The 71,767-nt window shown below is 46.7% G+C and overlaps 3 protein-coding genes across 7 annotated transcripts; 2 read left to right on the top strand and 1 right to left on the bottom strand.

Annotated features, from left to right (window-relative positions):
- The first annotated feature begins 25,909 nt into the window (after nt 1-25,909).
- SPMIP4 (sperm microtubule inner protein 4) lies at nt 25,910-45,751 on the top strand. The gene is made up of 9 exons (XM_078604618.1): nt 25,910-26,157; nt 28,626-28,754; nt 30,301-30,372; nt 32,084-32,113; nt 37,966-38,138; nt 38,751-38,833; nt 41,052-41,220; nt 42,104-42,195; nt 43,517-45,751. Exons 1-9 carry the CDS (start codon nt 26,009-26,011, stop codon nt 44,381-44,383), a joined length of 1,764 nt encoding a protein of 587 aa, XP_078460744.1. The 5' UTR covers nt 25,910-26,008; the 3' UTR covers nt 44,384-45,751.
- Nucleotides 45,752-47,835: 2,084 nt separating this feature from the next.
- On the top strand, nt 47,836-55,595 carry LOC144725226 (cytochrome c-like). Its single transcript, XM_078604617.1, has 3 exons — nt 47,836-48,350; nt 53,263-53,443; nt 55,065-55,595. Exons 2-3 carry the CDS (start codon nt 53,275-53,277, stop codon nt 55,211-55,213), a joined length of 318 nt encoding a protein of 105 aa, XP_078460743.1. The 5' UTR covers nt 47,836-48,350; nt 53,263-53,274; the 3' UTR covers nt 55,214-55,595.
- A 1,049-nt stretch (nt 55,596-56,644) lies between these two features.
- Nucleotides 56,645-71,351, bottom strand: BOLL (boule RNA binding protein). Of its 5 annotated transcripts, none has more exons than XM_078604616.1 (11): nt 71,138-71,351; nt 65,465-65,660; nt 64,495-64,586; nt 64,139-64,193; nt 62,447-62,522; nt 62,068-62,189; nt 61,782-61,877; nt 60,015-60,068; nt 59,225-59,353; nt 58,696-58,794; nt 56,645-58,569 (listed from the first exon to the last, which is right to left on the bottom strand). In XM_078604616.1, exons 2-11 carry the CDS (start codon nt 65,630-65,632, stop codon nt 58,402-58,404), a joined length of 1,059 nt encoding a protein of 352 aa, XP_078460742.1. In that variant the 5' UTR covers nt 65,633-65,660; nt 71,138-71,351; the 3' UTR covers nt 56,645-58,401. The 5 variants fall into 5 exon arrangements, with proteins under 5 accessions (XP_078460742.1, XP_078460740.1, XP_078460737.1 ...); XM_078604614.1 differs by lacking the exon at nt 71,138-71,351 and adding an exon at nt 69,574-69,708; XM_078604611.1 differs by lacking the exon at nt 71,138-71,351 and adding an exon at nt 67,811-67,938.
- Between the last annotated feature and the right edge of the window lie 416 nt (nt 71,352-71,767).

Genomic DNA, 71,767 nt, shown 5'->3' with positions numbered 1-71,767 from the left:
AAGGAATCACGCTGAGCTTAAGTAATTAAAACCTGGTTGAAAATGTCCAGATTTGTGTCTGCGTGCGTGCGCGCTTTGTGTGTATATGGGCATGCGCGTGTGTGTATTTGTGTGTAAAAACAGGTACATGTGTGTGCGTGTATGTACAATGTGTGCATGTTTTACATGTACGTGTGTGTGTGTGCTTATGTGGGGAGCGGTGGTGCAGCGGTTAACGCGGCGAGCTCCGAACCCGGGGAGCCGACTTCGATTCCCGCTCACCGCCAACGCCGGTGACGATTAATTATCTGAACTGGTCCTGACCCTCCCCTAGGTCGACTCAGCCTCAAATGAGTACCTGGTACGGTGTGTAAACATCGCCACTGGGGAGACAAACGCGGTCGGGCGTGGTGATCGCCACCCACCCCCTCGCCTACCGTGCCGACCTTAATAGGTGCTCGCTAACAACACTTTCCCCAGCAGTCCGTTAAAGGCTATAACGGGGGTTCCTTGTGTGCTTGCGTGGGTGTGTGTGTACATTCGTGCCCATTCGCATGTACGTGTGTGCACTAGCATGTCGCGTGTACACAAGCGTGTCCGTGTACTTGTGCGTACACGGACATTCACCAAAAGCACAGCACCACCGCAACGCGATCCCCAGATGTGCCCACGCCTTGCCCCATCAATCCACGTCCCGCAGCCCGTGGCAGTAAGATGAATGGCGGCAATAATGTCACAAGTCTCTCCCTTTAAATCCAATTAATCTGCAGATTTCCCTGCAGAGCCAAACAAGCGGCGGGGCTGGCTGCTTACAGCTGTTTCCTGTAGCGTTCAATATCGCCCGCACGAAGTGGCAGCCGAGAAATTGAGTCCTAGTTGGGTTCCACTCTCACCCCCCCCCCCCTTACAGCCCCCCCTATCCCTCAGCCTCGATTCCTTCTCGTCCCCCCCTCTCGTCCTGAGTCGAGGGGGGGGGGCAGGAAGAGAAGCGTGCATTCTGTACGATGCCAGGATCCCCATCGGGCGAGTGCTGTTCCCACTCAGCCTGATGGGATACGTCTCTGGAACGTTGCATCGAGTCAAAAAAAAATTAACCCGTAAAAACTAAGTTTTTCACTATAAATCCTTTATATGCGTGGCGGCTAGAATCCTCTCGTCCTCTGGCTTGAGATGGCGGCCACCTATGGGTCAGATGATTGCCTGCCACCATTAAGCAATTGGTAGTTAAATATAATTATTTTTTTCCTAAAAAGTGTAAAATTTCTGAAAAAAATTTTCACGAAAATAAATTGTCACGCACACCGAGTCTGTGTGCAAAATGTCAGCTCGATTGGATCACGGGAAGTGGGTTAAAAAACGACCGAAAGATTTGCACGGTCGTAAGCGCGCAAGCAAGCAAGCAAGTTAACTTAATATAAAGGATTTGAAAAGAAAGGAACAAAGTTCCTGTGCACGTATTCATCGCTGAGACGCCACGGCGTCTTCAGAGCGACATGCAAATACGCGGCACCAGCCTCTTAAGACTCGAGACACTTGGTTCTGAATGGTCGCGCGCGAAGACATGCACCGCTATCGAAGCTGCACGTGTAAAGTAAAAAAACAAAAAGCAAAAAAGGTCGAACAGAAACAAGACGCCAAATGAAAGGCCGCGTGCCACTGCTGCTCGTGCGACGCATCGATCAGACGGCGCTTGCTGCCCATCCTCTGGAGCAATTGCCTGCCAATTCCATTGACCCGACATCAGATTGTGGAGTTAACGTCGCACTAATCCTCATTAGCTGGCACCGCGGCGCAGTGCTTCTTTGCTCGCTCGGCATTTGGCACTTGGAACAACCGCCGCCGCTGAGCCGCCGTTGAGCCGCCGTGATGAAACAGCGCACGTCCGTTGGACAAAACGTGCGTGGGCTTATTTTGTGTCTTTTTTCTACTTATTCTTCTTCTTATTCTTCCTTTCTCTCACTCTCAACGTGGCACTCCACAACAATAAATCATCCCAAATATTAAATTGCTTTCCGCGGCACCTCGAAGAAGAACCCCCCCCCCTCCACCACCACCCCCGCGCGTATGCGCGAGCAAGGAATGATTCCTCGTGTCTGGGAATGTGGGCTGCGCTGCAACGGAGTTTGGGGGGGGGGCTGGCGGTGGTGCGCGGGGGGGGGGTCGGCGAGGGGGGTGGGGGGCAGGCAAGGCCACACAAATTAAACCCAAATAACGGTGAGCCTCAGGGGCTCTCTCTCTCTCTGCGCGCACACACACACACTCTATAGCATCCCCCCTACCCGGCCCCGCGGAGAAACGCATTAGCTCGAACCGGACCCCCGGGGGGATTAGTAGGGGAAGGGGATGGGGTGGAGTGGAGTGGAGGGGTGGGCAAAAACGGGCACGCGCTTATTAATTTATTTACGACTCGCATTGGAGCTGCTCTTTATGAAAATTACAGGAATTCGACCACGAACCTGATCTACATCAGAGACGACCGCGGGGGAGTGAATCGCAACCCTCGCGAGCCAGGCGTCCCCGCGGTCGAGAATCGCTGTGACCCAGCGATGAGGTGAACGTTTTATCATTGCCCCGGTGCCACGTGCGGTGACATTTGTTACTGTTCAACGGTCTCCGCAGGGGTTAGAATTGATGAAGAGTCGAATGTTTTTGCTGACCCTGTAAAATACCTTTGTAGGAATTATATAAAATGTAAACTTTTTTTTTATGATGGCAAATACGATACGAGTTGTGATATATCGTGATTATATATGTGTATGGACAAATACACCTCGCGCAAAATACACATCCATGTTGTTTCTGCACAGCGCCATGAGATGCAGTGACATTTGCATGCTATATAAATTGTAATTGCTAGCATTTATACACTCATTTACAAACATTTATCACTTTGAATTGCCAACTCGTAGATGCTATGTGGCATTGTTTTGAGGTTACTTATCTCAAAGCTAAAATATACAGGTTTCCCTCGCTATATGCGGCTTTGGTTTGTGTGGTTTCGCGTATATGCGGCTCACCTATTTCTACCCAAAATTCGCTATATGCGGTTTATAATTCACTCATACGCAGCTATGCGGTCGGACGTGGGACAACATTTTGTGTGTACTGGAGGCGCTACTCAATAGGCAGCTGTCTGGTTCGTTTCGCTTTGGTGTGCACTTCTTTGGAACGCATCTACTACCACCGCATAAAGCAAGGGGAAACCTGTACTCTCTTCTGACTATGCCATAGGTTCACTAGCACGAATGTCATTGCATGCATGAGTCTGTGGCCCTCAAACCCACGCATTCGGGAGTTTTAGTTGCTAATTGCGAGAGGTAAGAAGCCTGAAAAGGCAGACGTAAATGAACCGATCCATCGTTAACTTCGTAACATTTCTTGTGGTGCTCAACCAAAATGAGAAAACTCGTTAAGTTATTCAAGATGAGCGCGGAACGGTGCCGGGCAGTGCAGATTTTAACACAAATTGGGGGCATGTAAGGCGATTTGTTGTAATCGTTGTCTCTCGTGCTAAATGCTGCGCACGGTTTAACAGTGTGACGCTTACACGGAAATTTTAGCAGCTACTTAAAAAAAATTACAATTTGTTCCTCCACAGGCCTTCAGAACAACCCCCACAACCTCTCCCTCCACCCCGTTCCAACAGAGCACGCAGAGCTCAACGAGAAACCAATTTTTCCAGCAGCCGGCTTAGCGGCCCCTTTCTCCCCGCTTGCGCGACCGTTCGCCAGAGGTGATGCTGATGAACCTGTTCGCCTTAATGCCGCTGCCGCCGCTGCACGCCGCTATGCCGGCCGATGTCAGACGGGCGCAATCACTGCGCTGTGCTGCCTGGCTGCGTGGGTCCCGGGGCCTCTTCCCCAGCGAGGACGAGGGGCCTGCCTGCTGCCCCCCCCCCACTCCACCCACCCTACCCACCGCACCCACCAAGACTGCACCCCACGTTTTTCACACCCCCCACCCCCCTCTGCGCTTCTGCTGCTGCGGTTGAGCCCCTTGCTGGGTGCGCCGCCGGGCTCGTGGAAGAATCTCCAGTCGATTGCGGTCACACCTCAGGGATTTACATAATTGCCAGGCAATATCACCTGGCGTCATTCTAATAAACGCCATTGTCATCGTTGCTGTCATCACGGCTATCATCGTTCTCGTTGTCTCCATGATCATCATCATCGCCACCACCACCACCACCACCGTCAGTGGTGTAGCTGTCGAGTGTGCAGGCGGTGCAACTGCACCAGGGTCCACGTGATGGAAGGGCCCAGGCCAGAGGTCGCAAACGGGTTTTGATTCCTTACCCGTACCCGTACCCGGCCACACCAGGGTCGCAAACGGCTACCCGTACCCGTACCGGGCCGGGAACGGGTAGCCGGGTATCGGGTAGGGTACGGGTATCGGGTACCTGGTTGCGACCTCTGGCCCAGGCTCCGGGCTACGAAGAGAGGATGGAGGGGGAAGAAGAAGGGGCAAGCAGACAAGGGGGCCCCATTTCATTCCTTGCACCGCACCAGGGCCTGCGCTAACGACGCTACGCCAGCGATCATCATCGTCGTCATCATCATCGCTGTAATCGCTGAGGACATTCGCAGAGTGCTTTTGGACACACTATAGGACTTTCCCGAAAGAGTTTAGCAGAATAAGTGATTGTGCCAGCTGTGAGTTGCATTAATAACCGATTGAGTCAGTACACACATCACGTCGCGGCACGCGCACACAGAGGGCTTCACGCAAAACCAACCTCCACCCTTCGGGTCACGCACCCAAGTAACCACGATGTGTCACATTGCAACGTAACCAGGACTTTGAATTAAATGAAGAAACGCACCCTGACGTTAGTTGGGGAGACGTCAAGATGTGTAAAAATACCTTTATTTGTATCATGGAGGAACAGATATTGGAAGATGGTTATTCGGAGGATTATTTCTTGTGTCACATACATTGACCCCAAGGACGCCGATTGTAATGTTGTGTTGTGTATCCTATAGTTTTGCATAGAACTAGGACCTATATCTGACAGAGAGGGTTCCTTTCCATAAACATCAGGCAGTTCACCAGAATTGGTTCACGAAAGCCTGACTCTGCTGATGAAACAATGAATGTGGAAACCGATCCAAAGTTTGCTTGTGTTTGAATAAATGCTGCTGATATGTATGCACTCCCAGAAGATCCGTGGGGCCAATGGGTTGTGAAAAGAATAGTATTATTTTCATGTGGAGGGATAGTTATTGGAAGGAGGCGTGTTGTCTATTCATTTATTCAGTGAACAATAGTTGGTTATCTATGATCTTGCAAAGAATGAAGGTGTTCTATTAATTACTTAGGCTCCTTTCTGTGTGGAGTTTGAATGTTCTCCCCCTATTCTGCATGGGTTTCCACTGGCTTCCTCCCATAGCCAAAACAAACATAGGGCATAATCGGTAATGGCCAAACATCCCAATGCTGAAAAATGACATGCAAATTGCTAAATTTGGATCACACGTGGCAGCATTGCCCCTTACCGTGGAAACTTGGCACAAACCTCCTGAGAAACAGTTGAGACTGAGCTAGGATTTTCCTGGGCAAAGAAGTCTGACACTATTAATGATTAATACTCATAAGAGCATGACGCGTAGACATGGATGAGCGTTACTGAGTGGGCGGCGCGTGGTTACTACCCACAGCCGCGGACAGTGATCATACTGGATGTGGTGTGCGGGGTGCAGCAGTCGCGTAACTTGCGTGGGGGCAGGGGGTGCCCTGCCACCCCCCTGGTGGCCAAAGCTACGAGTTGGGGCCCCCTTGACAGCCACAATGAGATATGTTTTCGACAAGTGGAAAATAAAATCGGCGTATGTAATGATGTGATTCGGCAAGAGGAGATATTGGGGCCCCACCTGACCGTTTGCCGCACCCCCTGAGCTGATAATGTCGTTACTACCCCACTGAGGTGCAGTCATAATTTCCGATTCACCGACTCGGGACAGACCCGGGCTGGAACGAAGCAAACGTCCCACGCCTTCGCGCAGCTGAGATCAACTGGCGTGGACATTCCGAGGACGTCTCCATGTCCTCACGACACGCTCGACAGAGCCGCCACGTGACAAGCAGACAACTCTCTTGAGTGACATCTCCATCCCTGAGAGGCGGTACCGTGAGTGGGTAGCATAGGCCCTGGAGCACGGAATGAAATGGGCCTTCTGAGCAAGGCCGCAGTGCAGTTGCACCGCCTGCACACTCGACAGCTTCAGCACCAGTCCATCCCTAGGCGACTGAGTCGTGAAGACACAATCGCTGGGTGAATTTTGACATGTTCGTGCAGTCAGTGACGAGACCACTGTATACCTACTCATATGAGAAGTTTAATACTGGTAGGAACCTCCTGGTTACACCAGCCCACAGGGGATTATTGTGTCCGTCCGTCCGTCGTGCGGTAAGGGGCTGGTTCGGGAGGGACTGGGTGGGGAGGGGAATGGGCTGGGTGGGGAGGGGAGGGGAAGGTGGGGAGGGGCTGGGTGGGGAGGGTGGGGAGGGGCTGGGCGGGGAGGGTGGGGCTGGGTGGGGAGGGGCTGGTCACCCCGTGGTGCCATTATAAAACTCAACGTTTAACCTACTCACGCCGGCTTGTGCCCGCCCTCACAGTCGGGCATATTTGCGGAATACACCACGCCGCCGTTGACCCTGGCCATTGACCGAGCAACCCAACGTTCCTACCAGCTCCCTCCGCAGGAATGTGTTATCCTCATCACCGTCAGCCACGGTCAATCCACCGCTGGATGAAGGCCTTGCCTAAGACGCTGCCACGTTTTCCGCGATCCCAAGGGCCAATGCGCAGACAAAGACTGCGCCCGTCTCGAGCCGTGCAGAGTACTTTAACACGGGAGTGGAGCAATCGCACGCACGACGACCAACCACCACTACTACCACCGCGACAACTGCGGCAATATTCACGAGTCTCAACCGAATCGATCCGTGGAGACAAAGCCGCCCGAATGAAGTCAAATCAACGAAGGCACCCGAGCGGTAGCGGACGGCCGGGGTTCTTTCGCCACAGAAAATCAATCGCGGCTCTCAATGCGCGTGGATTCCTCAATCCGAGCGAAGCATCGTCCGCTGGGCATTGTTTGTTTCTCCATGGCAATTTCAAATATAACTCCCCCCCCCCCCCCCCAAAAAAAAAATAGGTATTAATTAAATTTCGATTTAAAGCTTTCGTGACTGCAGGGATTCATCTTCTTGGTTCTTTCGGTAAAGTCACGTAGAAGGAAATAATAAAATAATAAAAATAAAACACAATGAAATAATTCTCACGACGTTTCGGCCACAACGCAAGTAGCCGTCCTCAGGTGAAGACAGACCTGTTTCTCCATGGCAATTTCAAATGCAGTCACGAAAGCTTCAAATCTAGAATTAATGACAACAACCACAACAATAAACACGCAACTAATTAATACCTCTTCTTGGTTCTTTCGGTATAGTCACGTAGAAGGAAAAAAAAAAATAAAAAAAAATAAAACACAATAAAATAATTCTCACGACGTTTCGGCCACAACGCAAGTAGCCGTCCTCAGGTGAAGACAGACCTGTTTCTCCATGGCAATTTCAAATGCAGTCACGAGGATTCATATTCTTAGGTTTTTTCCGGTAAAGTCACGTAGGTAAAAAATTAAAATTAATACAAGTAAAATAAAATAAAAATCACAACGTTTCGGAGGCTTGTGTTGCCTCCGAAACGTCGTGATTTTTATTTTATTTTTATTTTACTTTTATAAATGTTTTACCTACGTGACTTTACCGAAAAAACCTAAGAATATGTTGTTATTCAGTTAGGTAGAGAGGAAGAGCGGGGTGATTAGGTCAAGAGGGCAACGGCATGAATGCGTCTTCACGTGGCGATAATCAGCACCCACCGTGGGATGCATGAACCACGCCATTTTAATTCAGCTAAATTAAGAGACGTGTTTCACCGCATGGGACCTACTTAACTTGCCAAATGTTGTACCAGACCACAGGCAACTACGTTACCTTACAGGCAGTAGGTAAACTGCGTTACCTTAGAGACAGTAGGCAACTGCAATACCTGACAGACAGTAGGCAACTGCAATACCTGACAGACAGTAGGCAACAGCTGGCAACTTTTCCTCACTGCTAGCTTTCTTTCTGTCATCACTGGTTTTTTTTGTCATTTCCTTGCTGCAGCTATTTTAAAATACAATCAGCATATAACAGGACGTGTTTTTTTGTTTGTTTTAAGTTTCGCGGTTACATGATTTAACTGTAGAGCCAGCACTGATAGATCGTGTAAGTGCAGGAGTGTGGTGAGATTTGCATTTCCCCCCCCCTCCCAACACGTTCTAATTGAGAAGTTGCTCACACGAGACCATTGCTGTGTTTGTAAGAGTCTGTGCGTGTGCACATGGGCAGATACGTGGCCTTACATTGCTGTGTTTGTAAGAGTCTGTGCGTGTGCACATGGGCAGATACGTGGCCTTACATTGCTGTGTTTGTAAGAGTCTGTGCGTGTGCACATGGGCAGATACGTGGCCTTACATTGCTGTGTTTGTAAGAGTTTGTGCGTGTGCACATGGGCAGATACGTGGCCTTACATGGCTGTGTTTGTAAGAGTCTGTGCGTGTGCACATGGGCAGATACGTGGCCTTACATTGCTGTGTTTGTAAGAGTCTGTGCATGTGCACATGGGCAGATACGTGGCCTTACATTGCTGTGTTTGTAAGAGTCTGTGCGTGTGCACATGGGCAGATACGTGGCCTTACATGGCTGTGTTTGTAAGAGTCTGTGCGTGTGCACATGGGCAGATACGTGGCCTTACATTGCTGTGTTTGTAAGAGTCTGTGCGTGTGCACATGGGCAGATACGTGGCCTTACATTGCTGTGTTTGTAAGAGTCTGTGCGTGTGCACATGGGCAGATACGTGGCCTTACATTGCTGTGAATCCCTTTGCGTACGTCTGTTTGTGTTGTTGTTGTTGTTGTTATTGTTGTTGTTGCAAGCACGGGTGTGAGCAATTAATTGTGTTCATGGGCGTGTGCACCCGATGTGCATGTTCGTGGTGTGTGTGTGTGCACACTCACACACTCACACGTGTGTGTGTGTGTGTGCGTGTGACGGGCACGCAGACCCGGCCTTTGACAAATGGGCTGTCACACGGATAATGCTGGGTAATTTGGTGCAAAGCAGAGGGACAGCAAGCAACCCCAGACCGCGCGGACTCGATAGCAAAACACCGCTTCTCCCCACGAATAAAATAGAGGCTCAGAGCAGCAGGGAAGAGAGGCAAAGACGTGGCTGATAGGAAGAGAAGCGTGGGGGAAGGACATGTCAGTGCCGTGGCCTGGCGTTGTCAGATGAGATAGTGCTTTCTCTCAGGGTATGAGTGAAGCACTTGCTACTTGGTGGGACAGGCTTTGACTTTTCATTAATAAACATCCCGATGACATGGTCCCCGAAGGAAGATCCACACGAGTAAATAAAAAAAGCGTGCATCACTACCGCAAATCATCGGTCGCTCTTTAATGAGCCGATGGGTAATTTGCATCTTCTTGGCTTCTGCAAGATCCCAACGAATATTCTCTGTCTTCTTGAGTTAAGAGGACTCAATTTGTGTGTTTTATTCAAATGGCTCAACAATTTATATACTGCAGTAATGTTTATTTTGTTGAAAGTGTCAATCGTGGTTTTAGAAGTCATATTTATTTTAAAATACTCAATTACTTTGCCTGTTCGTCTTCGATAACGATGTATCAACAATATGTTCTTTAGTCGCCACCACAGTGTGCAGCTTTATAAGCAAAAAAATGGTCTTGTTACATGACCACTGAGGTGTGTAAAGATTAACAAACCAGTTATGCAATAAATTGTCATGATGTCGGGTCACGCTTCGGTTCAAGAGCTCATTGTTCTTTGTCTCATTTTGACCATCTCATATTTATTGTTGCTTAGTTTCTGTCTCATTTGCACGGTCGTGTTTGCCCCAGCGGTTTTAATAGTACATTAGCATATAATTTGAATAGCATTTGCATAAACTGAACATAATTGCTTCTCATGCACATGCATGATTTTATGCCCAAATCATGAGCTTTGGAAATGCTTTCAATCGATGGATCGGATGTTTCGTTACGTGCCAAGTAATATTGAGTATTCGAATACGGAAACTCCACTCTGTAATCGCCATTGCGATGTGACTCGGTTGCTTAATTCCATCATTGATCTGTCAATGTGCACTGCACCAAAGCCACATTCCGTCCGCATCAGTGGATGCTCAGTGGAAAATAAGAAACAAATACACATAACGCCACTCAGCCAAAACACATTCTCATTATCTCTAAAGGGCTCGGATGCAAGGCATCCTGAGACAAGGCTAATCATTCCCTAACAATCAATACATGAGCTAAGATTCGATTTCGTTTACAGCCCTTTGTCAATCCACTGCTGGATGAAGGTCTGGCTGTCGTTTGGTCATAATTCACCGGGCACATAACGTTGCTAATTTATTGCATTGGAGAGGCTCTGTCACATAAACGTGTAACAGCAATGCCAAGTGCTTTGGTAATCCAAAGAAACAAACCCAATGTCCATCGGAGAGCACAGGGAGACGCGTTTAGTGGAAAAAATACAATTTATTTAAACACTTTAAAATATATATTTTACCAAGTAAGGCCCACTGAGCTGTCTGGCTTTTTTTTTTAAAGAAGCTACTTGGTCACGACGAAGTGGCATAGAACGTGGACATTTATTGCAGCCAAATACTCGAAACGCATGATTCTAAATGTGGAGGGAAAAACCGGAGGATCCGGACAAAAATCCACGCGACCACGGGAAGAGAGACACGCAAACTACCAAATATACAACAGGCGTCAGGGTCGGGATCGAACCCACGTCCTCCTGTATACCAGGCGAGGTAGTTAACATCTCGCCACCATGGCACCCCCCTGTTTTTCACGAAATAATATGAACCGGTTAAACTCCAAACATGTTGCCTTAAAACGATTCAAAAGAAACAACCTCAATGCCATCCATTGCTGGAAAAGTAATCCATTGGCAAAAAAAAAGTATTCCATTTGAATGAAAAAAAACAATTGGTGGAAAAGTAATCCGCTCAGTAAAAGTCCAGGCACATCGTAGAGAAGGATTTCTCTTTTCTGTGTGCGATGGGCAGCGCTCTGTCTGCGAACGTGGAGACGGCTCTGTGCCTGCATCTCACGCGTTCGACCAGACCCGGCTGAGTAAGACGCAGATGGGGGCTACGCGTGGCCCTCACACACTCGGACACTTAATTGAGGCGCGGGGGGGGTGGGGACTGTGGCTCCCGGCAGCGTTCGCGACAGCTGAAGGGGCTGCCCTTTAGCCCGCACCCCTCATGTTTCTCATCCCCGACTCCCTGGCAAGGGATGTGTATAATTACCAGCGCAGCTTATTAGTTTTCAGGCCATCTGGGAGCGCCGGGCGTTGAAGTGAAATCCGGCAGGCCGCTGCCAATCAGGAGGGTGGGTGTAGTTTGGGGATTTCTCAAATTCGTGGGCGCAGTAATTAGTGTCTCCCGCCAGCTGCTACGCCGGGGTAGGGCTCGGGACTGGGAGCTCGCGACGGCGTTGGCCTCGTCCGCGTCGGTGGCTGGCAGGTGTGAGCCCAGCCCACACGGTGGCCCCACATTAACCGCTTGCTCGAAGACAGGACTCGCACGGTTGGATGATTATTTACTTTGTGTTTCATTTCGGACACCGTCTCCGCTGACGTCGCAGCCCAGAACGTGGTTCGAACGGTTGCAGGATGAGTGTGGTAATCTGCATGCCGTGCTTTCAGAGATATCGTAATATTTCGATTTAAAGCTTTCGTGACTGCAGGGATTCATCTTCTTGGTTCTTTCGGTAAAGTCACGTAGAAGGGAAGTAATAAAATAATAAAAATAAAACATAATAAAACAATTCTCACGACGTTTCGGCTACAACGCAAGCAGCCGTCTTCAGGTGAAGAACATCATAATAGTGTTGAATCATTTCCACAAGCTACTGCTGGATGAAGGTCTCCCCCGCACCGTGCCGGTCATAGGCGTTTGCTTGGCGATGTTCTAGAAATACTGGTTAGTGCGAGTTGGTGGAAGAGGGGTCAAAACCGCCTCAGATACCATTTTCCACTTTTAACGGTGGCAAGGAATCGAACCCGGGTCACCACGTTCATTGCGTGCACTGCGGGGCATTGCGTTCTAATCTTCTCGCCGTCCATTTCAACTCTGCCTGTGTTACGCTCTGTGAATCAGTGTAATTAAGTGCTGTGAAGGCAGAGATGGTGGAACAAGCAGACAGACATCGTTACGTGCACGAGACTTGCAACATACTCATCACAGTTAGCCCGAGGCTACCTTATGCAAGACATGCTTTCAGTGAGGCCTTCATCAATCCACTGTTAGACGAAGGCTTTGCCACATCGTGCCATTCACGGGAGTTGTTTGACCATGTTTCATCATACACAGAGCATGCAAAGCCAGGAAAACAGATATATTCTCTATTTGCATACTTTTTTGGTGTTATCACATCATAAGTGTGGATTTTTGTTTTGTTATATAAAGAGATACTCCAGTTTCTTCTCCGTATGCTGAAACGTGCAGAAATAAATTTGTCAAATGTCCCACGTAGGAACCCTCCTATAAACGAGTCGTGAGACTCATTGCGACTTTTATGCATACAGCAATAAAGCACCATTACTCACCTCGCACTCCTTCAGTAGCAGTGGATGCTGCTCACGGCAAAATTGTATCCGTTGCATATTTATTATGGGAATGGCGCAGCTGTGCTTGTGCGTGTGTGTGTGTTTTGGATTCAGAAACCGTGTTGGGCTTTTAACGAAGTGCATAATCCAGGCAGCGTCGCCGCGTTACTCCCGCTCAATTCTTGAGCGTCTTTGGTGCCAAATTGGAACAAATTGAGTTTGACGTTTTATTATTTTATTTTCACAAGACAATCGTGGACCCATTCGTTACCCAGGGAGGCATCCGGACAGAGGCAGCCACGCGCGGCGTTTGAGCGAAAGCGACTGACATGGCTCCTGGTGTTGTTACACTCGTGGTCCTTGCTTGGTCTTGGGCAATTTTTTTATTATATATATTGCGCCTTTTGACGTCAAGAAATCAGCTTTTCTATTTATCACGTTTAAATTGTATGCGGTCACATTCGCCGACGATCGTGATGAACGTGAGAGAAATACGAGGCAGCCAATGCACGATGAAGCGTGAAGAGACGACGCTTTTATTGTTGTCCTTCCCCCGTACCTCCGATTAGCACGCTTGGCTACGCACGGTGCGAAAGAAGTTCAACATGAATACGTACGTACACACGTGCGCTCTTAAAATGAAACTGAGAGGGAAAAATTGACACACGGATCAAGGAACAAGCGCAACTGAAAGACGTGATATTGACAATTAAGAAACATCAATGACCTTGACGGGATGATGGTGGCCCATGGAGGACCGTACTGGTGAGAGAATTGCAACCAGAGGAGAGACCGCATGCAGAGAGGACAACCACCATGAAGATGGAGCAATGAGATCAGCTATATGTGCAGCAGTGAGATGGATGGTTGCAGTGCTGGACCGTGAGGGGTGGTGCTGGTGTGGAGAGTCATTCAGCTAGCAGTGCGTAGCCAATGGCTGATGATGATGATTATGATAATGAAATACAGCTTACTATGATCTAGAATTACATATTTCACTTTTACACTGTGGACTATTTAAAAATAAAATGTGTGGGCACTCATTGGTGATTAACGTGGCCAACAATGTTAATTGTGGTATGTTGTAATGTGACCTTTTTTTTTTAATTGCCAGCCCAAAAATGTATCGTGTAACAACTAAGCATGTTTATATTTTGTCTCGGCACGCACATGATTTTTTTTTCCAGTTGCTGGAGTTTCCTCGTGGCTTTTCAAAGATGTGAGCTCCGTAAACAATTATTCCTAATCGCGGGGAAAAACTATGCTCACCAAATATTTACCGTGGTGAAAATTGCCATTTTTCTAACGTTTTCCTTGTTTATTTTGGTTCAGTGTAAAGTGGAACAAATGCCAATTGCACACAAAAGGGAGCACTGTTTTTGTTTTAGCTCACGACGCCGGGTTTTTTTTTTGCCTCAGGTATGTGAACGTATTTTTTTCGTTCCGTGTTAAATCCACCTCTTTTTTGCCGTCGCCGGGGCCGCGGGAACCGTTTCCATTCATAAACGGTTCCAGTTAATTATAGACGAGTTCAGGGTTGATGTGCAATTTTTAATGAGCTTTGTATTTTCATGTTGTACCGCGATACACAAATGCCGCCCTGGACGGATTAATGCAAGCGAGTCCTTGTACACACTTGGGCCAGACAAGCGCGTGGGTCACAGGGGTCAGCAGACAGCTGCAGCCCATCCATCATCTGCTTCCTGGGGGTGCAAGTGGAGGGAGGGGGGAGTGGGAGGGGTAGTTTAGGGGGTGGCGGTACCGGCGAGCTCAGCCAATAGGAATGAGTCAGGCCAAGCACCAATCATGGCTCTCTAATTACCCGCACATGGGCCCCCAATTGGGCGTGACTAGACGGCAGCCAATCAGAGACTACAGGCCACTGACCAATCAGTGGTACGTGACCGTCGGCCAATCATGAACGGGTTCGGATTTCCGAGGCGTGGCCACTGAACGCACCAATCACGGGCTTGTGCGCATGGACCAATGACGATGATTTGCGTGGGACCAATAAGGAGCGATTATTAGATATTCACTCTTGAAGTGTTTTAGCCATTCAAAGCGTTTTTTCTAAAGCAAATTGACCAATTAGAAGTGCCAAGGTGTGGCCAAAAACCTCCCCAATCAGAGTCCTGTGCATGTGGACCAATCGTGAGAGCTCGTGTGTGCCCATGCTACCAACACATCATGCGTGGGTGGAACTTCTGTGCAAGTGGGTTGAGTGCAAATGCACGTCCTGCTGATGATGATTACGTATTTGGCCAATGAAGAGCATCTTATTTGAGAGTCAATGCTCTGGTGGCTGGTAGCTGTAATCATTGCATGAGCAAATATAAAAACACAGCTGACTCTGTCCTGCACTCTGTCACACCTCCGATTAAGCACGGTTGGCTACGTACGGTGCGAAATAAGTTCAACGTGCATACATACGTACGTCACGTGGTTAGTTTTCGGAAATTAAGGGTGCAGAAGTTAGCAAAAACATTTTTGTTACAATTAATGAACCTGTAGCTTTCGGGTCATGGAGAGAATTTGGCATCACACCCCGGCCATCGTGTGGTAGATCTCCCAACGGCAGCGCAACCCCGAGCCGTGTTAATTATTCACGTGGCCACATTAATATTGCATCGCACATTACACTCCATAACCGAGTGACATATGTCGCAGTTTTATAGGTGCTGGAGTTTAATTATGACGCATTGACCGTAATTTGTCCATAAACATTAATCACAAATGGAATTTTAATGATGAAAGATTGGCATTAGTGCAACACATTGCCAAAGGAAAAATATGCTCAAGTCTTCCCAATCGGTCAGGGTGCTTACCAGCTACAAGGGCCTAGGTTTGATTCCCGATTCAGGGAACCTTTTCTACGTGGAGTTCGTATGTTCTCACCCTGTTGTGCATGGGTTTCCTCTGGGTTCTCCAAAAACCATGCGATGCAACTGATATGGGCCAAACATCCAATTGTTGAACAATTTCCTCCAAACTATTCAATTGGGATCACACACAGAGCAGCGAAGTTGTTCCCCAACTGCAAAAGCTTTGCACGACCCACTTGAGAACGAGTCTTGGGTACTCGGCGGCGAGGCTTTCCTGGGTAAACAAGCGTAATAGATACAAAATAAACAAACTCGGGGCTCACAAACTCAGGTTCGTGTACGAGTGCCCTGCCACCTCGCGTGACGTCAGGGGTCGGCACGGCCAGTCGCGTGACAAACCACTCGCCGTGTCCCTTACATTGATACAAATCCTGCACGAGTCCATTACAGCCTAATGCCATGCAAGCGGAAAATTGCTCCTCACAAATTGACACCGCCGTTACAATGGAAGTAATCATTTCTCCTCGGCTTGCCAGAGGCGTCGCGCATTAAATCCGCACCAAAAAAAAAACCGCAGCTTCCCAAACAGAGTGTTCTCCCCACACCGGAGCGGAATAAATTGTGACAGAGTGCCGACTGTAAATGTCACACGGTGGCCGGTGTTCATGCGGTCTCGGACAATAAGGTGTCGTCTCTCCATCACGACACAGGACAGCTTTTACTCTAGACAATTGAGTCGCAAGCGATCATTAGCCGAGACTACGTCTGCAATAGAACTCTCGTAGGTGTGCGAGGCAACGCTCAGAGTGTCTCTTTGCCTGAGCGGGGATTGAGCAGTGTTCACCTGAGTCCAGAATGGATGCTCCACGTTACTATGGCGTGAGCCGGTTTATTCGTGACATAACCTATGGCAATTGCCACGTGATGTCATTGCAATCACATCAAGATGGAATGTCAGTTCAGTAAAATGTTGCGGTGGATTATGCTCACCAGTGATATACATTTAAAAATAATTATTATGTTCTTTGGGTCTTTCGGTGAAGTCACGTAGATACAAATTAATAAAAAATAATCAATATAAAGTAAACAAAAAACTACGACGTTTCGATCACAACACAAGCGATCGTTATCAGGAGGAAAGAGGAGGGAAGCTGCTGAATGGAGACTGTTTTATAGAGTGTAGTAGTCCTAGGGTCATAAGCGAAGTGGGCAGGGTTAGTGATGTTAAAGTGAGAGATTAGCGTGTTAAAGTGAGAGATTAGCGTGTTAATGTGAGAGATTAGCGTGTTAATGTGAGAGATGAGCATGTTAATGTGAGAGATTAGCATGTTAAAGTGAGAGATTAGCGTGTTAATGTGAGAGATTAGCGTGTTAATGTGAGAGATGAGCATGTTAATGTGAGAGATTAGCATGTTAATGTGAGAGATTAGCATGTTAATGTGAGAGATCAGCGTGTTAATGTGAGAGATGAACATGTTAATGTGAGAGATGAGCATGTTAATGTGAGAGATCAGCATGTTAATGTGAGAGATCAGCATGTTAATGTGAGAGATGAGCATGTTAATGTGAGAGATGAGCTTGTTAATGTGAGAGAGTAGCGTGTTAATGTGAGAGATTAGCGCGTTAATGTGAGAGATTAGCGTGTTAATGTGAGAGATTAGCGTGTTAATGTGAGAGAGTAGCGTGTTAATGTGAGAGATTAGCGTGTTAATGTGAGAGATTAGCGTGTTAATGTGAGAGATTAGCGTGTTAATGTGAGAGATTAGCATGTTAATGTGAGAGATTAGCGTGTTAATGTGAGAGAGTAGCGTGTTAATGTGAGAGATTAGCGCGAGAAATCCAACCAAGTGAGCTGAGCTAAGTACAGATGACATGGTCTCACCAGTGAATGGTTGCAAGGTCTCAAACAGATGATCAATAAGTTTAAGTAATGCAAAGTGTCTTTGGCACAGGGTGATCCCCTGCTTGATGCAATAGAATCAAACAGAAATATATTATTATTCTCATGACACGGCACTGATTTAAAAGTTGGACTATAACTAGGAAAGTAAAAAGCAAAAAAAGGCCCAAGTTTTAAATCGCACTGTTTAGAATCCAGGAACACGATAAACCAAAAATGCAAACTCCCATAATTAGCATTTGCATTTATTGCGTGCTTCAATGTCGCCTTAAAAAAACACAAATTCCGTTAGAAGTCAAGCCCTGGTGACGTGCCCACTGCGTGCTCGGCGCAATGTCAGGTTTGTTGTTAGAACCCATATCCTGACGAGAGGAGACACCTTGCGGTTGGGTTCTGCCTGCAGCCTCTGCCGTGTCTCGCCGACAACGCTGCGAGCTCTGTGGAGCCGATGGTGGTGATGAGCTCAGTGATTTGGCGAGGTACAACCAGACCAGTGGTTTTCAACCGGGGGGAGGGTTGAGGGGGTGGTACACGGATCTCCCTTGGGGGTACGTGGCATTGTCCCAGCGGGGGTTCGTGATGTGATTTATAAATGCGTGAAGTTATATTTTCCGTGAAAGTCATTGGTGAATAATCACGTATGAATCTGCCAATATAAAATAACTACGGTAAAATTAAAATACGCATGGTAACCTAGAACGATATAAAAGACCTTTCTAAACTCATTGATCTCAAACAATGTGATTTGCAAGAGTAACCGGCGAGCGCCAACAAATGATGTCATATGCATGCAGGACGTCCGTAGAATGTGTTTGTATTCCTTTGCAGTTACTCGCTCGTTAGGATGCCTTGCGCAATTGACAATTGGCAAAAATATTGATGTTCATTGTTCATACATTCGTTTCTCTGAACCATGTTGGGTCAGGCAAGGGTGAAATAAAATTCAACAAGCGAGATACACGGTAGCCAAAACAAAAATGTTGAGAACCGCTGAACCAGCGTGTCTCCATCTGGTCTCACGAGGCCACCTACTGGCCACACCTGCTCATCGCATCAAAAGGAGGAGACTCCGTTGAAAACTAAATCAACAAGGGGGTACAACAGGAGCCAAATATAAATTAGGCAATACAAACAAAACATGTTTTCTCAATGCACACACGTTTATTTGAACTCAAAAGTAGATTTTTTTTTTTTACTTAGACGCTAGAATTAATCAAATTTGATGTGCTGAATAAAAGTGGGTGGCTTGCAAGAAGGAAATTTAAAATATCGAAAGAAAACCACGCACTTTTATTCAACACATCAAATTTGATTAATTCTGCGGTCAAAATACTTCTGAGTGCAAATAAAAGTGTGTGCATTGAAAAAGTAGTTTTTTACATAATTTATTGCACAATTTTATTTTAATCTTGTAAAAATAGTTTGTATATCTAAATCCAGACAATAGCAATCGTTCATTATTGTCTGGACAATTTTATTTTAATCTTGTAAAAATAGTTTGTATATCTAAATCCAGACAATAGCAATCGTTCATTATTGTTTGGATAATTCTAATATTTGAAATGATGCAATAAAATTTTTAGTAAAAACTCAAAGAGGCCCAGAAAAGACGGGACCTGGCCCGGTTCTTTAAATTAAATCTTGAACTGTCACGTGAGACCACGAGCCTGTGCACAACATTTCAGCTCGCTATGCTTCGTAGATCCGAAGATATTAAGCATCAAAGATTTGAAATTATATAAACAGACAACAGGGCAAGTTAAATAAAAGTGTGTAATATTAAAAGTGTGTAATCATACTGGTTGGAACCTTCTGGTTACACCAGCCCACAGGGGATTATTGTGTCCGTCCGTCCGTCGTGCTGGGAGGGGCTGGGTAGGGAGGGAAGGGCTGGGTGGGGCTGGGTGGGGGGTGGGAGGGGAGGGGTGGGGCTTAGTGGGGAGGGGCTGGTCACCCCGTGGTGCCCTTATAAAACTCAACGTTTAACCTACTCACGCCGGCTTGTGCCCGCCCTCACAGTCGGGCATATTTGCGGAATACACCACGCCTCCGTTGACCCTGGCCATTGACCGAGCAACCCAACGTTCCTACCAGCTCCCTCCGCAGGAATGTGTTAAAGTGTGTAGTAGTAATAATAATAAAAAAGTTGAGAACCACTGAACCAGATGATTCCAGGTTGTCTCCTAATCTGGTCTCACGAGGCCACCTACTGTCGACACCTGCTCATCGCATCGCGACAGGGAAATTCGCCGGCAGCGTTTATTGCAATAACGCGGCACCCTGCTGATCGCGGAGGGTCTCCACACCCCCCCCCCCTACGTCACGACTTGCGGGTTGTTACAGTGGGGAATAAATTCGTCCACCTTCCTGAAGGCAGAGAACATACCCGCAATTTAGTACAGCTTTGGATGTTTGCTGCCGGCTACTGCCCATAACGAAGCCGTAGAACCGTCTATAACTAAACACTTTGTTTTTATTTTACCAGTTAAGGTCCCACTGAGCTATACAGCTCTTTTTCAGAAGCGACCTGACCACGAATGTTAGCTCCACGAAGTGGCTTATCATGTGGAAATGTATCCCAGCCTCTCTAAACACACGTTGATTCTAAATGTGGAGGGAAAACCCGGAGGACCCGGAGAAAAATCCACGCGATCACGGGGAGAGAGAGACACGCAAACTCCAAATATACAGCAGCAGCAGGCGTCAGGGTCGGGAACGAACCCACGACCTCCTGTGTACCACGCGAGGTAGTTAACATCTCCTAGCCACCGTGATGATGATGAGAGACACGCAAACTCCAAATATACAACAGCAGCAGCAGGCGTCAGGGTCGGGATTGAACACAAGACCCCGTGCTCGCGTGGGTTTTTATTCGGGTCCTCCGGTTTTTTCCCTCCACATTTAGAAACATTCGTTGAGAGTATTTGGATGCTATAATTTGCCACATGATAAGCCACTTCGTTGGGCTATCAGTTGTTGCCAGTGCGCTTCTGAAAAAGAGCTACGTAGCTCAGTGGGCCTTACCTGGTCAAATAAAAAAACATTAAAGCCAGCACTCGTGAGTGGAGGGGGGGGGGCTCTGTGATGGGGGGGGGGCATCACAGTTAAGGAGACAGTTGCCATCAACAGTCCCAGAAGATATCCCCGGGTAACGGCCCGGTTACTGTACAAATTTTGCCTTTCCCGTCAAATAATAATTACACGCAACTTGGAGACGTCACATTTACTGTCAATCAACAAAGTAAAGTGAGTGGGCTTGGGCAGGACACGCCACGGCTACACAGGTGGGTGGCGGCCAAAGCGAGTGTTGGTGTACGGTGCTTTTTCTGCAACATTTTGCTGTCTTTTCTTGGATTTTCTGTTTGCACATAGTCACTTTAGGATGTATTCTTGTTCATGTTTTTGTTTTTTGTTTGTTGCGGTTGCACCCGATTCAAGAGCCGAATGGCTCACATGGCTATACCTAATAAATACACTTGAACTTGAACTTGAGAGGAGGGGGACATGCCAAGGGGTCACCCGCGCAGGAGATGGAGTCGCGATAACGAGGCCGTGTTCCGGAACACGCAGGACGGGTGAGCGACGGCTCGCGAAGGAATTCGTCCAGAGCGGTGAACGGATCACGGTCGCTGGGACCGCCGCTCACACGAACCTCGGGCCGATTGATTGACCCGAGCCGAATGGCAGCGAGGTTGCGTCCAATTTAGTCGGTGGCGAACAATCCGCTGTCAAGCACGACTCGAGTGCCTCGCAAACTCGCCCGTGCCACGCAACAAAAGGTCGTGTAACTGCGCCCCGAAACCTGAGTTCGATTCCCTGCCATCGCTACCATTGGTTACGAGTGGTATCGGAATTTGTCCCGAGTCTCCCCTATGTCGACTGGGCCTTAAATGAGCACCTTCTGTGCTGTGTAAATATCAGCACCGACGGAGACAAATTCGCCTGGGCGTGACCCTGGCCACACCATCTCATCGCCCAGCCTCCGCGGCCTTCATAAGCGTTCGTTCTAACAACACTTGACCCGACAGCTTTGTGCAGGCTATACGGGGGGTCTTTGCCTTTGTGTGTTTCTCAATCTCCTCTGCGTGGACAAACAAGTAGCGCACGTTTCCACGTTTACCAAACTTCACGTGCGTGCAAAGTGGAACGACTTAACTCGCGTTTAATAGCCCATTGCCCCGAGCCCTTGGACCTATTAAATGCGCAACTTTAGTGGCACTAATTTCTCTGCACGGCCAGTAAAAGTTAATTATTCTGTGAAAACCTTTACAACGCGTTACACGTTCAATATGGGCAGGGCACGTCTCTAGACGGGATGATGATCGGTGGTCGAGAATAATCATGGAGTGGCAGCAAAAGGAGGAGGCAGCGCGCCCGAGAGGATGTACACCGTGAAGATATTTGAACCAGGCTTGGGTCTCGCCTAGGTCGACTCAGCCTTAAGTGGGTAGCCCAGCGCGGTTTGTAAACATCAGCACTGGGGAAACAAAGGCGGGCGGGCGTGGTGTTGGCCACCTACTCCTGCATGTGCTCGGTAACAGTACTTACCCCAACAGTCTGTTTTTATTTTAACTTTATATCTATTTTTATGTTACCAGGTAAGGCCCACTGAGCTATGTAACTCTTTTTCAGAAGCGACCTGGCCAGAGATGGTAGCTCAACGAAGTGGCTCATCACGTGGACATTTATTTCAGCCACATACTCGACGCGTGTTGCTTCTAAATGTGGAGGGGAAACCCGGAGGATCCGGAGAAAAATCCACGCGACCGCGGGGAGAAACACGCAAACTCCAAATATGCAGGCGTCAGGGTCTGGATCGAATCCACGACCTCCCGTATACCAGGCGAGATAGTTAACATATTGCCACTGTGGCTACACGGTATAGGGGGTGTGGGGGGGGGGGTTCAGTTGATCATCCTTTATCCGCCGGTCGATTGATTCGATTGGTCATGGCCCATGATGATGACGACGACGACGACGAAATTCAGTACAAGTCATGCGCTGTTTGCCGTGCCTGATACCCCCCGCGGGTCTGTGTGCCTCGTGGGGTCATCGCCCGGCTCGAGTCAAGACGAGACTTGCCCCCCGCCCCCCTCCCCCAGCAAGGAGGCGCCGTGACGCTCGTGCCACGCAACCGCCCTGGTCGTCGTGGTCGGTGATGATGATGATGACGATGGTGGCAGCGTGGCTCTTTGCCTCTCTCTGTATGGCAACGAGAGCAAGGAGGGACGGATGCTCGCTGTGTCGCCACCGATATGCGAGAAGTCGAAACTCACCGAACATCCCTTGAATGCGCCAGAGCTCGGAAGCGAAGCGGGGTCGAGACCGCCTACGGCAGAGTCTTTCACTCATTTTCAGAGAGACGGGGGGAGGGGTGTTGGGTGCTTTCGCCGATAAGACATCTTCAGTGTGGGGGCCGCCACACCATTTGAAACCATTGGGTGTTTGACAGCAGCACGACGATGATGATGGGGGGTTGTGGGGGGTGTTTTCACTCGTTGTGTGTTGTCGGGGGCATGAAGTCAGGGGTAGCACTAGAGGCCACCAGAAGTCGCGAGTGGCCCGCGGGCTACTCGCAGTGAGGGACGCTGGCCCATTGAGCGCCTTATAGGGGCGAGCGCCATTCATACAGCCAACAGAGGGATATGAAGAGGACACTTGAGATGGTCAGACAGGATCTTTATTTCCAAGGCAAACTCACAGCGTACTTACACTCATCATGGGAAACCGACCACTAACCCTCCAACTATTCTACTTTATGTTGCCCGTCTCCCCCCCCCCCTTTTCCACACTCATTCACTTCTCGGGTTTCCCCCAGTTTGTTAATCCTTCTGGGGCCAATTCCCTCCACTCAACACTCGGATTGCGTGTCGTACACGGCAGCGCTCCCGTGACCCTTCACTTTCAGTTTCATCTATTAGGTGTAGCCCTGTGAGCCATTCGGCTCTTGAATTGGGTGCAACCGCAACAAACAAAAAACAACCCGTGGTTGTGTGTTGTTTGTGTGTGAGGATGTCTCGAACATCCTCTACATATATTACAGGCTGTCGCGTTGCGAGCAGTTAAATGGAAGAGCATCAATCGCCGTCCTGTACTGCGACGCTCACCCGTCTACGCATGCGGCCTCCGCCTTCAAACCCGCACCCACCACAGCGTTCAAGTTTGGTCAATTAATCCGCCACGAGCCGAACGGCGTGGAGAGGTCCTCATTCAGCAGTGGGTTGACAAAAAGGTGCTCCATACGTTCCCACTCCATGAGTGGGAACGTATGATGATGGCGACGCAAGACGCACGCAAGCGCACACATTACAAAATACACGCGCGCGCCCATACACAGAGACGAAACAAAGAACCTTCACTGTATGGAGTGTAAGAGACTGTTGGTGCAAGTGCTGTTAGCGAGGGTTATAATTGAGGCCAGCACGCACGGCGGGAGATGGCGCGGCGTGGCTAACACCACGCCCGGCCGCCTTTGTCTCACCAGTGATGATGTTTCAGACACATGCCGTATACGTATTTACACTGATTTGGAGTTGAGAGTCGCGGGCTGATTTTCCTTCGTCGGCCGGCGTGAGTTGTTCCGGTGGGTCCACACCGGAGCGACAAGTTGCTCAACCAGATCGCCTGCCAGACACAGGGTGGCTCAAAACATTGTTAACACTTCTTCTTGGTTCTTTCGGTAAAGTCACGTAGAAGGGAAGTAATAAAATAATAAAAATAAAAAATAAAATAATTCTCACGACGTTTCGGCCACAACGCAAGCAGCCGTCCTCAGGTGAAGACCAGGTCTGTCGGGGAGACAGCGTCTCCCTCTACGTGACTTTACCGAAAGAACCAAGAAGATTAATGCCTGCAGTCACGAAAGCTTTAAATCGAAAAATATTGTTAACACTTTTTACGGAACTGTCGTTTTGAATGGAAAAGAACAGATAATACACTGTAACATGATAACAAATGTGATGTTAATAGCTTCAAAAAGTCACTTGTTCGCCATCATTGTCAACACGTGCCTGGAATCTTCTCCAGGTCGTCTGCAGAGCCCGGAGAGCACATTTATTGTGGCATTTTTCGCAAATTCTCAGAAGTGTTCACTTCTTTTGAAGCACCCTGTATAAACACGTATATACTGGACGCGGTGTGATTCGGGTGAGTAAATATTTGATGATGATCGTGGTTAGCGGAGACGTCGACACAGACGCGATTAGTTTGCTTGCGACCACGTCGCGCAACCCGATTGCTCAGGTGTTGGACTCGCCGTGAGATGTCACCGCTCGGATGAGTTACGCGATTCCCCGGGTTTTCTGTCGCTAGGGAATTGATTGACACTTTGGCATGACAAATTGATTGCCGAGGTTAAAAAACAAAAAAAGCTGCCAATTTTGGCAACGGCGAGCGCCCTACGGAGAAATATCGCGACCAACTCAAAAGTAGACGACAAGTCAAAAATCATCGTATTTATAAAATAATGGGATTGCTCAAACGCAGCGGTGTGGGGAGGCCCTCGTTCAGCAGTGGACTGACAACACAAAACTAGCTGCTATAGACACAAGTAGGCACGCGAATTGCAACTCCACTGCTAGGTACATTGCGACGGTTTACACTGGATGTGTTGTTCAGGGAGCGGATTATTTTTGTCTTTCGGGATCGTCAACTCCGACAGACCCGGCTGCAATGACGCCCTGATGAAGACGCTGGTAACGAGTGAACGTCTCGGGGGAGAGGGGCGCGGTGGTGGGTTAGTATCTGTTGTAGTAATCTCCAGGAAGCGATGACCCCCACACCTCCAATTAGCGCGGCTGGCCCACATACGGTGAGAAACAAGTTCAACGTAGAAGGGAAATAATAGAATAATAATAATAATAAAAATAAGTGAGTGAGAATTGTATTTTATTATGTTTATTTGTATTATTTTATTCTTTCCCTTCTACGTGACTTTGCCGAAATAACAAAGAAGATGAATCCCTGCAGTCACGAAAGCTTTAAATCGAAATTTAAGTTCCAGGTATTATAGAAGTTCAACATACAAAGATAAAAGATCCCCTATATAGCCTCAACAGACTGTAGGGGCAAGTGCTGTTAGCGAGCACCTATGAAGGCCGGAACGGTACACGAGGGGGTGGGTGGCCAGCACCACGCCCGACCGCCTTTGTCTCCCCAGTGGCGATGTTTACACACCGCACCAGGTACTCATTTAAGGCTGAGTCGACCTAGGGGAGGCCCAGGACCGGTTCAGATAATCGTCACTGGTGTTAGCCGTGAGCGGGAATCGAACCCGGGTCGCCAGGTTCATAGCGCAGCGCGCTAACCGCTACACTACCGCTCCCCACACACATACACACATACCACACACACACGCAAACCCACCCTACCCCGCCTCTCCCAACCCCATCCTTCACGGCCCAGTGACGCAGCCCGGAGCGACGCGGAGAGTCACGGCCGCACCATCGCCCCGCGCGCGTTGCCGTGGTGAAGCCCCTCCGTGCGTGCACGCGCATTCTCCCTTATTCTTCCTCCTCCTACTTCTTCCTCTGGGCTCCCGTGCGGTTATGTCCGCTGGTCGCTGCTGCTGCTCGCTGCCCACAAGGTCAACACCTCTCACCGCCAGTCCACCATGGGTGACTGCTACGAGCTCGGGGCAGCAGCAGCAGCAGTCGTGGTCGTGGCGAGTCGGGCGCAAAGACCGCTGTCGAGGACTTTCCAGTCGAGCCAGGAGTTCACGCCGATGCAGTTGCCGCCCAGGATCACCGTGTCGCCTGGACGGTGCGTGCGAAAACTAAAAAATAAAACTAAAGCTTTGTTTGTTTGTTTGTGTTTTACCAGGTGAGACCCACTCAGCACCGTCGCTCTTATTCAGAAGCGAACTGACCACGTGATGATAGCTCAAACAAGTGGCTCATAACGTGCAAATGTATAGCAGTCGGGATCTCCACGAGAGAGACAGAGAGAGAGTCTGAGTTGGCAACAATAATATAAATGTATCGTTTTTAAAGTGACGTTCAATGTAACGTTTCCCATCGCGTTTCTGTTTCGCATTGCGCTGCCGTGTTCGGTTCGAAACTCGCGTTGTCAAAGCGACAACGTTGAAAACCGTTAACCGTTGGCCAGAATCGATTAACCCGTTCCTAACGTACAAACCGCACGGCGGCCCTAAGTCACCGCGTGGTGCGTTTGCCTTTGTTTCTCAGTCAAAGGGTAAAGGCACTGTCGCAACATTTTACGCGATGTCTACTTTGCTTGCGAAACGCCACTGCTGACAAAAGCGCGTCCAATAGAGGTGTGCTCCAATCTTGATTTGAAGCTTTCGTGACTGCAGGAATCCATAGGCTTCGGTTCTTTCGTAAAGTCACGTAGGTATAGAAAAATAATAGATCACGACGTTTCGATCGCAACACAAGCAAGAACTGTGCTTTGAGGTTGTTGTGCTGTGCTAGTTTTGATCTTGGCCTCTCATTGAAGAAGAAAAAAAACACTGTTCGTTGGTGCAGTTGCTAACTTCATACGGGTTGCTACGTTGGTCCCAGAGGTCGCAAACGGGTTTTGATTCCTTACCCGTACCCGTACCCGGCCGCACCAGGGTCGCAAACGGCTACCCGTACCCGGCCGGGCGACTCTGGAGCGGCATGCGGTGGCTCTGTAAGGACCGCTGCTGCGTGGCCGACCGTCTCGTATTCACGTGGCATTGTGGCACCTGAATTATTGAGTTTTTGTTTAAGCGATTCGAAAGGAATGCCTCTTAGTACTATTTTAGTTACCGAGCCCTGGGAGGGCACTGGGGACTTCCATGAACGACGTCACGCACCTGGGGAGGGGGGGGCAGTCAGACATTTGTGACGATGTGTGACGAGGGGGGCGAGAAATGTTACGTCACATCAAAATGCGCAACTTTAAATACATAGACAACACGTTCTACTTAATTAAATAGACGTTTTTAATAAATATTTCTCCTACAACATCAGAGTGCAGCGCCACATTAAATACGCACTACAATGACAATAGTTTAAAGCGATTTGAAGCATGTTTTATATTGGGGGGGGGGGGGGGCAGAGCTTTGTGACGTCATATTTGAGGGGGGGTCTGATTTTTTGTGACGCCGTGTGACGAGGGTGGGGGGGGTAAAAAAATCGTCCAAAATCGCGTGACATCATTTATGGACGGCCCCACTCCAAAACCGTTGTAAATGTCGTCGTTGGCACGGGGCCCTGCTGGTGTCAAGGGATGAATCGGCCCCCTCCCCTGTCCAATTACACCCCCGGCCCCCCCCCGCCTCTTCGTAGCCCGGCCCATGAGGCCCTCGGTTCCCATGGGTCCCGGTGCATCGCCTGCACGCTCTCGATACAATCAGTGGCCACGCGACTGGGTTGGTCACAATGGGCAGCAGCTGTTCGCTGGCTCAGTGCAGTTACAATTCTTCATCGGCAGCAGTCATGGTCAATTCACTGCTGGATGAGGGTATTCCCACGCCGTGCCGCTAGAATGGGGTATTTGACCATACCTCGCCACGCTGGCCATTGCGTGTTGGTGAAGGCTCGTGAGCATTCGACGTGATCGTGGAAGTTGCGTGCATTACGTTCATGGGGTTTGCTACACTGCCCCCTGCTGGACACAGCGGGGATATATAAAATAACGTTTAACAGGTACATCTCTACTAAAAAAACAAGCTTTTTTTCGTTTTGTCGTTAGAGTATGAACTTCTCGATGTTTCGGCCAAACTGGCCTTCTAGGAGAGGCTGGGTGTCGGTTATATGCTCTGTATACGGCGCACAAGACAAATAAAGTTGCGAATTCAATTCCTAGTTGGGCTGGGATCAGACGCGGCCCAACTATCATCCATCCCTCCGGGGCAATCCGAGGAAAAGTTAAACAGTGCTGAGATATACCGGTCACGGTCACAAGAACGTGGAATTTCCACCCACCGCCAAAACACGCATCACCTTACCCAGACGGCCACAGAAAGGAAAAAAAATCACGAATCCCCAACGGTCTGTCCTGTGCAGCGTCCACGGGGGTTTTGTTTAGCTCCAGGGGCTCGTCATTTATTAAAGGAGCCACGGTCTATCGCATTCACGTGGCATCGCGGGCTCTCGAAATATTGAGGCTCTTCTTGTTATTTTGGTTGCTGCCCCCCCCCCCCCCCCCCTGGTTTAGATGGTGAATGGAGGCAGGATATTTTTCTGCAGAAGGCTTCACCGCTCCCTGCCTCCTTCTGCCGTGTGTCCCCCCCCCTCCAGGTACGAAGCGGCCAGGGCCCGTGTCCCTCCAACCCCCAGCCCGGAGAGGCCTCCCTGGGGCCGCGAGTCTGGGACCACCGCGGCCAGGGGACATCTGCACTACGGCTTCGGAGGTGACCCCGTGCCAAGGTGCGGGGGTCGCTTGGGATGAGAGGGGCAACACAGCGGGGTGGGGGGAAAAATGAGCATTGCCCCCCCCCCCCTACATTATTTTAATGGACAGACGTTGAATGTCAAACCATGACACTTTTCACGTGAAATTGTATATAATGAGCTCGATGAGTCTCTATGTGAGCCCATATGTCTCAGTGTGGGTCTCTGTGTGAGTCCATGGGTCTCTGTGCGAGCCTATTTGTCTTCGTGCAAAGAATCAATACACCGCAATGTGTCATTTTAGATACATTTTGTGTTTACGTGTCACTACGCTATTGCTAAGCGAGTCAACCGACGCCCTGGATGCCCTTGCAAATCGGGATTATTCGTCTCAAGGGGGTTCCCATGTGAAATATTTTCATAAATAACAATGTATAAAAATGTTAATTAAACTGGAGTGACTTGTGCTTTAGCGAAAATCAATTTGCCACCTCCAACATAGATAGGGGTTCAGATGCGCCAGTGGTTGGGATTTAGCAGAACGCAGCTTGTTTATCTTGAATAACCGAAACAGTTGAGAAGACGTTCAAACGATGGACTTCACAGAACCACCGCTAGGGGAAGCAGAGAGGTTTGTTGCTTTCTATGAAGTTGGTTGACTTCAAGCAACATAAATGCTAAAATATATCTAATTTTCGGGAGTCAACGGCTGGGCAACTAGTTTCATTTGACTGTGTTTCTGGTTTAATTGGCACTACATTCATGTGATTGGGCAGGTGCTTGCACGTGGATATACGTTATAAATGTCACTGCATTTTGATCAGCGATGATTGATCCACTGCTGGATGAAGGCCTCCCCCAAGCTGTCGCCATCTCTCGAGGTCTTGCGATGAAACAGTCGAAACAGCACCGCGGATTTAATTTCATCTCCACGGTAGACACAACCTGGGATGTGTTCCCTCCCACGATGAGCGTTGACCACCAGCCGTCATCCCTTCCAGAAACGAGTGCTGCCCAACTCGATTACTGCTATGAGCGGTCCATATGTAGTCTTATTCTTAGGTTTTTTCGGTAAAGTCACGTAGGTAAAAAAATAAAATTAATAAAAGTAAAATTAAAATATAATAAAAATCACGACGTTTCGGAGGCAACACAAGCTTCCGTCTTCAGGTGGAACCGTCACAGCACGATAGCTGTATCAAGTGAGAGAAATTCCAAGGAAACAGTCCTTGTATATATACTGGTTGAGGGTTGGAGGAGCCAAGGTAGGCCTTGAATATTATTTTTGTGAGGTTCGGTGCAGCTGAAGCACGCTGCTAGGAAAGAGCCTTTGTTGTGTAAACTAGGTGCAGATGATGTAAAGGTGCGTGTAAATGGGACTGAGCCTTTTGCTATGTAGAAGTGAAAAAACCTAAGAATATGAATCCTTGCAGTCACGAAAGCTTCAAATCTAGAACATATGTAGTCTCTAGCTTGGGAAATGTACGTTGTCTAAGCCACGCGTACCTGCGATTGTCCCTCCATGTAATGTAACGTGCGCTGGGTTGGTGTGTACATTTTGTAACTCTCTTGCGAAGGGCAGTGGGATCCGCATAAAACAGTGCTACGATTTGACTCAGCTCAAGAGGAGCAACCTCCGCTCCAACGACCAACTGTGAGTGCCCGCTTACACGTGTTCCACACGCCTGCGGTCATACGCGACACGACATGTAGCCCACATGCATTGGACACACCCAGAGGGGACAGGCAAGGCGCGCACAGCCCTTGCACTGGCTTTGCTGCATGCTCTATAGACAAGCTGGTTGAATATGCAATCTATTATCACCATCATCATCGTCAGCCATTGTCTGTCAACTGCTGGAGGAAGGATATGCAACTATGAGAATAGGTTTTCCCCTTTTTTTCTGGCAACAAAACAGGTGTTAAGATGTTAAAACACCAACCTGAAAGCTTTTGCAAGGAATCATGTCTGCATTAACCACAATACTTGTGGTCAGAATGCAAACAAAAAACATCCTCTGATAATATATGCATTGTCTTTGAAACTGATTGGTCCACACCAGAGACAGCTTCTTTGGAGCCTAGTCTGTGCTGTACGCCTTTTGGCGTCCTCTGGTCTAACACCTTTTGAGACATATTTTGGTACTGGCAAAGGAGGTCCCATGATGAGATATGCAACTAATTGATAGCATTTGCCGGGCAGTGGTGGCTCTCCGCATGCCTGTAATCCAGCGCTGTGGTGGGTAGATCGCACAGATGTTGTGAAACTCCTTTCCCGTGGGAAATGAGATGTCATACCCTGCTTTCAACAGGTTTGTGTAAGCGACCAAAGACATTTTGATGTACGTTCGTGCAATATTCTCTGTTTCTCGTGTGACTCAGTTGTGTTTTGGGCTGTTTTCTGCTTGCTTAATTGTCCGTACTTTATTTTATTTGTTTTTCTCTTCTCGTTTTGTTGACTCTTGCGAATGAGACTGGCCTGGTCTCTTGAGTTCAACAAATGTTTAAGATTGACTTGATACGTTAGAATTTTTTGACTCAATGTTCAGGACAGAATTAAACGTTTTAGCATAATAAAAAAATGTACAATTACTTTCAATAAACCCGGTGTATATGCGTACAATCTTGCAAAGCATTTCAAATACGCACGGTAATGCAGTACACACGAAGACCTGGTGATCATGATGAAACATAAGTGGTCCTAAAAACCACACAAATATTCACAAATTAGACGAGATACGCTTCAAATGCCTTTATTTTTCATTTTATATCTGTCTAGATTGTGTTTATCATATTCTGCTTTTGTACTTTGAGTTATGCTTAGTGGTGCAGTTCTTGTTTTCAAACCCAGGTGTCAGATTACAAAGAGACCTTCAGTCGCAATTAGGTTATTACCGGGTTATAAAGTGAACGGGCTTATTGTGAAAATTCGGTCACACTGTTTCATTGCTTTTATGGCTTTATTTTGGTGATTTTCGAAAAGTTTTTTGGTTTGGCCATGTTTGTTTGTTGTAGTACAGAGTTAGACTGATGGCCTTAATCTAAGTTGTCTTGTGGTTGTTTGACTTGCATCCCACTGGGATATTTGCACAGGGTTGGTGTACGGTGATTTTTTCTGCAATATTTTGCTGTCTTTTCTTGGATTTTCTGTTTGCACATAGTCACTTTAAGATGTTTTCTTGTTCATGTTTTAGTTTTTTGTTTGTTGCGGTTGCACCCGATTAAAGAACCGAATGGCTCACAGGGTTATACCTAATAAATGAACTTTGAACTTTGATGTCTACCTCAATTTCCCGTTTGTCACGAATATCCTTGCGGCCTTAACAGCAGCAGCAGTTTGAAATGTGATGTCTCTGTCCTTTCAGGCTGCCCAAGCCACAGGAATCGCTCCTCCAGTGAGTATCGAAGCTTATTTCTCGTTCACAAATCACGCATTTATTAACACATGTTTTATATTCTTTGGGTCTTTTGGTAAAGTCACGTAGAGAGGTTCAAAGAAAATATTTTTTGTTATTTTTTTAACCTATCTACAGTGAGGGAAAAAAGTATTTGATCCCCTGCTGAATGTGTACGTTTGCCCACTGACAAAGAAATGATCAGTCTATAATTTTAATGGTAGGTTTATTTGAACAGTGAGAGACAGAATAACAACAAAAATATCCAGAAAAACGCATGTCAAAAATGTTATAAATTGATTTGCATTTTAATGAGGAAAATAAGTATGTGACCCCTCTGCAAAACATGACTTAGTACTTGGTGGCAAAACCCTTGTTGGCAATCACAGAGGTCAGACGTTTGTGAATTCCTGCAGTCACGAAAGCTTTAAGTCAAGATTTAACATATTTTTTGTTTTTACATTTTCGACCAGTTACCCTCATTCTGTAACACGTGACGCATGCAACGATACTTGTTGTTTTTGTATCGTGACCTATGTGACCGTGCATGGATAACTAACATCCGTGCCATGTCGTGACATCTGCACCATCGCAACTACGCTCGTGGAATAATAGCCTAGCGGCTCATTGGGCCCTTCCTGCTGAAATTAATAAAGTCTATCGTCTATCTACATATACACTACAGCGCTTACAACTTGCATGAGAGTCATTCCTGTAGGATTTACTCAACTAGCGCGGGCGTTGTAGAGTAGATTTTTACGATGCAAATTTTTGTTATACCAACTGAGATGCCTTCACACGATGTGAAAAAGTCAAATGTGTACCTGTAAGTACACGTACACTGAAAACGACATGGCGCTCGGGGATTTGTTAGTATTCTTTGCAGTTGGTGAAGCTCATGCGTTCGTAAAAAAAAACACATTTTCATTCCTAAAAGAACCAAAGACGAACAACCAGTGTGATGGTTTCGTGAATTTCACAGACACTCCGGCATGTGTCAATATGCGCTCATTCTTGTACAAGTGCAAACTTGTACACGTTGAGAGTGTCCATAGAGGCGAGTGCATTGTTACTGCTTTAGGGAACTTATTGAATTTTATATGAACAGGGCTTTTTTGTTTCTCTAACTGAAAGGAAAGAAACACATCGATGTTTTCATCGCGGATTATTGAGGTTGCGAAAAAAACCGAGGTAAAGCGGTGGCACAGTAGTTAGTGCACTGCGCTACGAATCCGACGAATCTGCGTTCGATTTCCCGGCCACGGCTATCAATGGCGAGTGAAATCTGAGCCAGTCTTACCCTCTTCCTCCCCCCCCCACTTCACCAATCCCCACTGACCAGCGTGGAGAAGTATAACCAAACAATCCCCACGTCTGACGCAGGGCCGGATTGAGATTCTGTAGGCCCCTGGGGCCCCAGTAATATTTTCAAAAGGAAAACAAATTAAAGAAAAATAAAATTATTTTTTACAAGGCTAACGGAAAATAGAATTCAGCATTCACAAATGAAATAACTTTTCACTTCTTCTCTGGAGGCCCTCCAGCCCCTGGGCTGCAAACCCCTAAAGCCCCGTGCCTGAATCCGGCCCTGGTCTGACGCAGCGTGGGGAGGCATTCACTCAGCAGGAGACTGACAGAGCGCTGTAAATTCCAATTTGTTTTTACACAAATGTGGAATCCTAAATGGGAAAATGTAAAAACTGGGTGGTTTTTAACTTTTGCCGACAAAACTGGATCCCAAATGTCAAAACTGGGTGGTCTTGGAAAACGACAGGCAAAACAGGGTGGTGCTTTTTGATATGACAAAACTGGGTGATGTTCAATGTGGACAAATGTCAAAACTGGGTGAAGAAGGTGTACGATTTAATGTATCATTTTGTACACGTTTAGGTCCTTGCGTTATTCATCCATATGTCGCCACAGATTTAGAGCGTTCCAAATGATGTTTCTCGTGGCTCATGTTCCATACCTTGCACCACAAACTTCCCGTTTGCATACTGGCACAGTGTGCCAGCTCGCTACTACAGTAACACTTACTTGCCATATGTATACTGGCACAGTGTGCCAGCTTGCAACTACAGTAACACTTTCAGCTCGCGAACATACACGAACTTGCCATTTGTATACTGGTACAGTGTGCCAGCTTGCATGCTACACCTACTACAGTAGAACAACGGTAGATAGTGTTTGCGTCGAGAAGTATGGTGCTGCACACTTAGAACAAAACATGTTTGTTACATATATATAACTACTTCGACGGGCAAGAGCGCTTGTTGTGGCCCTTGGCGCGACAGAAGGAGCACCGCGTGAGGCCCAATGGGCCACCTTCGCCACGGTTGCGAATCCGACGCTTCTTCGGGCGGCCAGCCTTCTTCTGGCGAGGAGGTGGCATCATGGTGTTGTCGCGTTGCAGCTCCTCGGCAATGGGCAGCTCGATACCGGCAACCGAGGTCCATGTCGTGTTGATGGCAGAGACTTGGTAACACACCGCACATGCGTCGTAGAGCTCGGGCATCCGCCCAAACGCCATGAGGGCACGAATGTAGTGCCGACACGGCAAGCCCATCTGCTTCATGTACCCGCACGTGCACGACCGAGAGCTGAGATCGACTCGGCGCTTGGCAGAGGCGTAGGCGTCTGGATCCTTGACGTATGCACGCGTCGAGGTACTCTCGTAGACCTTGTACCTCGGGGCCAACGCCTGCTGAGCGTCGATGAGTCCTTGAGCGTACGGCGTAATGACACGCCCTTGAGCGGCCCACTTCTCGGCGTCGCTGCGGTGGGCAAAGGCCGTCGTCATCATGTCTTCCATGTGGTGCATGAGGAAGTGGAAGGGGTCCATCTCGCGAGCCGGCAGGGCCTCGCTGTTCGTGGGCTCCACAAAGTTCGTCGTGCGCCAGCCGTACAATGGCGTCGTGTGCAGGTGCGGGTAGAGCGCCCACGTGTGGGGGTCGATCTTGTTGTAGTACGTGGCCGCCGCAGGAAGAGCTACGCCCAAGCAGCCCAAGGAGCTGCGGAACGCGGCCTCGGAGGCGCACCCTTGGGCATCGTAGATGATGCCTTGGAGGTCGGGCGTGAACGCGGAGCCGATGTTGTCCACGCCGTTGCAGATCAAATGCCGCGTGCAGTGGATGAGCATGAGGTCCTTCCAGTCGGAGGCTAGGATGCCCGTGCCACGATCGCAGAAGACCGGCGTGCCGTCGAGCTCGATGTCGTTGGTCGTGCAGCAGTTGAGAAACCAGTCGTAGGCCGCTGCCGTCTCGGACGGCACCAGCGCCACGGCGAGAAGGACGTTGCGGTTGTTGCCGTCGCGCCCAACGAGGACGAGCATGGTTCCATTGTAGGCGCGCGCCTTCATGTGCGACCCGTCGATGCCGACGACGCGTTGAAGACTTGGCTGCAACGAGCGTGCGATCGGGTTGCAGATGAACGCACCCCAGAAGATGCCCGCGTCTTCTCGCACACTGCAGGTCGTCGCGTTGAGCTTGCCGAACGTCTCCACCAGCGAGTTGATGAACTCGAAGCCTGCATGGGCCGCACTCTCGTTCGCCGCGATGCACGTGTCCTTGGCGCGGTACATCATCCGGGTCGGGACAATGACGCGAGCAACGTCGGCGACCTGGGCAATGACAGTCGGTGCGGAGGTACGGGGGTTGGCGCGAAAGGCCGAACGGGCTGTCGTGTTCACCTCCACTTGGCGCTGCGTGATCTTGGTAGTGCCCGTGCAGCCGTGGTGATCCGTGCACAGCGCCGAGACGCGGAAGCCGCGTCGTTCCCCCGTGAGCTTCGTCAGCTTCACCTTGAAGGAACAAGGTGTTGAACTAGAGCAGACGAGGGCAACGTGCCGTCCGCCGCTTGGATGCCATGGATGGCCTCGCGGCGCGTGGTAAAAGTCTTCTTGGGGTGGAGGGTTGCCATTCGAATGTGAGCAAGGTGGCAGTGCGCCCGCCTGGTCGCAAGCCCGCCCCGAGCTCACTTCCGAGTCCGAGCCGTAGCTTGAAATGTTGGTCGTTGGGGTGCTGGCACACTGTGCCAGCGTACAAATATCAAGTGTGTGTAGTTATATGGTGCTGGCACACTGTGCCAGCATACTAATACCACGTGTTTAGATGAATGGGGTGCTGGCACAGTGTGCCAGTATACAAATACCAAGTGTTTGGATGAATGGGGTGCTGGCACACTGTGCTAGTATACAATTATCAAGTGTATTTGACAAATGTCAAAACTGGGTGCACCCTGAGTGTCCAAAACTCAAGTTTTTGGCCACCCAGGGTGCACCCAGTTTTGACATTTGGGATCCAGTTTTGTCGGCAAAAGTTAAAAACCACCCAGTTTTGACATTTTCCCAATCCTAAATATACAGGAGATGATGACGAGTGGGCTTGGGTTGACGCTGTTGATATAGAACCAATCGCCTGAGGGTGGCTCATGGCAGGAGATGACATTGGTCTAATTTAAGTGTCAATGTGAACTGTAAAGTGTCCTCAGAGACCGTAAGAATTTTAAAGGTGCCAGCTAAATGGTGGCCTCATCTTCATAAACAACACAGGCCCACCCTTCCTGTCCCGTGTACTGTCATTTGACACTCGCTGAATACCTCAGCGCCTCTCAGCGCCTCTGGCCACATCGTCTGGAATGCGTGAGATCTCGGAAGATAAGCAGGGTAGAGCCTGGATATTATTGGATGGATGACGAACATGTGCGTGTCAGTTCGCCATAGGCAGTTGTGGGACCGTGCTATATTATGGGCAGCAGAGGGTAGTGCGGCAACATTTACCGTTGTACCGTACTTCTATGTTGCCATCTACATGCCCTCCCGCTTCACCAACCCACACTCACCACCGTGTTGGGGTGTGGTCACGTAACCCCCATGACTGACAGAGTGTGCGGAGGCCATCATCTCCCCGTCGATAGGCAAATGGCAGTCAACTATTATATTGATGTATTTATAATAGAGGCAGGCAGGTGAGTTGGGTTGCACAGGACTTGTGACGGTGGTATCACCATGTCTCAGTGTCTCTGTGCCTCACCATGTCACCCTGTGGCTCACCACGTCTCTATGACTCACCGGGTCTCCGTGTCTCACCATGTCTCCGTATGTCCCACCACGTGTCCGTGTGTCTCACCATGTCTCACCGTGTGTCTCACCACGCATCAGTGTCTCTTACCGTGTCTCCGTATGTCTCACCACGTGTCTGTATGTCTCACCACGTGTCGGTGTGTCTCACCACGTCTCCCCGTGTCTCTCACCACATCCCCGTGTCTCTCACCGTGTCTCTGTGTCTCTCACCACATCTCCGTGTCTCTCACCGTGTCTCCGTGTCTCTCACCACGTCTCCCCGTGTGTCTCCCCACGTCTCCCCGTGTCTCTCACCGTGTCTCCATGTCTCTCACCACGTGTCTGTGTGTCTCCCCATGTCTCCCCGTGTCTCTCACCACGTCTCCGTGTCTCTCACCGTGTCTCCGTGTCTCTCACCACGTGTCCGTGTGTGTCTCACCGTGTCTCCGTGTCTCTCACCACGTGTCTCCGTGTCTCTCACCGTGTCTCCGTGTCTCTCACCACGTGTCCGTGTCTCTCCCCACGTCTCCGTGTCTCTCACCGTATCTCCGTGTCTCTCACCACGTGTCTGTGTGTCTCCCCACGTCCACCCGTGTCTCTCACCACGTGTCCGTGTGTCTCCCCACGTCTCCCCGTGTCTCTCACCACTTCTCCCCGTGTCTCTCACCACATCTCCGAGTCTCTCGCCGTGTCCTTGTGTCTCTCACCATGTCTCCGTGTCTTTCACCACGTCTCCCCGTGTCTCTCACCACATCTCCGTGTCTCTCGCCGTGCCCCCGCGTCTCACGTGAAGGCAGCACCAGGCGCGCTGCCCCTTCCCGCGGGAGCACCCCTTCGCCTCGCACGTCTCGCGCCTGGCCCTGCTGCCCTCGTCGGACGCTCCCGAGCGCCAGGAGGGCAGCCACGCAGGCGCCGGGCAGCGCGCGGCTCTGCCACGGCCCGTCACGGTCATCGCCAAGACCAAAGGTGACCACCGCAGTGACGATTGGGCCTCGGGATTGTGAAATCGCAAGCCTCGTGCATGACTATGTGGTTGTCAAAATAGACTCCCCCGCTAAGTCGGTTCAACTCGTGCGGTTAATTCTTTTGTAGAGCCACTCGCGCGTATGATTCGACTTTTCAAGGTCAAAGGAGAAAACACTTTCTGAAGTACTCTATTTTTGTTTTAACAAGTAAGACGCACTGAGATATTTAGCTCTTTTTTCAGAAGCGACCTGGCCGCAGATGATAGCTCAACGAAGTGGCTTATCGTGTGGAAATTTATAGCAGCCAAATACTCTAAGCGCATGTTTCTAAATGTGGAGGGAAAAACCGGAGGCCCCGGACAAAAAAGCACACGACCACGGTGAGAACATGCAAACTTCAAACATACTGCCGTCAGGATTGGGATTGAACCCACGACGTCCTGCATATTAGGCAAGGTAGTTAACATCTCGCCACCGTGGCACAAGGGAGTCAAGTCCCCCCCACGTGTCGGCCGACTTGCCACAATGGTCAGCGTTGCCCTGACTGGTTCCCTGCGCAATCCGGTGACGCTTAGCGCGATGGCTAACCTGGCATATCGGCCTGTGTCTGCAGGGGGTCCCTACCGATACGAGGTCGTGATGGCGGAGCCCGTGGAGCGGTGCAGCCAGTGGCCAGGAGACCACGGTTTCTACCAGGTAAGGGCATCCAGGAGACGACCAGGAGATTACATAGAGCCGGGCCCTGAGGGCCACGAGGGCCGGAGGTCAGAAACTCCTCGCAGAGTTGTACGTATGTTGGACTTCTTTCGCACCGTACGTAGCCAACCGTGCTAGTCGGAGGTGCGAGTTGTCATCATTGCATATGGCATTCCCGCTTGTCAATCCACCGCCGGATGAGGCCCTCCCCTTGCCGTGCAGAGTTATTTGACCATACTTCACCATCCTGGTCAGTTCAGGTAGGTGAAGGTGTGGGTTTAGGGGGGTGTGCAGTGGAGATTTCTGCACTGACCTCTGCCGCACATACCGCCTACGACTGTACACGTGCTTGTGCCTGATCAACCATGCAGGCACGATCCAGGCTTGATAATAATAATGACATTTATGATTCGGCAAATTTTGCAAACAAGTCAACAACTCAGTTGCACGGAGCCAAGCTCAGGGCTGCTCGAAAGCCTGACCGAACAGATGCTTCTTGAAAGTCAGAGTGCATTTGATGTTGCGGATGTGCAAAGGGACAAAGTTCCACACCGAGGGGGCGACAGAAGAGAGCCGATGCGAGGCTGTAGCAGTTCGAGACCTTGGTGTCCGAAGCAGATTTTAAGTGACGCTGCGTAGGGTTCTGAGCCTGCTTAGCTTCTAATTTATATGCAGGCTCAGCCATGGAACCCAGTTTACCAATAATAATACGTGGCATTGGTTTGCGTACTTCATTGACATGGTGTTTAGTCATGGATTTAAGCTTCATATTTGGCAAAATTGAAATTGATTACGGTTTGTTGCAGTGGTCGTTTCGATTACTATTTCACGTCTGAATGTGATTTTTTTTTATTGTATTTGACCAAAAGAACATTATAATTTACGGTAACTGCCTCTTCCTCTCAATAACTATCACGTATATATGTTTATTGTAAATGAGCCATGTGATTGGAAAGGTCATTTCTTTTGTCTTGAATTGATGCGAAGCCTGGCGAGATACACGGATATATATGATCACTTTATTTAAAATATAAAACACAGTCGTAAAAATATAATAATCATAATAATACATTTCTGAGCCCGCCATTGCCATTTTGATGTTTATACGTGCAGAACATGTCAAACAAATACCTTGAAATGTATGTATGTTGAACTTCCTTTGCACCATATGTAGCCAATCTTGCTAATCAGAGGTATGCCTACAAGGTAGGATTTTTTTGCAGTTGTGTTATATGGCTTCGGAGTTCTGTTTAGGGTTGTACCACAACATAGTTCAGCCTTTACACAATGCCGGTAGTTTCTTCAGGAGCTGAAGCAAGTGGAGCGGAACGTCTGGCGATCAAACTAAACACTTTTCTATTTTACCAGGTAAGGCCCACTGCGCTATATAACTCTTTTTCAGATGCGACCTGGTCACAAATGATAGCTCAACACAGTGGCTTATCACGTGGAAATTTATAGCAGCCAAATACTCTATAAACGCATGTTGCTTCTAAATGTGGAGGCAAAAACCAGTAGCACCCAGAAAAAATCCACATGACCACCGGGAGAACGTGCAAGCTCCAAATATACAAGCGTCAGGGTCGGGATCGAACCCACGACTTCCTGTGTACCCGGCGAGGTAGTTAACATCTCGCCACCGTGTTGAGATGTGAATGCGCGGTCCAATCCTAAAAGGCATCACAGAGCATCGCGTGTGCCTGGCGAGGGTGCAAGCGCAGCCCGTGGCGCCCGTGCCGTTGCATCGCGTGTCCCAGAGCGCGATGTGAGTGGTTGGTGTGTCGCGCTGCTGGGTGAGTGTGTGTGTGTGTCCGCCGTGGGGAGCGATAGTGTAGCGGTTAGCACGCTGCGCTATGAACCCGGCGACACGGATTCGATTCCCGCTCACTGCCAACATCAGTGACGATTATCTGAACCGGTCCCGGGCCTCCCCTAAGTCGCCTCAGCCTCAAATGAGTACCTGGTGCGGTGTGTAAACATTTCCACTAGGGAGACAAAGGCGGTCAGGCGTGGTGCTGGCCACCCACCCCCTCGTGTACCGTTCCGGCCTTCATAGGTGCTCGCTAACAGTACTTGCCCCTATAGTCTGTTAAGGCTATACGGGGGATCTTTGTGTGTCCGCAGCCTGATTATCTGAACCGGTTACGGGCCCCCGATTCAAGAGCCGAATGGCTCACAGGGCTATACCTAATAAATGAACTTGAACTTGCACGTGTAGATGCCCACAGGCCCGGGCTTCCCCAAGGAGGTGTTCTACCCGACGCCGCCAAAGACCGTCGCACCCAACCCACGGCCACGGGAGACGGCTCCTAGCCCCCGCACGGCCACCGAGGCACGGAACGTGGAGCGCTGCCGCTGGCGCTCCAACTACACACTCAACTTCACCGGTGCGGACGGTGCTATCGCACCGCAATCGCACTGCAATCGCACCGCAATGGAACCGCAATCGCACCGCAATGGAACCGCAATCGCACCGCAATCGCACCGCAATCGCACCGCAATGGAACCGCGTTCGCACCGCAATCGCACCGCAATCGTACCGCAATCGTACCGGTGCGCACACCGCAATCGCACCGGCTGAGGGGAGACAACACCGACGCGTCAAGAAACGAGTAAAGTAATGGGCACACGTGGGGCTTGTGACACGCTTTCCTGCGAGCGCGTGTCCTCGGAAGCACTTCATTCGTGTGGAGGGGGGAGCTGAGTCGATGGGTGGATGTGACGGCAAAAGGCGATTTCAGGTTTGGGGCAGCACGTTGATTCATTTACCTGCCTTTCTATAGGGTTAGTCCTTAAGGGCAACGCTACTTCATGCTGAAGTTTCGTTCATTTTGGGTCATCGTTAACAGGGTTTTAGTGCCCCCCCCCGCCGCCGTTACAGCACGGACAACAGAGCTAATGCTTAAACACTCTCAACCTGAGTTGCAAAGCATCGAGTCATTGTGGAGACAATTAACACACACAAATTAATACACACCTGCAACATTTCCTTAAAGGCATGGATTTTCGGATGTAAAACGTTGATGCACATTGCCAATTTACTTTGCAAGCAGCCGTTGTCTGGGAGAGGAGATGCAGGTTGCCTCTTGCTTGAGAATAATTTTTGGCCTCACCGTGAACGACATTGTTAGCAACTGGTGGCAATTGTTTATAAACAAACAAAAACTGTCAAATCCGAAACTACTTCCTTATTTGTTACCCCATTGTATAAATCACCATATGTCAGCTGTACCATATTCAGTACGGTGCATGCATTGTTATTGTTCATAGGTCACGGACCAATGAATCCCATTCTCTTGGATGACCACCACCTGAAGCTGCTGTGGAGCTTGAGAAGTGGAAAAGCACCAAGCAGCAAACTGGTACTGTGATTGCAGCCAGCGACCCCCCCACCAGCGTACGCGATGGTCATTGGCACGCCGCGATGGGCTTGAGCGTGGCTTGAATAGAATAGAAGATCCAAATTATTGCTTGAGCCCTTCAAATGTTTCATTAAGATTGGCGGCATGCTTCAAATGTAAAAGGTGGTAGCGTATGTACGTATGTCGAAATTATTTCGCACTGTACGTAGACAAACCGTGATAAAAGGAGTTGCGGGGGAAGGACAGCAAACTAAACACGAAAAGCAGTTCTAAAGAAATGAGTTTTTGATATAGATGTAAAAGTGCATAGCTCCCAGTGGTTTCCGAATATCGGAAGGAAGAGCGTTCCAGACGGCCCCAGAAGTGCATCTGAAAGTGTTCGGATGCAGTGGCCGTCTTTGTTCGATGGTTTAGAGGCACAGCCCTGCAATTGCTCGCTCAGGCCACTGCTGGTGGAAGGGCCAACGACTAAAGGGGGCTCTAGTGAGCCCCTCCCGAGGGTGACATCAATGGACATGAAAGCTTAACCGAGTATGCCCTACGCTGTTTTTGTGCCATATCTAGATTTATCTGACAATCTATGCACAATATATTTTTCGAAAAGCCACGTCAGCAACGCCACCGTCACCATTAACACTGCCCTGCAACAATCATCATTACTGTACTTGGCCAACGCTTTGTGTCGTGTCCTTTAACGAGGATGGCGATGAGCTATTATGTGTGGTCAGGTCTCTTCTGAAAAATTAAGTTAATAGCTCAGTGGGCTTTACCTGGTAAGATAACAAATAGTAAAACAAAAAAATCTGTATTTTTTAAAGTGATTTGTTTACCTTTCTTATACTTTGCACTCCTATCGTGTTATATATTGTTTGTTGTAACATTTTGGACACCTGTGAAAAAGAGCTTCATAGCTCATCGGATTCCTCCAGTATAAATAAATATTCTGATTCTGTATTGATCTGTGCTTTTAAGCAACGCAGTTGTGTTGCTTCTTAGCAACACAGTTGTTACAAAGCACAGATCAATATATATGTAGTTGGGATTCTACGTAATTTTTTTTCGTTTAAAAATATATTTCATTGGGCTTGTACTGCATAGTACATCCCTTTGTCAATCCACTGCTGGATGAAGGCAAAATAGACGTTAGGAGCACAGTAAAATTCAATGGATGTTTTGCTCCACCGCCCTCTGCCGATGGCGTAAGCCCCAGCAGCAGCCGACGTGTGGCACGCAATCACGTACGCACGTTGAACCTATTTCGCACCATACGCAGCCAACCACGCTAATAATCAATGACCACCACGTCGCCCTCGCTTCGCAGGTAGAGAGGTCGCTTCCCAAATTCTCTCTCGCTCGGCCCGAGCACGGGCGCACGCCTCGCTTCGTCGCGAGCGGCTGGCTCCGAGATCGCTTCGTGGCGGAGTGCGCGTCTCTCGAGGCCGGCGGAGGGAGTGCCACGGCGGAGGAGGAATCGGTCGACGACTCCCGGCGCCTCGCCGCCCACCTCCACTTTGCGGATCCGCCGGCGGCGGAGTACGCCGGGAAGAGCGGTGCCAACGCTGCCGCCGGTGATGGCACGGCGTACGACCCCGGGGAGGACGAGGAGGTGGCGGCGGCAGCGGTGGCGGCTCACGGTTTCGGTGGTGATGTCAGATACAGCTCGGGTGCCGAATGCGGCAAAGTGCCCCCATATTGCCGGCACCTGGCCGACGCCAACGCATCCCCCGCGATCCAACCGCTGACCGGGCAGGGAGTAGAAAGAGCCATGCCTCTGTCGACCACAGCAGCCAACGCGGCGGAGCCCGCAGTCGCCGCTTATCAAGACGGCCGGGTTGGTTTCCGTTCGCCGCACGTCACCGGTGGCGAGGCGCCGAACGCGCACGATAATCTTGGTCTCGCCTCCCAAATCCACAAAAACGACGAGAACGCTCCGTGGAGCCGGGTAGGGTGCGAGTGGGGCTCCCCACGGCCGCACTCGGCCCTTGCCGGCGCCAGGCCGGTGCCGGGGCACCACCGGGCGAGGCCGCAGAGCGCCCTGTACCGGCTGCAGGACTCCTTCTCCAGGTCGGACGCCCTGGGGCGGCTGCACGCCTCGTCGGGGAGCGACCCGGTGGACCTGCGCGACCACGTGCGCTCGGGGCGACAGCACCACTTCCACGGCTTCCACTCGTACTACTATCACAACTGACGGACCGCCGACCACCGCAGACAACGGTGCCGCGGATGGGGAAAACCTTTTGCTACATGGCGAACGAATGCAAATATGTGATACTGGTTTCAATGCTCTTTACATTGCCCGCACCTCCGATTAGCACGGTTGGCTATGTATGTCGCGAAATGAGTTCAACATACATACGTTCAGGTTCAGAGGTCACCGATCAACTTATCCCAGCACGTCCACTCTCTTGATGTTCCCGATGCTGAGCTTGGCCCACTGCTTGATGTCACACCGCCTCCCCCCTCCAACTCCATCACGTCTGTGCTTTCTGTTACATCCAATTACCATCCATAATAAAAGACCTGAAAATCGCCTTTGGTGGTACTGACGAAGGACGTGCAGTGGTCGGGGTCTGTGGGCTAACAACTCACCCCCCCCCGTCCCCCCCTGTGAGCATGAGCGGAAGTGCTGTTGGTGCAGTGAGCTCCAGTGGTATACCCATTGGGAGGGAGCCCTGACCCATTGCCGAGTGATTGTCACCTCTACAGATGTGACACTGGCATAGACGTTAGGGGTTGCAGGGTCGCCTGGCGATGTTTGTTGCTTAGACCAGACACATTCGGTGGTGGGTTGTGGGGCTCGGCTTGCTAATACATTGTCAGAGTTCCTGATTTCAAGTCTGGGCAGTCACCGGTGATTTGAGCGTGTCTTTCGGTGTAGCACTTTTCAACTTGGTCAGAATGACTGCACAGAAATCCACTCTTACATTTCATTTTCAGTCAATTCATGTTTCCTGCTCTTTTCAGTTTCAGTTTTAAAGGGAGATGATCCGGTGCACCTCGCTTAGACAAAAAGTAGCTTGAGATGGTACCACAGAAGTAACACTTCTAAAAACCAATGGATACTGTCAATTCAGAGGGCACTGCCGAATTGCATCCTCAGTTCATTGCGCCACGGAGTGTACAGCACAACAATATCTTCGTCTGCAGCCTGGGCTGTAGGAGAATTGGGCCAATGGCATGCTCAATTGTACCTCATTGTACGACCCAAAAAATAAGGGAACACATCTACCAAGAGGTACAATGTGAGAAGTGTGAAAACCACGAGGTATTCCTCCCACATGCATGTTGTAGCGTTCCTTGAATGCACTACTGTCCCTTTAATGCGATGGCAATGCACTAACAAGAGGGGATAAGATTAAAATTGCATTTGCACTTTTCATTTGGTGCTGTGATTGTGACACTTTGTAATTTGCAGGAAGGAATCTGCATTTTGTATAATTAGCGCTGAGCTGTTTTATGCTAAGCAAAAAAAGAACATGTTTGACTGTACTATCGCCTTGCTCAGAGTTGCCGTCTTTGTTTGAAAGCCAAACAGATATTAAATGCTTGAACTGTGTTGTTATTGCATCGAGTGAATTCAATGAATGTTGTGTAAATTCATCGAGCACACCGATCGAATCAGAGGTAAATCAGTGACTGGCGGTGACCAGAAACGTGATCTCAATGGCTCACACTCCCTGCACAATATCGTCCAGAGTACTCGATATCCAAATCAGCTCAAGCCTCCCATAAATCACGTGACTTCCACGTGGACACATCGCCAGCCCCCTCCGAAAACAGACGCTACTTCGTGAAGCGTAGAAGCCCTCAATGTCACAAATTCCTCTCTAGCCTCGTCTTTCCTGATCTTTTACTTCCGTTTTTCTGTTACTTTTCCCATAATTTGCCTCAACTCCCACTCTAACCACTTCGCTTTCCCGTTTCCTTTTCTTTTTTGTTCCGTTCCGTATATCCCTTAGGTCTTCTTCCTCTCCCGTGATGTGTCACGGGTCAATAGTTGCTCGTTGATTCTATTTCATGATTTGGATGTGAAAAGGTTCACAAGGATCCAGATTGACAGAGGCTTGGCTTGGAAAATATAGTATTTTATTATTATTTATGGTTATAAATGGATACATTATTTATAGCCAGGTGAGTACCCATAGAGGTGTAGGGAGATGAACACCTACACACGGATCCCATCACATTTCACAGATCCTAAAACAAGGACAGATGAATCATAGAATAACATGGACCGTTCAGATTTGGGCAGGACACATTACTTGAAGAGATGTTATGGCCAGTGGTCAAGACTAGCAGAATCAGATGTCGTTTTAATCCTGGAGAAATCCGATGAGCTATGAAGCTGTTTGGAGAGAGAACAGAGATGGAGCAACGACGTTTTCTGTTGCAGCATCTATCTGGATCGCTATAAACGCTAGATCTTTGAGAGATGGTGATCACCACTTGGGGAGATCGTCATCCAGCCAAACTGATAGGTAATGGCTTCGAATGATGCTTAATACGATTTTTTTTAATTACGTAGACGTGGAAAACGAATATGCGTGTATCCTGCCGTCACTCAATTGCCCCAGTGTTTCATCAGCACGTTCCGCACCCCCCACCCCCCACACTGCGGTCTCGTTTTACTGACCGAGCCGTGTGATTCCCGCTACGATGAAATTGGCTGGCCTGTGGCTGTTTGCGACAGCCTCAACCGACGACAGCCTGCGCGTTTTGCCTACGTGATCACGAGCGGCGAAGCCGCGTTCCCGACGTCACCTCCACAGCACGTGGTCGCGTGCTGCACGTCCCCCCAAGTGGCGTGCAAACTGCAGCGTCACTCTTACAATTCATATTTGTGCTCGCTGGCACACGGACAAAGACCCCCCCCCCCCTGTAACAGACTGTAGGGGGCAAGTGCTGTTAGCGAGCACCTACGAAGGCCGGCACGGCACACGAGGGGGTGGGTGGCCAACACCACGCCCGGCCGCCTTTGTCTCCCCAGTAGCGTTTATTTTACACACCGCACCAGGTACTCATTTGAGGCTGAGTCGACCTAGGGGATGCCCAGGACCGGTTCAGATAATCGTCGCTGGTGTCGGCCGTGAGCGAGATTCAATCTCGCGTCGCCGGGTTCGTAGCGCAGCGTGCACACAAAAACGCACCCTCTCCGATGGACATTCCAATCTGCTTGCACGTTCAAATCGATTCCTTAATGCAGACGCGCGCGTGTGATAATTGGATGGCTCAACAGTACTTACTCTATTAAGCACGTGTGTGTGTGAATTGTATTCACACAGAACGGATCGGTTCTTTAAGGCTCGTGGGTTAGCAAACACTGCGCTACTATCACGGACACCCGAGTTCAATTACCGGGCCACGGCCAACATCAAGCGAATGTATGAATCGATCCTGATTGAGTCTGCTCTTGATCAACTCAACCCTTTAGTTTCATTTATTTGGTATAGCCCTGTGAGCCATTCGGCTCTTGAATCTTAAATGGGAATACCTGGCGCGGTTTAACAACAACATCGGCACGTGGGCGTGGTGCTGTCCAAATCACCCCGTGGCTTAAATAGGTGTTCGCTCACAACACCGTGCCCCCCCCCGCCCCCCCCCGATAATGATGTGTGAAAGGCCACAGTGGGTGGGTGGTCTTGGTGTTTTAGGGGGGTTGTGGTTCGCCAAGCCCCGTGTGCACGAGAGTTCTCTGCATGGTTCACGCGCGTGGCTTTAACAGCCGAACCGGTTCGAGCCACGCGGTCAAAATGACCGTACAAGGCATACCGGGGATATCACCATGGGAGAGTCCACGTGCGCCTCGCTCTTAGGGGGGGGGGGGATGTAGGCGTAGGCAGTGATGGTAACGACTCTGTGCTTTACACTTCAGATCGATTACAGGCCATAACAACACGCGCCGCGGAGTAAAAGAGCCTCACGTCAACTCCCGTAGCCGATGTGAGGCTATGGAGGGGGAGTTTTTGTGTTTGTTTGTTGTTGTTAATGTCGCTGGAGCTGTCGGCGTTCCGCCCGCCGCCGAGTTGGTTCAGTCCACGGGTTATAAGAGGTCGCACCAGAGGACATCTTCAGAGGTTACCTTGCGTGTGTGGCGTCTGGACTCTTCACCTGGGCTAACTCGTCCGGGCTAACAACGCACCTGCCGGGCATTCAGGGTGAGTACGCGGCGTCTTTGAGGCTTGACATTGGCAGGCTCTTTAAGAGACTCAGACCAAGGGGGGGGGTTTTTGGCAGCCGACGGCTCTTTAAGGACCCCCCTTCCTGGTGTGGTTTTTGTTGTTGTATTGAGAACCCACACCGTCTCGTATGCACATGGCATTGCGGCTCACTAAATATTGAGTTGTTTCTTTGAACGAATTCGATTAAAAAAAGGGGCTCCACTTGTTATTTTGGATGCTCACCCCTGGTCTAGACGATGCTGATATTCCCCGTGTGCTCCAGGTTATAAGACGCACTATTACCCGGGTGGTCTTGTTGATGCGTCTTATAATCCGGTATGTGTGTGTGAGAAAGAGCATTTGTATAATTGTATTTACGCCGGTAATACGTTTGGGGCTTGTCTTACTTTCCCGAATAGTCTTTTAACTCGGAGATTGGGTAAGCAACGTGACGATAGTAATACAAAAATAAATACTCAACGGATGTGTGAGGTGATCCATTTGTAGATAGAGTATCCCACTGTAATTATAGGAAGAACTAAGTAAAGCATGCGACAACGTTGAACCAACGTTGGATCAACGTTGGCATGTAAACAAGTACATAATAGAGGAAACATTGTACAGGGACTCCTCTACTTACGAATGAGTTGGGTTCCAGCGATCTGTCGATTCCGAACATGTCCACTGAACACGGGGAATGGCTTTAGAAGTTGCAAAGTCTGCTGTAGATGCCACTGGTCCTTCATGTTCTGCAGATGCAGATGCCACCTCAACCATCTATTGCGCGGCGTTTGAACTTACGACTTTCGGTCGTAACAGGCAACTGGACATACGGACAGATATGTTCGTATCTCTAAAAGTTCGTAAGGAGAGGAGTCGTCGTTCTTCCACTAACGTCAATGCTCTAGACATCTTCCTATGACTCCTCTGTAAGATAGAGAACCATCGCTTCAACGCCATTATTCAATCGGCTGGCGAGAGGATAGGGGGTCATCAGACGCCGGTGGGAAGTCTTTAAATGCATCAACCCTTGTACTCCAGCGATAGACTCGATGGTGACATGGCAATGGCTAGTGTGGGAAACAGTGTTGAGCTCTATTTAAAGCTTTCGTGACTGCAGGGATTCATCTTCTTGGTTCTTTCGGTAAAGTCACGTAGAAGGGAAGTAATAAAATAATAAAAATAAAACATAATAAAATAATTCTCACGACGTTTCGGCCACAACGCAAGCAGCCGTCCTCAGGTGAAGACCTGGTCTTCCAAGAAGAAAAAAAGTGATGAGCTCGTGTGGGCTGGGTGTCGTGGTGTACGTGTAGAATGTCAGGCGCGCCCAATTTTACGTGGGTGAGATGTGGTTGGAACATACCCACTCACTCACATATTAAGATGGGGTTAGGGGGACTTGTGTGCTAATGCTGTGGCCCCTCGATAGCCGTAAAACACCCCTGAATCAATCCATTGCTGTATGGGGGGCACCTCTCCCACAATCTGCGGAACGTGGAGGTTATTTTGCGATGCTGCACCACGCTGGTCAGTGGGGGTCTGTGAAGGCGGGGTGATATAGATGCCGGAGCATATAAAGTACTGTGCAGTAAAACAATTGCTTTTTTACACTGCCCTCTGTTGCTGCTGCTGCTGCAAGTACGGTAATCGCCTTTATGGGCCCCCGTGGCTAATTACCAAACTCATTGCACAACTGAATTTCTCCCACGCATTAAGAACTGTGACACTGAATTTGGAAAGGTGGGGGAGCGGTGGTTAGCCTACTGCCCACTAAACCTGCCCCCCCGCCCTAAGTTTGATTCCTGGGCACAAGCGAATATCGGTGCCACATCAAGAACCGGTCCTGGGCCCCACTGTTCACCAAACTGACGAGCCTGGTGAAGTATGGTCAGATGACCCACGTAAAAACCCTCATGTAGCAGTGTATTGACAAACAGCTGTGATTTTATATTCAAAGGACAACATTAAAAATACACTTGACCGGAGGACAGACTTTACCCGCAAGTTTTCCATCTCATGCTTATTGAAATGCCTTTCTGTGCTGTGTTGTAAATGATGAACTGAAAGGTGGACAGTGTGTACCTGTCACCTGGTCGGTGTGAGAAGAAAATTAAAGGGGCGCCACGGTGGCGAGATGTTAACTACCTCGCCTGATATACAGGAGGTCGTTGTTTCGATCCCGAACCATGACGCCTGCTGCTGTATATTTGGAGTCTGCATGTCTCTCTCCCCGTGGTCGCGTCATTTTTTTCTCCGGGTCCTCCGGTTTTTTCCTCCACATGCGTTTAGAGTATTTGGCTGTCATACATTTCCACGTGATAAGCCACTTGATTGGGCTATCTTTTGAGCTCCAGTATATAGCTCAATGGGCCTTATCTAGTCAAATAAAAAATAATTGTTTTAGATTGCGCTGAAGTTGATGAGGGGACAGAGTCTAAACTTCAGGATCTTGACCTTGGGTGTCATTGTCGCGTATTGGAGTGGAGCTGTGGTGTCGTGCTTTGAACCCAAAGTCGATGCCCGGCCACGGCTAACATCAATGGTGAAGTTATATCTGACCCAGCAAGGTGATGGAAGGTGAACCCCCATGTGAAAGGCACCGTGGAGATGCAAAACCTACACCTTTGTCATTTTACGTATTACAAAGCCCGTGTCTCCCTGCGGAAGTACGGATTGGGGTGGCACTTATCTCCCTGAATAGCCCCTTAATCAATGTTGGAAATTACACATTCATATGGCAAGTCCAGTTATATTTCAAGTGTGGTACAATTACAACACTGAACTTTAAGCTTTGTCCAGATGTCTTTTCCTGTATTGAACGGGAGTATGACTATTGTAGTGTATCGTCGGCACAAGAACTTCTTTCGGGTATATGAATAAAAGTGGAATACTGTGTTCTATTGTGCAGCGTATACTACCGTCCCACTGCTCATTTGAACTGAGAGACTGATTTTGTAAGCCAACACCAGCACCGTATGTACCACGTGTTCAGTTGAACTTTGCGCTACATTTCGAGATTGAAAACTCATTTCTTAAGAACTGCTTCTTAATCAAAGCACGATAACAGACGTATGAGTGCACTGTGGTACTAAAAGATATACCCTGGCAGTAGTACGCATTTTGATGAAGTCAAAGTTTTTTATTATGACATTGTACTACCCCAGGATCATGGGTCAACATTAGCCAGACATTTGTTGGTAAAACCAGCAGAGGTGGGACAAAGTCATTGTTATGCAAGTCCAAGTCGAGTCGCAAGTCATCAAATTCATGACTCGAGTCTGACTCGAGTCCAAGTCACATGACTCGAGTCCACATCTCATAGGTGGGACAAAGTCATTGTTATGCAAGTCCAAGTCGAGTCGCAAGTCATCAAATTCATGACTCGAGTCTGACTCGAGTCCAAGTCACATGACTCGAGTCCACACCTCTGAAAACCAGCAGTTGTTGGGGCTGCTAAATGATAGCCAAATGATAAACCTCTATTATGGATGATAGCCACAGAATAACTATTTGACAATTTGCCAATTACCTTAATGTGTGATTGGCATACATTCAATAGTTGTGGGGTTTATGGTGTACTGCTGGGGGTGTAATGATGCGGACATTCATCAAGTAATATACATTCTTACGCTCATGATGCAGACATCAAATTGAATGTGTGGAATATAAATGGTTTCGCTTCTTATATCTTCGCTACTGTAGCTATGCACTTTTAAATCGAGATAAACTCGTTTCTTTCTACTTTTTTGTTTTTAGTCCGGTTAGCACGGTTGGCTACATACGGTGCGAAAGAAGTTCAACATACATCACCACAATGTAAAACAAACGAGTCTTGAATCCCGTCCCCGAATTGTACATCCCCAGTCTACCACGGCACTGTATACTGTATTCAGCATGACCTATGGTTTACAATCGGAGCCTCAATGCTGTAGAGGGCAGGCCCTGAACTGGCTATACCAGGTTGTGAGTGTGTTTTGTACTGGTAACTTCCTTGTTTTATCCAGTTCTTTAAGAGCAGTTGCTTGTCTTAAAGGTCATTTGGGTAAACGTGTCTCTTAAATGTTACATTTTATTACGTGAAAAGAGTATTTAATCAAGAGTCTAACTGATGATATTTCAATATGCTTCTGTAAAAGCATAATCATTTATCAGTATTTATAACAACCACTAAATTGCAGTTACACGCAAGAGTAGCGATGGTTTCCCACATCTGATACTCATGCTATGTGTATTGTCCCTGTGTAATGTACTTAGTATATCTTAAACATATGGTGTCAATGTACAATAAACATTATTTGGTGATGCTGCATTGACATTGGTGCACAAGCACAATACACTACAAACTTTACATTCATCAATAACACTGCCTTAAAATGAAAAACATATATATAAGGCGACACATTTCTGTGCTATGAAGGGCCATCGCCTATATATTTTTTCTCTTAAGGCAGTGGCATGGACAAATGTATTAAGTTTTTTGTTAACCATACAATATTTTGATTTAAAGCTTTCGTGACTGCAGGGATTAATATTCTTGGTTCTTTCAGTAAAGTCACGTAGAAGGGAAATAATAATGATTGATGATTGCGTTGTGTTGCAGTCGAAACGTCGTGAGAATTTGTATTGTTTTATATTTATATTATTTTATTATTTCCCTTCTACTTGCCTTTACCTAAAGAACCAAGAATAACTATAAAATAATTGTTGTTGGTTAACTATACACTGTAGCTTATTCATTTCTATTGGTTTTTTCAATTCTAGGTTTATGCATGCTGCTCGCACGGTGCTCTGTTCATTTGCGCTCAGTTCCGTTGGTGCTTGGGATCTCGTTTTTATACTTGCTTCGATATCAAGTAATAAACAAGGATGATGATGATGTGAACGTGTCTCTTCTCTCACACTCCAGGGTCAAAAGGCAATGGGTGACGTGGAGAAGGGCAAGAAGGTGTTCGTACAGAAGTGCAGCCAGTGCCACTCTGTGGAGAAGGGCGGCAAGCACAAGACTGGCCCCAACCTTTCAGGGATGTTTGGACGCCAGACCGGCCAGGCCCCAGGCTTCTCCTACACGGACGCCAACAGGGACAAGGGTAAGGCAAAATACTCCTTAAATGAAACGTATAAGTAGGACACTATCTTCCAACTGATCTGAAGAACCCATGGCCCATGGGCCAGAGGTGACTCGCAACTTCATTTGATACATCCCGCGGCCACACAAGGCCTAGCACTTTGGAAAGGCCACATAACGATGTCTGTCTCTGCAAGCATCTGGGATGCACGAATTTGGTACTAACTGGGAATATTTTTGACTTGTCAACAGTTTATATTTTTAGTGCATTTGATTACCCAACTCGGGCCTTAATTATTTTTCAGTTATTATTGCATAACACTAAGGTGTGTTTTAATGTGGCCTGCTGAAGGTATTTAAAAGTTATATTCAGCCCTCGGTAAGGAAAACATTCCCCATCCCTGCTTTAATATGTTTTAATGCTTTGTATATGCAGCGCGGTTGCCAGGGCGCTGTATGTTATTTAACTTTCCACCACACTCATAGGCCGATAGGGGGCAGCCGGGAGGTTTAACGGGGTGTGGCAGTTAACCTCAGGCAACCCCCCCTGGGTATCACGTGACCAGAGGTGGAGACCCCAGACCCCCAAGGGTTGGGGGCTAACGGTTCATTGCGGACCCTTCCAGAACCCTCTGGAAGGTTCGAGAGGGGAGGAGTGGCTAGGGGCGGGGTAAGCTCCAGCTTTTGTATAAAAGCCTGTCCTCTCAACTGGACCGGCAGTGTTCGTCCACTCAAGACCTGAAGACGTCCAAAGACTAGCACCCTGGGACCCTCAACCGAGGCTCTTGTCAGAGCCGGGTTCTAGCGGACCAGTGGTGAGATCAAACACCCTGGCTAGGTTGGGTCAGCCTAACCTCCCCTAGGTTCCTTAGCAGAGGACCCTCGAGAGCATAGTCCCGAGTCAATAGGGCACGCTAGAAGGGAGGCTGTACCTCCCTTAGGATAGCGGGTGAAGGGGCCGTACTCCTTCGTGTTACAGTTATTGTTACTGGGTTTATTGGAATACACGCGTTGCCTCCGGAAGACGGTCTCCGCAAAGTTTTATACCCACAACATATATATACACGTAATAACGTGGAGTGTTTGCAAGGTGTTGGCATTTATAAAAAAAAACATCGTCCCATGCTTTATTGCATTCCTTTCTTTTAGCTATACACTAGGCTACACATACAAGTCTATTTTCCTCAAGGAAAATGCTGATATAACACTTGTGTAGCCCTATCCCACATTGATGTCACTGGATTGACTGTAATGAATTGACACACCACATTGCACTGCGTTTTTTGTTCAATAAATGCTCTAAATTTAAAAATAAAATGGACCTTATGCCATGACGTGACCGTTAATATAGTGTTTCCATTTGGCGATTCAGTATCATCCCTTTTAGTGACTTGTCCTCAAGCGCAATTATTCAAAGTCACGATGTCTTTAACCTGCATGTTTTTCAATCCATGTGCCCAAGAGATCGTCCACCAAGTTGATGGAACGATGACATCAGCCCGTGTGTAGATGGACTTTATTGCATTGCACGGTCCTGAGAGATGGCGATAGCTTGGAAATGTCTTCATCAAACAGTGGATTGATCGTGGCTGTTGAAAATATGGCATTACTGAAATGTAAAGTGTACTCTCTTCTTGTTCCAGGAATTGTGTGGAATGAGGACACGCTCTTAATTTACCTTGAGAACCCAAAGAAGTATATCCCCGGCACCAAGATGATCTTCGCCGGCATCAAGAAGGAGGCCGAGAGGAAAGACCTCATCGCCTACCTCAAGCAATCGACAGCCGAGTAGTGCAAAGACAGGCGAATCGAAATTTGTATTTGTTAAAAGTGCCTTTTTAGTTATGTATTTATAGAACATGCCTTTACATTGCAATGTTCAAATTAAAACCGGTCAGCACTTGGGTAATATCAAAGCCATGTTTTGGACCAACTTGCAAGCTGAACATATTTTTACCTGGCTATTTTATTTATCCACAAATTGGGTGGACATGACTTCATGAGAAAGTGGCATTGTGTAAACTGTATACCACATCACTGCCAATGCTGTGCAGTTTTTGTGCAGGTCATTGTTCAGCAATTGAAGGGAACTTTAAATATTCGGTATGGTTATGCAGAGTAATGTATAAACTCTGTACTTGTGGAAATAAACTATACTGCATCTGTGAAAACAACTTTTGTGACGAGTTACTCCCACACCGATTCTCACGGTTGGCTACGTACAGTGCGAAAGAAGTTCACCATACATGTACATTTAGTAAATTCCACCACATTGTGGCATCATGCTGTTTTCTATGTTGACACCATATAGACGACACCATATACCCTTGCCTTTCACCAAATGATCCAGAATGTGCCCAAACGTGTTGATTTTGAAACGGTCATCACCATGCACAAACAGGACATAAGTCTATATCAGCTACATGGTTGGCAGCAAACAGCAAAATGCATTGTACTTTCTGCCTGTCTTCACCAAGCGGCACTGACAAAGCGTGGTGAATTATGTGGCTGGCACACCATGGGGAGGCCCTTGTCCAGCAGGCTTGACAAAACGGCTGTACATGTGCACGTACATTTCAGTTTATGTATGCACATCTACTGAGGAAGATGCTGGTCTGTCTTGGGAATGCACATTTTAAGGTGGGGTTCTACATTAAATTGATAATTTACCAGTAACCTGAGACTGGACTGGATACCTCATTGCAACCAAGTAGAACATGTTATTCTATCATATGACTGCCTAAATGAGCAGCATTTGGCATTGCACAACCTCCCTGCCACTAAAGATCTCGCGCACAATGGTGTTAGAAATTGTATCTGTTGGAGAAGCAATACATTTCCGGATGGTATTTTTTTACAGGGGAAATAGCGACACCTTGTGGACGAAACCGATTGACAACTGGAAAAATATCATTGGATAGTGTAAAAAAAACGATCCAGTGTAACCTTAATGGAAATTATTCAGCAGGGTGGCACTGTTACACATCGCTTGACTCCAGGTTTGATCAAATAACTTTGGTGACCGTCCAAGGAATGTGGAATTGTCAATTGGTAGTGACTGCTGGTATGAGTAGTTCAATAACATGTATACCTTGTATTACATAATTGCTGTAAAATACATGGCTGGAATCTGCAAATATATGGCCAAGCATGGTGCATCCGCTCATGTACCTTACAGCACCTTCTGATGTAAACAATTAAGATGTAAACAATGCAAAAGCACTTTCAAAACATGTAACTTTTATTTGTAAGCTGGGAAACAGTGACTTACATTTGCAAAACAAGTGCCTTAACTAATCCAAGTGGTTTCTACTAGACTACAATGAAATGTAAATTTTTTTTTACCTAGTCTCCAGCAACGCAAACATTTTTTTAAACTTTTAGTTTTAATATTTTTTTTCACATTGTTGCATTTTACATTAAGCTCTGAGCTTATGAAAACATCTTGTAAACATCAGAGTTCCATCATACTTATATTGCTATATATCACATATCAAATCTTTCAGGAAAATAAACACCGCATACACTATTGATAAACATCTTGAGAGATGGGGTATAGAGGCAAGATTGCTTTGATTTGGTCAGGATTTTCAGTGAAGTGAGTGCTGCTTACTCCCAGTAGGAAACAGCATTGCAGGTTGAGTTATTTTTGGGCCACATGTCATTAGAGGCCAGCACTAATATTAACGTGCTGAGTTGGAGCGAAGACCCAAAAAAATTTGGCCACTTATTTTCATTCGTATAAAACCTAGCTTTGGTTAATTATGCAAAAATGTAGTTGACAATGACAGAGCTTTGTTAAAACGCTGAAGACATTAACACCTAAAAAAAGCCTAACTGTAGATTGTCAATCAGTATTAAGTTTGTAAAGATGTATTTTTCATATTAAAAAATTGACATGTTAATTTCTTGAATGTGGATATAGAATTCTGAAATAATATGCATGATAAACTATTAGTGTGATACATTTTTACATTTTGCCCATAGATTAGCTTGTTTTAGAGCAAAATTACCAAGGGATTTTGTGTTTTTTATTAAGTGTCTATCCCCTCGTATTTCTCTGCCATTAAAAACATTTTGGAATGTAGCATTATTGGTTTATAATGAACGCTAACCATTACAGCAGTGGTTGCATGTTGTAAAAAGGGGTTATGTTAAAAATGAAGCACTCGACCAAATCAAAACTAAAATCTCACCATGAAAGTCTATGAAATACCCTTACATACTTCAAGTAAACATACTTTATGCAAGTGTAGTAAACTTTACAACCTTACCAATGTGAAGTTTTGTTTAAAGATAGGACAATGCGACTTCCATGTACTGTAGCTGCATAAACTATATCACACTTTAAGACTTGTGTACAGCATTGCACACAATGCATGTATAAAATATACTGAAATGTAATCAAGACTTATGTTTGAAGGCACTCTAGACATAAAAGCAAACATTCTTCAGTGAAGGCACTATGTATAAAAGTGCACATTGAGGCAATAACTTGTGTCAAATGATGAACACAATTTTGGCTTCATCTTTCACGAAGTCCTAACATCTGAAAGTTGTGTTTTTTTGCACAACAGCTCTAAAGACTTAAAATTCTTGTTTAGTGATAAATAATAGTTTTCTCTTAAATCTGAATGTAAGGTTTCTACACTTTGAACAAACTTAACAATAATTAAGTGAATGTGGGTTTGCTTCAATAGAATGAAATATAAAAGGATTTTACACTATGAGGCTTCCCTGGAACACTACAGCAAATTATAATCCTACACGTTTCACATAAAAGTATGCAGCAAGACCACATTGACCTCCTCCATGTAAACAATTCGCCCAAGTAAAATTGGCAATGACCTTGTAGCTGCAATGGCACACGCAGGCAAAACATCCTACCACAAAGGCTCACACAAAATCAAATATTTGTCATTGCGCTGCGTGTCTCGAGTCGGTCAAGTGTGGCCACAGCGTGCAGCACAGTGCGTGTGCTCACTGGCCACCTTCCGTTGGTGTCGGCGGGGGGGTGAGGATTGCTCGTTCCATTTGTAAATCTCGTCGGTGGCGGAAGCCGGTGGCGTTGCGCCACATTCGAGATTTGACACCACCCTGCTGGGATGTCCCGTAGACCCGTCTCATGTGAAACATCTTGGTATCCTGCTGTGTAACAAAAAGGAACAATGTGTAGGTTAAGAAACTAAATGCGTTTATTGCGTATCATTGACAATAATAATTTGTAGTATGTAGCAGACAAATTAAAAACTGATTAAAAACAAAAAAACGAACCTTTACGTGGTCTTGGGACACCATGGCCACTTGCATGTTGTTGGGCGGGTGCAAGTGTGTCTGGTGGTAAGCAGCCTGCATAGTATGATCTGTGTAACGCTGTGCATACCGGTGTAAATGGCAAATGAGAACCTTACTCATCCAAACATCAGTGCCATACTTTCAAACTATGAATCAATATACATCTGTTAAAAAATTGGACCATTTCAAGCCTACAATAACAATTGCCACATTTTACAATCTACACTTTCTAGAAGGAAAAAATTCAACAGCTTTAAAAACTTGTGACTAATGTCAACACATTTAAACAAATGTCATACACCGGTTTATTTAGAAAATGCACCCACAACCTTTAAAATAGAAGACACAAGTGAATTTTCTAATGCTTAATTACAGGATTGGGTGGGAGCAGATACTGAAGCCCAAATAAACTTATCACTTTTGATATGATGAACTGTACTTGTGACTGTTCCTCTGAAAGCCATGCATCAGATGCTAGCTGGGTGGGCAGTATTTGCCTTCGCTTTACCTCTGAGATTGAAACATCTGTGATTATAGGGCCGGCAGGGGAATTGCCTCCATCAGTGGGGATGTTCATGGACTGATGGTGGTACATCATCTCTTGGGGCTGCATGTACATCACTGGCGATTGTGGAGCCTTGTAAGAGACACACAATCGTGTTGCGCAACAGCAAGTACCAAGTCTTACTCATGGCATGCCCATGAACAATTGTACAAACTGTAAGAGAATATATTTATTTTCATGGGAAACATTTAGATGCAATGTAATGATTTGAAATATAATGCAATGTTATGCAAATATTCGAGGAGAAATAATTGAAAAAAAATGTCTGCGCTGCAAATGTAAAATAGACAATATGCCATACATGTTATTTCACATTGCACTAGTGCAAACAGTACACATCCAATCAGGAGTAAATGAGTCTCCACTTAATGTTTATTACACATGTACAATCATATTTAACCAACTTTCGAGTAGATGTATTCAAAATTTCATGAAATAACTATTTTTTACAAGCTTGACTCCATAACATTTTCTAAACAATGGTCTGTGAATATGCCACAATATTTACTACTAAAGGTGTTCTAAACTGGCTTTTATTCAGAAGAAAAATGGAAAGTTAAATTGTTAAAACACAGAAAGAATTTTTTCTTCTGCACAACTAAAAATAACAGCCATATTAAACCTGTGCGCAATTGTTCGTGAAAGCCTTTGGTAATAGCTTGAGCTTGGAAATTATCTTTCTTTTGCAGCATGCTATAGTAATGTCAAGGTAAGTGTAACTTCTGTGACTCACTTGAGGTGGACTCCAGAGCCACTGGCCAGTGGACCACTGAGAAGGGGGAGCCTGCTTTAAAATCAAAACACACAGCCACCATGTATTAAATGACGAAGATATATTTGGATGAGAACCATCCAAATAAACCAACTGCAAAACATCTCTTTAAAGATTATTGCTATCTATCACTAATAGAATACTTAAAATGGCATTGAAAAAATGTTCAAGGTTGAAAAGTGTATATTTCACTTGCACTGCCTTAAGTACCCGGTGGTCCGAGTTTGATTTCTGGCCACAGCTAAAATCAGTCGTGATATCGCAAGTTGCAAGATACAGTTCTTTACCCAGGTAATAACTCAATAAACCAGGACCTTAGCCAGTAGTCTGCCAGTAGAGGGCGAACATTGCTCTATATAATCCTAATTGGTAGTTTGAGTCATTTTCAAACTCGGCAAATTTGTACTGCCGACACCGGCACACACAATGACCTACTACTCTTGCAAATTACGTCACGGTATCTTTTACATCCACTGTGAAGCATACGGCGCATATTACGTTTGTTACACCTATAGTAATATATCAGGGTGGTCGCCATTTGATTTGAACCGTGGACATCTACAACTAGCGAAAGAGGCACTACCACTAGGCCATGTTATACCACCCTATATGAACCTGACCTGATTAACCCACCACCCCCTTCACCAATTAACATTTACTAGTGTAGTGTGCTCAAAACAATCCCAACAACGAACATGACATGGGTAGGTGTGCATCTAGCAGTGGATTGACAAAGGGCTGTATCTTATTATACTTCATTATTAAACAAAATAAACGTCTAAACTCTTGATGAGCAGGGCAACAAATACAGTAGTTATTTTTACTTGCTGCATGCTGTCTCAAGCGCAGTAGTGCCATAAATTAAAAATATCACTGGCCAGCAAGCCAGCCAACTTTCTGGTTACAATAATAACCTTGACTTCAGCCAAACTCCTGTCGACAGTGGTAGGAATCAGTGTAACCACGCGAGTTTTCAATCAGTTGTTGAAAAACGTTATGCAAGGTACTGTGTGCTTGCAGCCAGCTTAAGCGTAAAGTGTAAGAAACTGGAAAATGTTGATAAGTATCATGAGCTTGGTTAGCTATAACTCGATATAAACGATGTGGCTGTATTCATTGCACTGTACAATGGTGGAGTGCAATGTTACAGTACATGAGTATACAGTTCAAAAATTATGCTCTGCTGTAATGTATATGCAGTCACATATGCAATGCTTAAAACAAATGAAAATAAACCATTAAGTTTATATTCATTGTAAAAAAAAATATTTACTCATCTCTGAGTCATTCTGTTAGCACATAATTTCCATGTATGTTGATGTTAATGAGTCGCCATGTAAACCTTTTTATCTTTGATCTAGATCAAGTTAACCTTAATTAATGGAACATACTTATAATCGTATGCAGTGTATTATGTGTGTATAGTCTCTACATGGTGTATATGTGTTTCCCACCAAACATTTGGGAGGCAAAGTGTGTAGGGGTTACCGAATAGTCTTGAGGGAACTTGCAATATTATTTTATTTTTTCGAGAATTTTTATTTATTTATATCTCCAAAAAGTGGAATTTATCTTTTGTATAAAATGTTGACAGGGCAAGAAAATCTGAAATATTTAAATGTAAAAAAATTCATAAACAATGCAGAGATGTGATATTTATTTTGATCATTGTAACCAGTGCATGATTTTTAGGAGTCGAGTCTCTGTGTGCTGCACGACTGTTCATACCTGATAAGAGTAGGCAGGCTGTTGGTACACGGGTGATGCTTGGGGTGATGGTATATGCATAGGTTGATGATTATAGTATGTCTGGTGCTGTTGAATCTTTTCACACACAAAGCAATAACCATGTTCGAGATAAGGCTTACTATGCAATTTACATTCCCAATAACACATCCATGAGTGTAGCATTAATTACAGCTTCTCTTCAAATTATCAAACATCAGTCACCTGTGATTGTACAACATGAAATAATGCAAACTGCTGTGTTTGTACACAATTAAGATTCACTCACAGGCATTTGGACTGGCATAGCATCAGGTTGTTGGAAATAAGCCACGCCATTGTGAAAGAGGAAAGGCTGCCCTGTTGAGGTTGTGAGGACCATACTCCCTGACGCTGGAGTTAGAGGAAACTCTGTGAGAACAGAGGAATACACACATACAACCACACACAAACAAGTGCCTGATCCAATATCCAAATGCATAGACATATGCTTGACTCTTAAGTAACACCACTTGTTTGCAAGGTTAGAAAGTAGTGCCCAACCACATAATTTGCAGTCAATGAGATGAATACTGTTGAAATGCTTGGTTTAGTAAACACTTTAAACTAGATTGGTTGCCAAGCGGAAATAGCCTACATTACTCGGAACACCGATGAGCATTACTTACGTGGGAAGCCGACTTGTTGTTTTCGAATGGCTGGGCCAATGTTGAGCTTTTTGTCCTTATACATAATTTTTTCAGCCTGGGTAAAAGCCACAAAACCCATATTAACAAATCATACATTACAATTACATTTGACTTAAGTACATAATATAATGACCCATGGATGTCTGTCCTTAACGCTCATGACGTCACTCCAAAAATCGACCAGCCCCCCTCATTAATATTCATGAGCAGGTGATGTCCTTCAAATGGACAGCTCCCACCCTTCATTAATAATCATGAGCGGGTGACGTCACTCAATATGGAGTACTCCTCCCCCCTCACTAATAATCAGGTGCGCAAGTGACGTCACTCCACATCGAACAGCCCCCTCATTAATAATCATGAGCAGGTGTCGTCCTCCAAATAGACACCCCACGAGTATTACAATATTACCTACTATAATGAGCCAAGAATGTCTGTGTGCAACGCTCGTGATGTCACTCCACGTCGACCAGCCCCCCTCATTAATAATCATGAACAGTATTCTTTGGTTCTTACGTGACTTTACGGAAAGAACCAAAGAATATTAATTCCTGCAGTCACGAAAGTTTTAAGTAAAAATGTAATCAATGAACAGGTTACGTCCTCCATATGGACCCCCCCCCTCACTAATAATCATGAGCAGGTGACGTCACTCCAAATCGAACAGCCCCCCTCAATAATCATTATAAGGTGAAGTCCTCCAAATGGACACCCCCCCCCCATTCATAATAATTAGCAGTTGACGTCACTCCACATGGGGGGGCCGAGGCGCCTCCTCCCCCCTCCTCGGCGTCAACTTACAACCCTCACTACAAAGGCAGAACCCTCACGTAACACGATCTCCGTATCGCTATTGAGACGTCAAAGTAAAAAGGACGTCATGATGAACAAGGGATTACAACCTTAAAATGAAATAGGTCTGTGTCACCGCGCCCTTACAAATTGCACACGCATGGATGCAATGAATATCACGTCGCGGTCTGCTTTTCGCGTGCAAGGTTCAGATTTACTGCAATACACCAATCCTTGGACAGGCAAAAGGCTAGTAATACAATAAACAGTACATCTCACACAAGTCATTATTGAGTTGTTTGATCGTGGTGAATGTATACGCAGCATACAGAAGCCAAGATGTAAAACTATGTAATTTACATCATTGCACCACAGCTTTAAAACATTATGTACAACTTCTAGTGATATAACAGCTTTGATGAATTCTTTATCCAACAATGAATAGACAAAGGACCTGAAATTATGAAAAAGAAAATTTATATAATGTATTAACAAAAATTCAACAACAGTGAATTATCCCAAGTATAGCACAAAAAGGGTCAAATAAAAATTGTTACACTTCCAATTTGTTTTCAGGAAAGATGTAAAAACCATGCAATTTCTTTTTAATATTAAAACGATTTTGAAATGGTACTCTGAAAAATGTGACTGCGCCAAACTGACTTGCACAGCAGACCAGCTATTTAGGTCTTGCGACTTGAGCCAACATTACAAATGACATATCTCTCCTTGCCTTAAATGATTTGCACACAAGGCAAACCTGTTCTCGAACCAGGTCCAAACATTCTTGCATGGTATCACATGAAGCACAACTAAGAGCAGTACGTTGTGAAATTAACACACTGGAATGCCTGAAGCAAATTATTTGTACTATTTTACCTCTTGCTGTATCTTCTGTGCATCCTCTTGTGACTCAAATGTGACAAATCCATAACTGCAAAATTTTCAAAATAGAATTTATGTGTTTGTTAATGTGCCAATTGTATCACCAAATTTATTAAATAATAACCATAGACTTCTGCATCACACAGGCACCCAAGATATTATATTAATCATTATGCAAACATTTTAAATATTAATGTTGTAACCTATGGACTAACGGTTCGTTAAATCTTAAAGGTGATGTTAATCTTTAAAAACACAACTTTAACAGATCTGCAGACTATTGTAATATGAAAACAAGGAACATTTGAACCAGTTTTGGTGTAAATTTGCAAAATATAATCAGGACTCACCCTTTGGAGACTCCAGCCCTGTCATTTATGATCTTGACATCTTTAACAGCACCAAACTGAGTGAAATACTTCTTAAGTTCAGCTTCATTTACCTGAAAATAAACGTGCACAGCAAATGTAATATATAGGCATTACTTTTACTCTGAATCACCAGCAAAGGCATGTATGTACTTTTCCCAAGGTTCTTGCGACTTCTTCTTGGTTCTTTCGGTAAAGTCCGAAAGAACCAAGAAGATGAATCCCTGCAGTCATGAAAGCTTTAAATCGAAAGTTCTTGCGACTGTTTTAAAGTTTACCTTTCAATCAACAATCTTCATGCTCTTTTTAAATAACGTGTTAGCCGTCACCCGCATGCATTATACAACTTGAAGATACCTCGTTTCTGCTGTCATTTCAAAAAATACATTTTATAAGAACATTTTGGAATCACACTAAATGTGAAAATCCAAGTGATGTCAGGCATCACCTTGAGGTCACCTGCACAAATGCAATGTCCCATGACATTCATTGTTAGTATGGCTGGTTCTACCCTACACCGGCAACAACATTTTGTTGTAGTACACATGTAAAAAATATTTGCAAAAGTTGCAACCCTTCATATTTCAACTTAGCACGACCCTTGATATATGATGTGATGATTTGGAGGCCACCATTAGATTAGCTCTTCATTCAAACTGGATGTCTTGCATGTTTAATCATTGCACTCCTACGTATGACACATCAATATCAATTCATACATTAATGAAAGCATTTATAAACGGTGGTTTTACAAACCTCTATCATGTATTGGTCGGGAAAGCAGACATGTTAAATTATAAACAACATTACATACCTGTCAGTGCCTACCTTAGTACAGACCAACGTAAACCTTATTGGTCACCCCTTGCCCCTTATAAATCTCAAATGCTGATTAAACCGACGTCTCGTCGCCACCAAGTGAAACGTGTTGTGCCCACGAATCCCCGCACACCTTGAAGTCGATGCCCCCAACGAAGATGCGATTGGGAATGACGGTGCCGTAACGTGGTGCCTGCGTGGGGTTGCCGCCGCTTATCAGTGACGGCGATGCCTCCAGCATAAGTGGAGGCGATGCACCACTACCATCACCATCGCTGCCGCCACCCATGGGGTCGCTCATCGTGGCACGTGTGGACAGCAACAGCACCCTGGCGACGACAAGACGATGTCAAAAAAAGGGGGCACACGCGGGAAAAAGGAATACACGAAGATCCCCCGTGTAGCCTGTAACAAGACTGTTGTTTGGGTGCAAGTGCTGTTAGTCGAGTAGCGCCGATGATGGCCGGCACTGTGCGGCACACGAGGTTGGTGGGTGGGCAGAGCAACCACGCACGAGCGCCTTTGTCTCCCCGAGTGGCGATGTTTATATACCACGCCGGGTACTCATTTGAGGCTGAGTCGAGCTAGCAGAGAGGCCCTGAGCGGGAATCGAACTCCGGTTCGCAGAGCAGTGCGCTAACCGCTGCACTACCGCTCCCCCCACAAAAGACACCAGGTACTAATGCGCAATTTACATCACTTTCACCGTCAGTCCTTTTTGAACGAGACTTGTTATTTGTACGGTAAAATACTCCCCCCCCCACCAGCCACAGACCCGGGTTTGCGCGTTCCGGAAAGGTACGGCGCGACAAATATCGAAACGACGTAAATCAAAACGAATATACAAGGGGGTAGTAGGTAGGTAGAGGGGAAGGATACTGAAAAGTGCGGATGCTATCAGTGACGTAGGTGCGAGTCAAGGCGACACGAGTCGAGGTAGAAAAAAGTGATGACTGGCGAAACGTGGATTTAAAGCTTTCGTGACTGCAGGGATTAATCTTCTTGGTTCTTTCGGTAAAGTCACGTAGAAGGGAAATAATAAAATAGACGCTGTCTTTCCGACAGACCTGTTCTTCACCTGAGGACGGCTGCTTGCGTTGTGGCCGAAACGTCGTGAGAATTGTATTTTATTATGATTTATTTTTATTATTTCCCTTCTACGTAACTTTACCGAAAGAACCAAGAAGATGGCGAAACGTCGTACTCAAGATTGTACATGTTGTGGGTTTACTCTCTCAACATGCCGGTGCTGTACTAGTGCAATGAGCGACCGTGCCCGTGATTCCCCTTCCAGACCAGCAGGTGTCACTGTCATTACACAGGTAACGAATTGGCATGTTCTGTTTGACGTGAAAACCTTGCTAATTGGTGGATTTAACGACACATTTATATTTAAGCAATCTAACCTAAATTAACTCCTTTAAAAACGTATTTTTAAAGTTTTATTTTAAAGTGCACTAAAAAGTAAATAACTCGATTGGACAACGGGAAGTGAACGACATCTTGATTACAAGAGACAAATGGCGCCTGCTTCTTGTGAGAGCCAATTTCACAGTTTAGGGACCGCGGCGTTTTTCACCTACACAAAAATATATAATTAATATGCCGTCCATGAAAATGTTTTTATTGCTTGAAAGGAGGCAATTAACTGATTATTTGGTGCCGATTTTAATACAGACATGCATTGTCACCGGATGTGAGGTGTGCAGAATTAGGGATTGATTGGACAACAGGAAGTGGACGAAATGTAGATTACAAGATTTGACCACGACGCAGGAGTCAAGTGAAGTAAAAGCGTAAAAAAATTACCTGTATTATGGATATTGATCGCGAAAGCCTACTACGCGTTAAACCAAAGTGACGACGTATTTGCGAAACGACGTAAGAGGGGAGGGAGAAGAGCCCTAGTTCGTGGTATTACTGTACCAGCATTCCTTGCACATTTTTCGATTTTAACTTGACATTCTACAGCCTCCAGATAAACGCCTAACAAACGTGTTTTGCCAACACATGCCAATACAATGGCAACTTTTACTTTTAACTCACGCGAGTGACTGAATACTGCTCCAAGTAATCTGGCAAGGCTCCAATTGTCATCCACGGTGGTTTTCCATTAAGTATAAGGAACACAATTAACGTTGAATCAAAATGATCGTTTTTCAAAATAGATTACAAAGTAACAGCCACGTTTACCATATGTTGACTGAACGAGTTAATTGAAAAGCGAGTATTTGTAATCGAAATTTCCCAGTTAAAAAAAAGAAAAATATCTGAATAGGCAAATCACAAAGACGCTGTTGACGCCACTTTAGATGGAATAAGACAACACGTACTTAAGCCGTCTAGACGAGCTATTCATTTAAATATACAATCATATTTCCTCTCGTAGACTCCACTTTAAACATCGTCATACACGGCATGTCGACGTTATTTCACGTCGGTATTAAAAATTAGAGCATTGAATAAAAAGAGTACGTACTTCGATTGAAAACTTGAGTTAGTCCAGAAGTTAAACATTGATAAAGATCAAATATTGAAATCCAAGTAGTTCCGTTTTCTCTGCAACACAAAACTTTAGGATGGGTTTGGGGAGAGATTTAAACTTCAGTCCAAAAAGCTTTGGTTAAAAAACAAACCACTCCATGGTACTGTACAAACAGTAACCATCAGCCATGGTCCGTCTACTGCTAGATGAAGAACATCCCTCCACGGCCCCCACTCATCAACATCTCGCTCACGTCCGTCAGACAACACTGATATCCCATCGTCTTGGGGCACATCCTTCTCATCTCGCTAGCTATTCATTCCACCATTATCGTCGTCGTCCTTTTTCCTGCCGGAGGCCTGGTCGTACACCGTCGTTCCCCATGATGGCGGTGTCTCCATCCCCACCCCTTTTTTTGTTTTCGCGAGAATTTGACGAACCCGCTTCTATAAACTCTTAGGTTTGTTCGGTAAAGTCACGTAGGTAAAAAGTAATACAATAAAAATTATAATCAATGAAAATAAATCAATTGAATCAATCGCTTCTATAAGTATAATTTTTTTTAACTAAATTTGTTTTTAATCAAAATTTGTTTGCACGTTTACCACAGGTATAAAGTATAATTTTAAAAATAACATGATTTTAAATCACAATTTTTTGCACGTTTACCACAGGTATAACGTATCATTTTTAAAATAACATTATTTTAATTCAATTTTTTTTGCACGTTTACCACAGGTATAAAGTATCATTTTAAAAATAACATTATTTTAAATCAAACATTTTCGCACGTTTACCATCATTTTAACACAACTCCCGCTTTATTTGTCAGAGGCTAAACGCTTATTGTTATTTTTTTAAACTTTGATAATTGCATATAAAAAAATAATTGCATATAAAAAAGGTCGTATTTTCCCGCCACTTCTGTAAGATACACCGTTTATATTTGGAAAAAAACTGCACAATAGCGCGTTGGGAACTAGTTAAACCCCTTGTTTATAAATATATATCGTTATTACTTTTAAAAGCTTATCGAACATACGCATTTTAAATGCGTCATTATTTATATTTATAACAAAAGGGGCGACTTATGCGTCGTGAGGGCCTTGAAAAATAACTTAAATCATCGTAGTTAACTCGTTGAGAGCTCAGCTACACACACAATACTAAATACAACCACACGTTACGCAAAAGGGGCACAATTTGTAGTTATAAAACGTTAAAATGTAATCGCTTAATGAGAAATAAAAATCACCTCAACCGCCATCCCCCAAGGCGCTTAATGACATCTCAGTAACTACCAACTCTATAACATCACAATCTCTAATCGGATATCTATTGCAGCTCAGATAAACATTAAATATATACTCTTTAACCTTGACAATATCCACGAATTATCACTTTTTTTCAAACCCGCTCACGATGACCAATGCAGTTCCATCAAGACGTATAGGCAACTCGTCGCTTTGTAAATTTGCATCAATAAACAGCGAATTCCGATAATATATAATCACTAAATGTAGTTTATAGCTCTCGTTAAACCCTCGTCGTGTTCAATTAATGCGATCAATCGGTGATAAAACGGCGGATAAAAAAAATAAATCTCATTAAAATTTGGCCAAAGTCTCAACGGCCATCGCTGTACAAACATCGTCGTTTTAAAATCCGATCGCCGTCATAAACGTAACACAGAAATATAACACGGTACAAAGTTATTATTATACATTACAAATTAATCGCGAATAATTTGTACTTACGAGACAAAAAAATAACTTCCCAACTTCGGCGGAATATCTCGACGTAAAATTAAATCGAACTTATGCTAAGGCCAGTGCGTGTGTTGTTCTATATTCTTTAACTCTTGTTAACTCTTGCTAAAGATGAATATAAACAATAAACGAAGTGTTTTAGTTCACAACGTTAACCGCTAAAAGCGGTGCCCGGAGAGAAGTGGGCCCCGAGTGACGCGCCGCGTTTCGCTGATGCGAGAAGGCGGCACCTGCCGCGTGTTCATCTATAAATATATACAACCAACACCCACCCACCACCAACACCACAGTAGCAGTAGTAGTAACACACTGCCAGTAGTCACACAGTACTACAAGTACCACCACAGTAGTAACACACTGCTAGTGACACGGTACTACACGTACCACCACAGTAGTAACACACTGCTAGTCGCACAGTACTACACGTACCACCACAGTAGTAACACTGCTACTCACACGGTACTACACGTACCACCACAGTAGTAACACACTGCTAATCACACAGTACTACAAGTACCACCACATAGTAACACACTGCTAAATTTCGATTCAAAGCTTTCGTGACTACAGAGATTCGTCATTCAGACGCTGTCTTCTCGACCGACCTGTTTCTTCACCTGATGACGGCTGCTTGCGTTGTGGCCGAAACGTCGTGAGAATTATTTTATTTTTATTATTTTATTACTTCCCTTCTACGTGACTTTACCGAAAGAACCAAGAAGATAACACACTGCTACTCACACAGTACTACAAGTACCACCACAGTAGTACACTCTACATACTGCTACTCACAGTATTACACGTACCACCACACTAAACCCATACTGGTACATTCACACACGACACCAACTACCAAAGTACACCCTGCATACTACGAATGTACGTATGTTGAACTTCTTTCGCACCGTATGTAACCAACCGTGCTCATCACGTACTACCCATAACACACAACCACACTAACACCCCCCCCCCCTTCGCACTGCCATTCTGCAATCAAACATACAACTTACCACACACTACATACCACGTTACCACCACACACAACACTACCAAATAATACTCCCACCACACAATATTACAAAAAGACCACACATCACTGGCCACACATCTCCAAATCACCGTCGCCGTGTCGCACTGAAACCGAGATCTGCTTGTGGTGTAAACAGGAATAGTTGCCACCTATTTGTAGTGTTTGTTGTAGTGTAGAGATTTAGAGGTAATAAAAGTGTCCTTCCCATCCCTTGGTCTGACGAGAGGGCAGGGAAGGGTATCTCAAACCTCTCGAGCATGTCTGCCGTGGTGTGTGGTTCGTGGGTCTCTCACCTTTTCGAATAATTCCGTGGGTGTTGAGACAGCCAAATGGGAGAGAGTGGTGTGTGGTCGTGGGTCTCTCACCTTTTCGAATAATTCCGTGGGTGTTCAGGCAGGCAAAGGGGAGAGAGTGTGTGGTGTGTGTCGTGGGTTTCTCACCTTTTTGAATAATTCGGTGGGTGTTGAGACAGGAAAATGAGAGAGAGATTGAGTGAGTGGTGTGTGATTGTGGGTTTCTCACCTTTTCGAATAATTCCGTGGGTGTTGAGGCAGTCAAAGGGGAGAGAGCTTGAGTGGTGTGTCGTCGTCCCAGACGTTGAGGTTTAAGGGGTTTTATTCCTCGGCACTTACGAAGAAGCCCTTAATTACCGTGGCGTTTGACACGGGGTGCTCGTCGTCGCAGCAGCCACCTCCAAGCCAAGTGGCGTGAACTGTGAGGAGATGGAGGGGCGGGCGGGTTGAGGGGGTTGGTGGACCTCTTAAAATAGAGTCGGACGAATGTACCATCCGCTGCGCGCAGGGGGGGGGAGTGTGGCGTCAACGAACTCTGAGTCAACTAACGCCACTCAAAGTTAAACTTACCGCTTCGATCTCCTCCCCCACCACCACCACGGAATTGCTCGATTTGTCTTCACAAACACTTTTGTTTGAGCGTAAAAACGGCGTAAACCCGTGGCTGGTCGCGTTGTGGACCCCACTTGGCCGAGTGGACGGGCCCACACGGGCCAGGGTCCCCCTGGCCACGCTGTTGCCCTTCAGGCGCGCACGTGCGCTGGATGTGGCCCCATCGTCATCATCATCGTCGTCTTCGTTGCCACGTGCGCTGGATGTGGCCCCATCATCATCATCGTTGCCACGTGCGCTGGATGTG

The sequence above is a fragment of the Lampetra planeri genome, chromosome 2 (assembly GCF_965212315.1).
Source record: "Lampetra planeri chromosome 2, kcLamPlan1.2.h2, whole genome shotgun sequence".
Lineage (NCBI taxonomy): Eukaryota > Metazoa > Chordata > Hyperoartia > Petromyzontiformes > Petromyzontidae > Lampetra > Lampetra planeri.
Note: the sequence above shows the minus strand (reverse complement) of the source record. Positions and strands in the feature narration are given on the sequence as shown.

What these genes read in the sequence shown, in the direction of transcription:
- LOC144725226 (XM_078604617.1), top strand. Translation starts at nt 53,275, where the DNA reads ATGGGTGACGTGGAGAAGGGCAAGAAGGTGTTCGTACAGAAGTGCAGC. An exon ending in GGACGCCAACAGGGACAAGG is followed by an intron (nt 53,444 to 55,064) that starts GTAAGGCAAAAT and finishes TTCTTGTTCCAG; the next exon opens with GAATTGTGTGGAATGAGGAC.
- BOLL (XM_078604611.1), bottom strand. Translation starts at nt 67,848, where the DNA reads ATGTTTAACTTCTGGACTAACTCAAGTTTTCAATCGAA. An exon ending in TTGGGGGCATCGACTTCAAG is followed by an intron (nt 64,587 to 65,464) that starts GTGTGCGGGGAT and finishes GTTTATTTTCAG; the next exon opens with GTAAATGAAGCTGAACTTAA. An exon ending in AGCCTGCCTACTCTTATCAG is followed by an intron (nt 60,069 to 61,781) that starts GTATGAACAGTC and finishes TTGATTTTAAAG; the next exon opens with CAGGCTCCCCCTTCTCAGTG.
- SPMIP4 (XM_078604618.1), top strand. Translation starts at nt 26,009, where the DNA reads ATGGGTGACTGCTACGAGCTCGGGGCAGCAGCAGCAGCAGTCGTGGTC. An exon ending in ATCACCGTGTCGCCTGGACG is followed by an intron (nt 26,158 to 28,625) that starts GTGCGTGCGAAA and finishes CCCCCCCTCCAG; the next exon opens with GTACGAAGCGGCCAGGGCCC. An exon ending in CTACACACTCAACTTCACCG is followed by an intron (nt 41,221 to 42,103) that starts GTGCGGACGGTG and finishes TATTGTTCATAG; the next exon opens with GTCACGGACCAATGAATCCC.